Here is a 72,089-nt window from a genome sequence, read left to right on the forward strand (position 1 = left end):
GCTTCGCAAAACGCTTTATTACCCTTAACGAGCCAAGCTCAGCAGGCTGCTCAGCAGGGTGCTTTATTGCCCGCGTTGCCGCAGGCTACACAGAGCGCCTCTGCCTCTCCTGTGTCTGCTATATCACAGCAGCCGGGGCCACAAATGCATACTCCGTTCCCAAAAAGCAATCAGTCGGTCCCTGGGTCGGAAAACGACTTGGCGGTGACAATTGCTCGGGATAGAAGAGATGCATGGGCAGCCTTGGCCAAAGATGCCATGGACAAGGGAGACCGGGAGCTAATGAGCATGGCTAACGAGCTGGCTTGTCCAGTTGTCTTTACCCCCCAGGCGGGGGGGGGGCTTTCAGGCGACGATCAGTGTTCTGGACTGGAAAATGTTATCTCAGTTATGAGCGACTGTCAGCCAGTTTGGTTTTAAAAGCGAGCCAGCTAGGCAAATGCTAGACTATATTTTTGACACTAGCATTCTCCTTGTTAATGATTGCCGTGGTATAGTAAAATTAATTTTTACCCAACATCAACAATTTTTATTTAATGCCCACTGGCAAGGACTTGTAAATGAGTGCGTAGCTGTTCAAAGACAGCCAGGGGACCCTTTGCATGGTGTCACTGTAAATGAACTTATGGGTCTGGGACCTTTTCTTCGAACTGAGGCACAAGCTTTAATTGGCCAAGAGAAGTGCCGGGAAGCAATGAGGTTAGTCAGACTCGCAATAGATAGAGTAAAGGAACCAGGAGGCATACCTGTATATATGGGAATTAAGCAAGGTAGAGACGAATCATTTGGTGCTTTCATAGATAGAGTTGCTGCCGCGATTGAGAGAGCAGGTGTCGCAGAATTTATGCGCGGGGCTCTTCTCAAACAGTGTTCAATTCAAAATTGTAATTCGGCTACTAGAAATGTACTTAATACCTTAGGTGCAAATTGGACTATAGAGGAGGCATTAGAACGGATGGCCCTTATACCAACTGGACAACAGGCTCTTGTAGTAGATGCCATAAAACAGTTAGGAGTAGGTTTACAAGAACAGGCAAAATCCGCTCAGAATCAGGTGTTGGCCGCTCTTGCACCCCTTCAAACATCGGCTGCACTTACAGCATCAAATAAAGAGGACCACTTGCGCCGGGAATGCCAAGCACCTTCAGAAGCCATCGCTGCATCATCGGTGCTCTTTCCTGCCCCTAACCCGACACCACAGGGAGCCACCGCGGGCGAAGCTGAACGGCCGCGAAGGGAGTAACCCGCAGCGTAAAGCAGAGATGAATTAGCAGAAGGATTCAACAGGACTTTGGACTTATAGTTACGGTAAAGGGATTTTCCATATGGTTTAGGGATTAATGGAAATGTGTGAACTCGGTGATTTATGGTGGAATTTCAGTGCTGTGCTACCCCGAACCCGACACGGGCGCGCCTCTATGGCCAACGGGAGGCAGCGGCGGGGAGAGCGGAGCCACCGCGCGGAAGGAGCCGCGCCGACTCGGGATCAAAGCCGCCGCCGCGGGAGCCGCGCCGGGAGCGACCGAAGCGCACCGCGGGGGGAGCGACCGAAGAAGCCGGCGCCGCGGGAGCAGAGCGCCGCGGGGGGAGCGAAGGAGCCGCGCCACCGCGGGGGGAGCCACGCGTGCAGCGGTGCCTGCAGCAGTCAGCCGGCAAACAGTGAGTAAACAAAGAGCCCAGCGCGGGGGGGGAGTTTTCGCCCGCTCCGACACGAGCGCCGCAGGACCGGAGCACTTTTTCAAGCGGGAGCATTTCTCCCTCCGCCCTGCAGCCGACAAAAGCTACAGTTTAAGACTTAACAGTCGTAATAATTGTGAACTTTTGTCAGCAAAAGAAAAGATTCCTATTGCAATTGAAAGACCAGCGAAACTAAACAAACAACACCAAGGACTATTGCTGTCAGGATGTTCTTCACCTAAGTTGGGAAGATCTTTTGTTCTCCCTAGCACACGCTGTGAAACAAAAGCCCAGCACAGACTGTAAAACAGAAATCAGCGTAAATGGATGCAAGAGTCAGATTTCGGCTGGTTTGACTCGGCATTAGTTATGCTGTCTTGGAAACACCTGTATTACCAGAGACTTTGAACATCAGAAGTCTGGATGGCTGGGTTGATGAAACGTCAGACTCTGGGGCTGTGTTTTGAAAACGTTGAAGATGTTAAGATGTGTTAGAATGATTGTATGAGATGTAATGACTGTGTTTTTGTATTCTTTAAGCTTTGTTTAAATGTGATAGAGGTAAAAGCAAGCACTGAATTCAAAAGAATTTTTTCGCAGGTATACCTTGAATAAACTTCTGTTTAAGTGTATTTAAGTATAAAAATGCTATAGCAAATACGTGAAGAAAAGTTATTTTAGCTTAATATTTTAGAATCAGGCCTGTAAGTAAGTTATAGTAAATGCTATATATTATTTCTATAGTAAGTTTTATCTGTTATTAAGTAGTTTGAGTTAAGTTATCTATCAAGTGCCATTAAATGTTAATACTGTTAAGGTTTAGTTTTGTTAATTATCTCCTGTTAAGTAAGTGATAGATTCTGTTAAGTTTGAATTAAGTGCCGTTAAAAGTTAAATATTATTAAAGTTAAAATTGTTAAGTTTATTTTTGGTCAAGTTCGAGGTCTGCTAAAGCTTAAATTATATATAGATTTAAGTTGTGTGGGATTTGAAGCCAGTTAAGTTCTGTTGAAATTGGTTTCTGTTTAGTTTGAGTGTTATTAAGTCTGGGTAAAGCTAGATTCTGTTTGGATTATATTGGGTTGAGGTGTGTAGAATTTAAAGTCAGGTAAATTTTGTTATAGATAAATTTGAATTAGATTTAAGTGATTTTACATGTTTTGCAAATAAGTCTGCTATAATTAGTCTTGTTAGGCTTCACAGAGGATGAATGAGTAACTGAAATTAATTTTATTTTAATAATTCTGTTTAGTATATTTATTTTAGGCATAATTTCCTCAAAGCAGCTAATTCTGTAAATTACTTTCATATATTCTAAAGTTCTTAGAGCATTAATTTATTGCTGCTTTCTAAGTTTATATCTTCCAGAACACTTTTTTAAAAAAAAGGTTAGATCTTGTTATTTAGGCAAGTTATCATTATTCCACCCTAACATATCTGTGCTAATGCAGCTAAGTCATAAGACAAGCAGGGAAAGGCACAGCTTACATAACTTAGACTGTAGTCAAATAGGAGATCCGTTGTTCTGGAGTAAATGTAAACAAGTGATGGTTTCAGCTCTCCTACCATGGGGTGCTGCAAGCAAAGCAATGACTTTAGCAAAACAAATAGGGTGTTGGACTAAGGGTGAATTAAATAAGACATCACAGATATTAGATATGCTAACTGCAGATGTACAAAGTGTTAATCATGCTGTTTTACAAAATAGAGCTGCCATAGATTTTTTACTGCTAGCACAAGGCCATGGTTGTGAAGAGTTTGAAGGGATGTGTTGCATGAACTTATCTGATCATTCTGTATCTATTCATGCTAAGTTAAAAGAGCTACGACTAGGGCTTAACAGCCTTAAGGAAGAAGAAGGATTGGGAATTGATGAATGGCTTAAGAGTTTAGGATTGGGACCATGGTTAAGAAATCTTGTAATATATGCTATAGGGATATTAGGTGTACTTCTATTGCTTTTATTTATCTTGCCTTGCTTCTGCAGCTGTATCCAAAATATGATCAGTAGAACTATTGAGAAGACCTGGCAAACTAACCTCTTTTCTCTCGAAGAAAAAAACGGGGGAGATGTGGAGAGATTAGTTCAAGAATGGCTTAAAGAAAAAGGCCATGAAACATACAATTGAGAGAAAAGTAAGAGGTAAAAGTAAAAGCAGTTTCTAACAGCTCTCAGCCTTCTGATTTGTGTAAACAATTAGACTCTCTCAGGCATCATTCTATAAACAATGGAGTTCTCAGCTTGTCTTCCCATGGCAAGCAGAACACCGTCCTTGGGAAGGCCTGTTATCCTGAGAACAGATGTAGAGGTTTTGGGAACACTAGTTTCTGTTGTAGTTTCGGGTTTCTGTTTTGGTTTCTGCTTATGATAAACAATTGTAGGTATTCTAAAACAAAAGGTGTGGTTACAGTTTTCTCTGTTAGCCTATCATGGAGTTGGATTACAGAATATTCATGAAGTTCGTTAGTATTGTTATATAAGGTGATTGATTGATCAATAAAGTTGAGTTTCGATGCATAACTATGGTCGATTCTCCCTTCATCTCCAACAGGGTCACAAGGGTTTTTATAGCTTGGGCAGTCAGTGTCATTTCCTTCTGCTCATGTCCGGCTGGGTGCAGCCAGGTATGGAGCAAAGGTCGGACTGCAGGGGGAGGGATGTCCTGACCGTACAGTCCGATTTCTTCCGCACACAGACCCCTAACTCTCCACACACCTCTTTTTATGTCTGTGTCTAAAATCCTTCCTGTATGGCAATCTCTTGTAGATGGTGGACACGTCAGATGTTGCTGGGATGTCACAAGGAGCTCAGAGAAGTGTTTTGATTATTATTAAAATTTATCATGTTCACATTTTTTATGTGTGCCACAAAGAAAAATCATTCTGTGCCTCTGAGTCTCACCAGTTCCTGGTCCCTCAAATTACAGAAATCTGATGACATGTGATTCCCACTCCATTGGCTGGACTTGGAACTTCCTCCACAGCCAGAGCAGAGCTCCCTTGTCCCACAAAGTCCCTGGTAAAGGACGGATGAAAGAAACAGGACAGGTTTTGGGGATCAAGTGCAGGGCAGAGCCTGGGAGAAGAATGACTTTTGCATTTAATGAAGCTGTGCCTTGTTGGCTGACAATAAATGAACATCCCTCTGTGTCTTGGGCAGCTCCTTCTCTAAGGAAAGAAGGTGGGAGTTGGAGCCAAGGAGCGGAAAGTTGCAGGTGCAGCCTGGGCTGGAGGATGCTCAGATTTGCACAAGGCTGCTCTGAGTGCCAGGGCTTGGATGGGGGAAATGGTGGGGTTGGGGTAGGGACAGAGTCTGATTGATTGTCAGCCATGAAGGGTCTTGATTTTCATATCTATTCAAACTGCATGAGGAGGTACTTGGAAGCAGTGTCAATTGGAGACTGCATATATCCATGTATTAACAGGAAGAAAAATCTAAGCAGGACCTAAAAATGTTTTCTCACTGTCTTTTTAAATATGATCTATTCAGATTGAATACACTTCAAGCCTCTGGAGCAGGAAAATTCAGCAGCAGCCTCCAAGGTGCTGAGGATGTCAGCAGCCCCCACTGAGGCCATCCCTGCCCAGAGACCATGGGAGAATGGGCAGACAAGGAGAGTGTCCCTGGGGCTGGGGCAGCACAACTCAGAGGCACCAGGGGTTCCAGCTGGGAAATGGAGTGTGGAATGTGGCTGGGAAAGCCCTGCCTGGGCTGTGCCAAGCAGGACAGACAGGCCCTGACTCCCATCCCCCAAACAATTCTCTCAATGAGACATTTAAAAGGAATTACAATTATTTGTGTCTTCTGAGTTGGATGTACTGGGGAAATGCCTACAAGAGATTCCCAGGAGCTCAAAACAACCAAACAGCCTTTACTGAGAACTTTAGAAAATCAGAGAAACTTTGGCAAAAGGTTATATATGACAGTCAATCAAAAACAAACACTTCTCAAAGCATTAACTTGGGCCATTCAACTTCACTAACTGTAAGCCCATTCAATTTTAAGTTAATCAAAATTTACAAGGAGACAAAAATAGAAGAAGTAGATACACAAAGAGAGAATGACAAATAAGACACAGAGAAGCACCCACACCCGGATTCTAGTGTTGTTCAGATGGAAATTCCAAGAGGAGGTAGGGTCAAGATGTGTGCTTGCCTTGTGGTCAGCCTTCAATACCCCTTGGTTTTCCTGGGCCCTTCCCCCAGGTGGGACTTGGGCATTTGGTCCCTCAGGAGCTGGGCTGGGGGCTGCAGAGGTGGCTGTCGAGCATTTCCTGTGCTGTGCCAGGGACTGGCAGACCCTGCTGGGCTGGGATAGAGGCTCTGGGGGGATTGGGGTTCCAGGACAGGGCAGGGCTGGGGTTCCAGGGCAGGGCAAGGCTGGACCTGCAGCTTCTTCCCCCACAGAAAATATTTTGAGCCAACAATCTCCCCCAGTCTGTCACAGTAGGCAATGTTGGTGGAACCCAAATTTGGCCATGGGCACCTGGCCAAGAAGGACAGTTCCTATCCATAGGAATGAAAGCACAAAGCCTTCGCCAGGGTTTTGGGGCCAGATGAGAGGTGACCCTTGTGAAACCACTGCCAGACAGACTTGTCCTGGCAATATTGCTGTGGGAACAATGCCTGGATATAAGGAAATTTGGTGGTGAAATCCCAGTTCTGGTCATGGGTGCCCGCAGGAGAAGGACAGTTCTTTCTCATAGGGAAGGAAAGCACAGAGCCCCAGTGTTTCATCAGAAGATGAGAAGCGACCCTCAACATGCCAAGGTCAGTTGGACCACTCAGGCAGTTTATGGGAGGCCAAACCAGTCAGACATGCTCTGTGTCCCCTTGGTTATAAGAAGCCCCATAATGTCACAATGGTGCCTTGATTCCATGGGGTCCAGCAGTGTCATAATGGACCCTTGGTTCAGTGGAGTCACACAATATCAAAATGGCCCCAAGGTTCCAGAAGGCTCTGCAGTGTCACAATGGTCCCAATGATTCCATGAGCCCTTGCAGTGTCACAATGTCACGTGACTCTTCTGTTCCATGATCCTGCAATGTCACAATGGACCTTTAGACCTTGGGGGTTTGTGGTATCACAATGGTCTCCTTTGGCTCCACAGTGTCACAATGGACCATTGATGACAGGAGGGCCCTCTGTGTCACCCTGGAGCTTTGGTTCCATGCAGCCCTGCAGCGTCACAATGAACCCTTGGTTCAATGGGGTTCCACAGTCACCACGGCCCCTTGGTTCCATGCATCCCTGCAGTGTCACAATGGTCTCCTTTGGTTGCCCAGTGTCACAAAGGACCACTGATGACACGAGGCCCTGCAATGTCACAATGGACCTTGAGTTCCATGCAGCCCTGCAGTGTCACAAAGGCCTCCTGATTTCATGACACCCCACAGTATCACAATGGTCCTCTTGGTTCCATGGTGGCCCACAGTGTCACAATGCTTTGCTTATTCCATGAGGCCTCATAGTGTCACAATGCTTTTCTTATTCCATGAAGCATAATAGTGTCACAATGGTCTCCATGATTCCATGAGTACCCTCAGTGTCACAATGGCCCCTTGGTTCCTTGAGGCCATGAAGTCTCTTAATGGTGTCTCCATGGTTCCATGAGGCCTTGCAACATCACAGTGGACTTTTGGATGCATGGGGTCTCACAGTGTCACAATGGCCCCTTGGTTCCATGACACCCCAAAGTGTCACAATGGTCTCCACAGTTCCATGAGGCCCCATGGTGGCACAATGAACATTTGGTTTGATGGGGCCTCTCAGTGTCACAATGATCCCTACATTCCATGGAGCCACACAGCGTCAGCACAGTCCCCTTGGTTCCATTAGGCCCAGCAATGTCACAGTGCTCTCCATGATTCCATGAGGCCCCACAGTGTCACAGTGGTCCCTTGGTGTCACAGGGCTCCACAGTTTCACAATGGTCCCTTGGTCTCACAGGGCCCCACAGCGTCATACTGGTCCCCTGGTGTCACAGGGCCCCACAGTGTCACAATGGTCCCTTGGTGTCACAGGGTCCCACAGTGTCACAATGGTCCCTTTGGTTCCATGGTCCTGTTCTGCTGCATTCCCCCCTCCCCTTCTCAGGCCACACTGGCAGCTGAGAAATGCTCCTTGGGCCTGGGCCTTGGCCAACAGCCCCTGGGCTCAGCTCCTCTGCAGCTCATCACAAACACTGTCTGCTCCAGGCACTGCTGCTGCCCAACCAGCTCCTGCTTTCTGTAGAAGCAGCTCTGGGAACTGTTTTTGTTCCCTCAGTGGCACAACATACCTGTTCTCACACTGCCAAAGAAAGCTGTTGATGCCAAGTGCAGCCAGGATGAACCATTGCTGGGACTGAAGCCCCTCTCTTGGGGCCCTGAAAACAGCACTCCAAAAGGATCCCTTGGAGCTCTCCTGGGCCATGACTTCCTCTGAGTGGGGCCTCTCCCAGCCGGGAACTCTCCCGTTTGCTGCACTTGGGGATCCTGAACAACCACAGAGCCTGGGCCGATCCCCCCACTCCTCCAGGCTCAACCCTTAACTCGCTGGGGAGATGCCAAAGGATCCACAGTGAGCATTTCCTGCCCTCAGGGGAATTGCTCACAGGTGCCTTGCACTGACTCTTTGTATCTGTGTGCACACAGGAGTGCCTGTGTGCTGGGGAAATGTGGCAGAAATGCTGCTCTCTGAGGGGTTGAAGTGCCTTGGATAGCTGAGTCAGTCAGGCCTGTAAGTGAAGTTTAAGTCACGACGGTCGAAGTGAAGTTAAATGCTGCTGAGAGCTGTTATTTTGCTAAATTGGTTTGTTTAATAGAAGCTATAAGCTAAGTTGAATATAATTAAATGTTATTCCTCTGTTAAATAGCAAAGTCATAGATTATAAGTAAAGTTAAATACTGTTAAGTGTTGTTCTTTTGGTAAATTGTGAGGTTTAAGGTATCAGTTAAGGTTAAGTTGTAAGTTCAGTCCTGTTAAATTTTAGCTCTGTTAAGCTTTTAGGCCATATTACTTTTATCCTTGCCCTCAGTGTTCTTGTGTCACACACACACAGAGGAACAGTTCTGGGTTAATTTCTGGTTTGATTGCCTGGGTTCTGTTTGGTTTTGTTGTTGCTTTGTTTCCTTGGTGTGCCTGAAGTGTCCAGTCAGGAGCAGAGTGACTCTTGCCAAGGAACTTTGTGCTGCTGTTGGTTAATATTAAATCTGGTTTTTGCTGCTCCCTTGCTGGTGATTTTTTCAGCGCTCTCAAGGCCTCGTTTGTAACATGGTGAAGGAGCCCTGGCCTAGGCTCTGGCCCTGAGGGATGCAGGGACGCTGCCGGGGGTTCCCTGTCCCCTTGTGCCACCCCCAGGGCCCCGGCCCCCAGTCCCCGTGTCAGGCTCTGGGGTCGATCTCGTGGAACATCCTCTGGGGGAGGCTGCAGGGCCAGGGACAGGTGGACCTGGGGGGACAGGGGACCCCGCTGTGCACAAGCAGGGTTGGACTGCTCTGGGGGGAACTGTGAGGGGGGCCGGGGCAGAGTGATCTCCCCAGTGATCTCACACAGCCCCTGTGATGTCACACAGCACCTGTGTTGCCACACTGCCCCTGTGATGTCACACTGCCACCTGTGATGTCACACAGCCATCTCTGTGATGTGAAAGCCCCCCCATGATGTCACAGTGTCCCTGTTATGCCACACAGCCCCCCTATGATGTCACACAACCCCCTATGTTGTCACACAGCCACCTGTGATATCACAGCCCACTCTGGGATGTCACACAGCACCCTTGAGATGCAACAGAACCAAATGTGGGATGTCACCCTGGAATGTCATGCAGCTGCACTGTGATGTCACAGAAAATGCTCTGATGTCAAAAAGTCACCATGTGATGTCACAGTCTTTTCTGTGACGTCACAGCCTGCTCTGTGTTATTACACAGCCACCCAGTGATGTCAAAACCCACTCTCTGTTGTCACACAGCCACCCTATATGATGGCAGAGTCAACTGTGTGATGTCACAACCCCCTCAGTGATGTCACAAAACCCTCTCTGTGATGTCATACTGACACTCTGCAATGTCACAGCACACACTTTCACCTCACAGGCTGGTCTATGTTGTAATACAGCCATGTCATGATGTCACAGTCTGCTCTGTGATGTCACAGAATCCCCTCTATGATGCGGTAGCTGCTCAATGACCTCACACAACAAACTCTCTGCTGTCACACAGCCCCTTGCTGACATCACAGCTGCTCTGTGCCTCTATGACACAGCCACAGAGGTGCTGCTTTGACTCAGCCCCTCTGGGACATGCCACAGCCCCTGCCAGTGCTGAGCCCCTGTGAGCTCTGTCTGCGCCCTGCTGGTGTCCCTGAGGGGCCCTGGCAGTGCCCCAGCCCTGCTGGGCTGTGCACAGGAGCTGCTCCTGGCCAGAGCTGTCTCTCTGCAGCACTGCCCTTGCCAGGAGCTGCCTCTGGGCCAGGAGCTCGGCCCAGCTCAGCAGCACAGACACAGCACAAGGACTTTAATGATCCTCTGGGTCTTTGGTGCTCTTTGCATCAGACTCAGTCTCTCAGAGTGTCCTCCAAAAATTTCTCAAGAACTCAAAAAGTGATTGAAACACTGAAGTTTTCTTGAAAGGGTAATGGGTCCCATTGAAGGACAGGACTGAGAAAGTGTCCCCAGGTTCCAGGTAGAGTAGAACACTGGTGACAGTGATGACAGGTGGGGACAAGCAAGAAAAAGATGTCTCCGGTGCTGAGAAAACCTGCGCCTCTGTCCCTGCAGGCTGTCGGCATCCCCCGGCTGCCCTACCTGGCTGGGCCCTTCCTTTGCTGACAGCTCTGCCTCCTGCCTGCCTCTCCCTGCCCACACAAAGCCTTGGGCTTGATACCAAAAGGGTTAATTCAATTTTTACTGTGCCTGTGAACTTTCAGCACAGGAACAAGTCATGCAGGAGCTGCTTACCTAGCAGGAATGGGTGGAAGAGAAGATGAAGACATCTGGCTCAAGAATGCAGTGATAGAAAAAGCAAGGACTGTATCTGGGAACTTAGAGTGGGTTTTATGGAAATGGGTAAATTTTAATATGCACATAGTGACTGTATATAAGTGATACACTCGCAGAATCACGTCTCCATGTAAGTAGTTATCACCCACTGCACCTCAGGCCTGAATAAATGATGCTCTCTGAAACACCAAATTAGTGTTAAGGAGACCTATTCTGATCTTTTGGCCATTTGGTGACAGCAGAGGCTCACAGAACCCAGGATCTAGCTGTGACACTTGGAACCCCATGGAACAAGGGGTCCATTGTGATGCAGTGGAACCCCATGGAAACAAAAGCTCATTGTTTTAGAGCAAGGCCTCATGAAACCCAGGAGACCATTGCTGACAGTATGGAAGCTCATGGAACCATGGGGTCATTGTGAGAGTTTGGGGCTGCATGGAACCAATGGTCCATTGTGACACTGCAGAACCTTCTGGAATCAAGGTGGTCATGTTATTCTATAGAACCTCATGGAACAAAGGATCCATGGTGATACTACAGGACTCAGACTTTGTTGACAGAGTAGAAACTTATGGAACCAAATTTTGATTGTGACACAGTAGGGCTTCATGGAACCAAGGGTCCATTGTGGCTCTGTAGGGTTACACAGAACCAAGGAGAGCATTTGGACATGTGGAGCCTCATGGAACCACCTGCCACTGTGAAACAGCAGGGCCAAGGGGCCATTGAGACACCAAGGAACCTCATGGAACCAAAGTCTATGGTGATGAAGTGGAACCTCATGGAACCAAAGGTCCATTGTTACACTGTGGAGCCCTGTGGAGCCAATGGGACCATGGTGACACTGTGGTGCTCCACGGAACCAAGGCGCCATTCCGATTCTGCTTTGCCTCATGGAACCAAGGGGCCACCACAGCACTGAAGGGCCTTGTCGAACTAAGGCAGCCTTGTGACACTGTGGACCACCTTGGAACCAAGGGTCCATTGGGATATTGCAGGGCTTCATGGAACCACAGAGACCATTATGACCCTTCAGAACCCATTGTAACCAAGGGAGCATTGTTGCACAGCAGAACCTCATGGAATCAAGGGGACCACAGTGACACTGTGGGGCTTCATGGAACAAAGGGGCCATTCTGACACCGTGGAACCAAGGAGGCCATCGCTGTGCTACAGGACATCATGGAACCAAGGAGATCATTGTGACACATGGGGCCATGTGGAACCAAAGGACCATTCTGGCATTGCAGGGCCTCATGGAACTAAGGGCACAATAGTGTCACTGTGGGGCTCCAAGGGACCAAGGGGGCATTCTTAAAGTGCAGAACCAAGGAGGCCATTGTGACATTCTGGGGCATCATAGAGTCATAGGTCCACTGTGAAACAGCACGGCCTTGGGAAACCATGGAGGCCATTTTTACACTTTGAGACCTTGTGAAGCCAAAGGGCCATTGTGGCATTTTGTATCTCCATGGAACCAAGGAGTCCACTGTGACACTAAAAGACCTCATGGAACCAAGGAGTCCATTGTGACACTATGTGACGCCAAAGTCACATAGTGACCTTGGGTCAAAGGGCAATTGTGGCACTTTGTAGCACCCTGAAACCAAGGAGAAAATTGTGACACTACATGCCTCCATGGAACTAAGGATTCTTAGAATAATGTAGGACTCATGGAACCAAAAGTTCATTGTGACATTGCAGGGCAGCCAGGAAGCCTTCTTTGGCCTTGGCTAAGCACCTTCCCCCATGGCTGGGGCTGAGTCCTGTAGCAGCTGCAGCTGCTGCTGTGCCCTTGACAGGGGCTGAGGCCTTGGGGCAGTTCCCAGAGCAGCCTGGCCTGAGCAGAGCTGTGGGGCCAGAGCTGGCTGGGCTGGGCTGGGGAGAGGCCCTTGGTGCTGCCCAGAGCTCAGGGCAGCTGGCAGAGCTTGCAGGGAGCTGGGCTGGGCTCCGAGAGCCTGACCCAGAAACCATCAGTGTCCATCTCAGCCTGGCTGAGCATGCAGGGGCCAAGGAAAGCACCTCTGGGTCTGCAAGTTCTCTGGGTGGGAGCTGAGCTTTTGACCTCCTGAGCCCTCCCAAGTGCTGGGGTTGCACCTCCAGCTCCAGAGGAGATGTGATAGATGGGAACAGGGACAAATAATTCCTGCTGGATTTTTTCTTGTGTTTGCTTATAAAGGCGACCAGGATCCATATGCAGAGGAGTTGTTTTGTGTCAGATAACTCTGGTAAAGTAGTAAGAATATTTTTTAGCTGAAAATAATATTTCTGGCGTAATACACAATGAGAAATAAAGACACATATGATCAAAAGAACCTCTAAGAGTGTGAAATTCATTGATGTCCCAGCAGTCAAGCCTGTTCAAATACTTTCCTCAGGGCATCCTTGAGATGAGAGGTGAGCACCAGAGGCTAAGGCCAGCCAGAGCTCTCTGTCCTGGCAGCTTTTGTCTGGGACAACCCTTGCATATAGGGAATTTTTCAGGGGGCGTATCAGTTTTGGCTGTGGGCACCTGGAAAGAGGGATGGTTCTTTTTCATAGGAAGGAAAATATGGAGCCTCAGTTCTCCAGGGGCTGATGAGAGGCAGCCCTCAACATTCCAAGATCAGCTGGACCTGTCAAGTGGCCCCTGGCAGGCCAAGCCAGCCAGGTCTGTTCCATGTTGTCTTGGTTACGTGGCACTCTGCAGTGTCACAATGCTCTCCTTGTTTGTGAAGTGTCACAATGTCCCTGTGCTTCCATGAGGCCCTGCAAGACCACAGGGGCCCTTTGGCTCCACAAGGCCCTGAAATGCAGCAATGGCCTCTTGGTTCCACAAAGCCCTGCTGCTTCACACTGGCCCCTAGGGACCATGCGGCCAAACAGAGCCACAATGGTGTCCTTGGTTCCATGAGGCCCCACAGTGTCACAATGGTCCCTTGGACCCATGAGGCCCTAAAGTGTCATCATAGTTCCACATGAAGGAAGGCAAGCATGGAGCCCCAGTCTTCCAGGAGCTGATAAGCAGCAGCCACTAGAGGCCAAGGCCAGACAGATCTGTCTGTCCTGGCAGCTTTCATCTGGGAGCAACAGAATAAATATCTTGTATCTCAGATATAAATATTCTGTATCTCAGGTATACGGGATTTTGGAGGAAGAATCCCAATTTCAGCCCATGAGCACCTGGATGAGAAGGCCAGTTCTTTCCCTCAGGAAGGAAAGGACAGAGCCCCAGTGTTTCCAGGGCAGATTGGAGGCAACCACCAGAGGCCAAATTAAGCCAGGCCTGTCTGTCCTGGCAGATTTTGTCTGGGAGAAACCCTTGCATGAAGGAAATTTTGGAGAAGTACCAATTTTGGCCATGGGTACCTGGGCAGGAGAGATGGTTGTTTTCAATACAAGGGAAAGCCCAGAGCCTCAGTGTTTCAGGGACACATGAGAACAGTGACCCAAGCATGCTGAGGTCAGCTGAGCCAGTCAGGCCAAGCCAAGCAGACCTGTTACTGTTTGTTGAATCCCTAAGGCCCCGCAGTCTCACAATGGCGGTGTCAAATTGGATCCAGCTCTGTCACACTGGCCCCTTGTTTCCATGGGGCCCCATAGTGTCACAATGGCCCTTTGCTTCCATAAGGCCTCACCGTGTCACAGGAGTCTCCTTGGTACAGCAGTGTCACAGTGGACCCTTGGTTCAGTGGGACCCTGCAGTGTCAGAAGGGTGTCCTTGGTTCCACAAGGTCCTGCAGAGCCCCTTGGTTCAATGAGACCTTGAGGTGTCATAATGGTCTCCTGTGGGATCTCAGCCTCTCAGGACTGGGGTGCAGGGTGACCAAGACCACCCCTGGGGGGCTCGGGAGTCCTGGAATGTTGCCAGAAATGTCTGGTGGTTAGACTTTGATCCCACACGGGAGACGACATCAGTATGACCGGGGTGAATGGTGAAGGGATGAGTTAATTGGAGTGTGAGATACAGGGTTTAAGATTTCTGTACAGGGGGGTCTAAGAAGTAAGATGGAGGAATTGGGGCGTGCCCTTCTCCTTCTTCTTCTTCTTCTTGGCCTCCATCTTCTGTGGTCATGTTGGCACTTTGGGATTGGTCCTTACCAAAAGTGCACTGATAAATAAGGGTAGAGGGTATTGGAGAAAAATGATAAATATTGTATACGTAACTCCGAGTATAAAGATAAGTGGCCGCCCCGGGGACTCAGTGAGTGTGCCCATGGCTGACTGCTGAGCAGAACTCTGTCAGGCCAAGAGAAAATCTTTTAGATAAGCAATTAATAAACACCGAGACCGAGAAAAGATCTGAAGTCCCTTCTCGTCCTTTGGAGCGCGGGCTGCCCAAGGCCATCCCGGGCCTTTCCAGACCATCTAAACAGCCAAAAATCTGACAGTCTCCAGTATTCAATGAGGCCCTGCAATGTCACAATGAACCTTTGGTTCAATGAGTCCCACATTGTTCCATGAATCCTTTGATCTATGGAGCCCTCTACTGTCACAATGGTTTCCTTGGTTCCATGAATCCTTGATTCCATGGAGCACCACAGTGTCAATATGGTCCCATTGGATCCACAGGGCTCCACAGTGTAACAATGGACCTTTGGTTCCATGAGGTTCCACTGCATCACAAGAGATTTTGGTTCCATGAGGTTCCTCAGTGTCTCAATGGCCTCTTGGCTCAATGTGGTCCCACTGTGTCACAGTGGCAGGTGGTTCCATGAGGCCCCACAGTGTCAAAATTGTCTCCTTGGTTTCATGAAGCCCTACAGAGCCACAATGGACCCTTGGTTCCATAAGCTTTCACACTCAACAATGGTCTGAGCTCCACAGTGTCACCATGGATCCTTTGTTCCATGAGGTTCTATAGCCTAACATGATCACCTCGATTCTAAAAGGTTCTGCAGTGTCACAATGGACCATTGGTTCCATGCAGCCCCAAACTCTCACAGTGACGCCATGGTTCCATGAGTTTCCATACTGTCAGCAATGGTCTCCTGGGTTTCATGAGGCCTTGCTCTAAAACAATGAGCTTTTGTTTCCATAGGGTTCCACTGCATCACAATGGACCCCTTGTTCCATGGGGTTCTAAGTGTCACAGCTAGATCCTGGGTTCTGTGAGCCTCTGCTGTCACCAAATGACCAAAATATCAGAATAGGACTCCTTAATATTAATTTGGTGTTTCAGAGAGCATCATTTATTCAGGCTTGAGGTCCAGCAGGGGATAACTCCTTATGTGGACACATGATTCTACTAGTGTATAGCTTACATACTATGGTATATATTAATATATACCATAGTATATAAGCTATAATATACATATTTATATTTAATATACATATAGGTCACCATATTATAATATACATATTTATATTTAATATACACATAGGTCACTATGTGTATATTAAAATTTACTCATTTCCATAAAACAAACCCCAAGTTCCCAGATTCAGTCCTTGCTTTTTCTATCACTTCAATCTTGAGCCAGATGTCTTCATCTTCTCTTCCAACCATTCCTGCTGGGAGAGCAGCCTCTGAATGCTTTGTTTCTCTGCTGAAAGTTCACAGGCACAGTAAAAAGTGAATTAACCCTTTTGGTATCAAGCTCAAGGCTTTGTGTGGGCAGGGAGAGGCAGGCAGGAGGCAGAGCTGTCAGCAAAGGAAGGGGCCAGCCAGGTGGGGCAGCCAGGGGATGCCAACAGCCTGCAGGGACAGAGGTGCAGGGCAGGGACACCGTAGGACAGCCTGCACTGCACATGGCACAGGGATGGGCAGCATCTGCAAGACAGCCCTGACAGAGCCAACTTGGGCAGCACTTTAGCCAGGGCAGACACAAAGAGCACCAAAATCCCAGAGGGTCATTAAAGTCCCCCTGCTGTATCTGTGCTGCTGAGCTGGGCGTCGGGCTCCTGGCCCAGAGGCAGGTCCAGGCAAGGGCAGCGCTGCAGAGAGACAGCTCTGGTCAGGAGCAGCTCCTGTGCACAGCCCAGCAAGGCTGGGGCAGTGCCAGGGCCCCTCAGGGACACCAGCAGGGCACAGACAGTGCTCACAGGGGCTCAGCACTGCCGGGGCTGTGGCATGTCCCAGAGGGGGCTGTGTCATAGAGGAATAGAGCAGCTGTGATGTCAGCAAGGGGCTGTGTGACAGCACAGAGTGGGCTGTGTGAGGTCATAGATTGGGCTGTGACATCACAGAGTTTGTTGTGTGAGGTCATTGAGCAGCTACCGCATCATAGAGGGGATTCTGTGACATCACAGAGCAGGCTGTGACATCATGGCATGGCTGTATTACAAGATAGAGTTGGTTGTGAGGTGAAAATGTGTGTGGTGACATTACAGAGTGTCAGTATGACATCACAGAGAGAGTTTTGTGACATCACTGAGGGGGTGGTGACATCATAGAGCATGGTGTGACATAACAGAACAGACTGTGACAGCACAGGATGACTTTGTGACATCACAGAGCAGATGTCTCACATCATAGGGTGACATCACAGAGATGGCTGTGTGACATCACAGATGGCTGTGTGACATCACAGAATGGGCTGTGACACCACAGGATGGTGTCCGACATCACAGGAACTCTGTGAGGTCACTCTGCCCCAGCCCCCCTTACAGCTCCCCCCAGAGCAGTCCAACCCTGCTCATGCACAGCGGGGTCCCCTGTCCCCTCAGGTCCCCCTGCCCCCGGCGCCGCAGCCTCCCACAGAGGATGTTCCACGAGATCAACCCCAGAGCCTGACACAGAAACAAAGCAACAACAAATCCAAACAAAATCTGGGCAATCAAACCAGAAAGGAACCAAGAACTGTCCCTATGGCAGGGGATAAATGGAGGGAGGGGGACAGACAAAAGGACACAAAGGGCAAGGATAAAAGGAATACAGCCCAAAATGTTAACAGTGCTCAAATTTAACAGGACTTAACTCATACCTTAAATTTAACTGATACCTTCAACTTCACAATTTAGCAAAAGAACAGCTTTTACAATACTTAAGCTAACCTAAAACCTATGACTTAGCAATTTAACAGACGAATAACACTTAACAATATGTAACTTATATAATAACTTACATCAAACTTAACAACTTAGCAAAAGAACAACTCTTAGCAGCATTTAACTTAGCTTAGACCTCGTGGCTTAACCTGTTGCCTTCTGATGGCAAGGCAAGGCGACCTGGTTCTGAGGAAACGGCACGGCGACCCAAACTCTCCAGGGTCGCTCGGGCCAAGAACACACGCTAACACCAACGTGGTGGACAGTTCAAAGACCTTTATTGTCCCGTCTTGTCGGGTTTTACACTCGGGAAGGTTTTTCTCTACGTCAGGGGGTCTTACCTTACTGTAATTGGTTAATAAGGAGTCGAAAGTTACTAGTGTTAGGGGGGACTACATTCTTGGGTGATCCCTTATCACTAGGCGTTAGGGGGAGAGGAATCCTGCTGCTTTCCGTGACATCGCGAGATTTTCTGAGCGCTTGTCCCTATATACTACATCTCCCCCCCCTTTTTCACAAATGAACGAAGTAGTCATATACATAGGTACTGAGATGAGGCATGAGGTTGTTGACAAAGAAAGGGGTTTGGTAAACTTGGGTAGAAAATCTTGTGACTGGCACTGTTCCCTGGTCGAATTCACAACAGTTGTTGCCGGCCTATGAACAGGATGTTGGCCCGTTCTAGGTGGGTCTGAACGAATGAGACTAGCTTGTTCAGCAGGCATGGTCCGAAGGTGATAGCTAAAAGTAGCATTGCCAATGGACCTATTAGGGTAGAAATTAGGGTGGTTAGCCATGGTGATCGACTGAACCAGGACTCGAACCAACCCTGTTGGGCTTCCCTGTCTTTCTGCCTCTGAGCCAGTCTGTTTCGGAGTTCTGCCATGGAGTCTCTCACGACTCCCATGTGGTCTGCGTAGAAGCAGCACTCCTCCTTCAAGGCAGCACACCGGCCCCCTTGCTGCATGAAAAGGAGGTCTAGACCTCGCCTGTTCTGCAAGACCACTTCTGAGAGTGAGGAGACTGACTTCTCTAGAAAGGAGATGGATTTCTCGATCCTCTGCAGGTCCTCGTCAATTGTTGCCTGCAGCTGGGACAGTCCTTGGTGCTGTGTCGCTAAGGCTGAGACTCCTGTGGCCGTTCCGGCTGCTCCTAGACCCAGCAGCATTGTGATAGTTATACCTGCTACTATTTCTCTTTTGTGGAGCCGGCTGGGTTCCTCAAAAAGGTGGTACACTTCTTTATCTGGGTGGTACAGGACCCTAGGAACAATCAGAACTTGGACACAAAAGTAGTTAGAGTCATCGAATTTGGCAAGGAACACACAGGGACTCACTCCAGATCGCTGGCAAATCCACATCCCAGATGCGGATGGGACTACCCACTTATTGTTTTTCCTGTTGGGTTTGACAACTTCGGTGTAGACATTGCCTTTCCGCCTAGCTAGGGTTGCATTGCCAAAGCATCTGCCCTGGCCTGTGACTTGACTCAGGGTGATTCCTTTGCGGGGGGTGTCCCATCTACATTGGTTGGGTGCATCTGCTGTGGAGTAACTGAAGGGAGTGTTTAAAGCGACTCCTTCGTAAAAGGGAGGTTCGACATCGTAACAAAGCCAGCAGGATTCGGTTAGGTTAGGGTTAGATTCGTTCAGGGATAGGAAGGTAGCTTCTAACATACGGAGGATTGGGTCTAAGTCTGACTCGGCTAAACGGTCTATCTGAAAGGCTTCCGCATGGCCGGTCGAGATATCAGCAACCCTTGTGGGCAAGGCTTTGGGGTGGGTCACATTTCTCCCTTTCGGCACGCTTTTAATCACTTTGTTGGGTCCGACCGCTTGGGGTGCCGACAGTTGGAGCCTGATAATTCGCACATTCACCTTTTCTTTTGACCCTTGAAGGACTACTGTCCACGTTCTGCCTGTTGCCCAGCTAGGGTGATGTGGCTGCAAAACTGTCATGTTGTAGTCTGTGCATTTCCGAAATTTGGGGATTTTATGGTGATATCAATGGAAGTTTCCAGGTATGAAGATGGGTGTTTTGCAGCCGATGGGTGCCCAGGTGAACTGTAAGAATTTGTCAGGCTCTTGTGGATCCCACCCAGGCCCCGACGGTCTGGCATCTGTGACAATGGTTTCACAGCCCCAGTGCCCACAATGTCCCCACCCTGGGTGGTTGCAGTAGCTTTTCCCAGGGTTTGAAGCTGGGCACCAGTAGGATAGGTACATGTGTGTGGCGTGTGGGGAATTGGGGTCTACCTTTGGTCGTCCTGGAAACAGGTCAGTGATGCGGAGCACGAAGGATGGGGTGTTCGGTGTGGTGATTTCTTTGAGCACTTTGTCACTACTAAGGTGTTGCATGACCCACCTGAATGGCCAATGGAGGTAGTGATCTGGGCTGGCTTGCCCTCTGGCAACAAGCCCCAACAGCAAAATCACACAGAAACACTGTTGATGCTTGGGCCTCACCCGTGCGGGTCTCTCGGGCACTGCCTGGGGGCTTGGCGGTCTGTCTCTTTCCTCTGGAATGGGGATGTACGCGTCATGAGGACATCCCACGAGCAGGTCCTGTAAACAGAAACATGCAACTCTCATCAGTCTCATTCTGCTCGTTACGGAGGTCCGGCTTAATTGACATAAGTGGACACCACCTAATTTTGCCGTCCTTTTTGACAGCTGCGTACCCTCGCCCCGTGAGCATCAACCTCCAGCCCCGTTCCCATTCGCCTAGCTCGTTTCTAATTACGACCTGCGGGCCCTCCTCTAGCGTTCGGGTGGCCCAGTGTTTTTGAACGAGACTGTTTGTTTCATCTCCCCTAGGGAATTGATTCAATGCCAGCAGAGCGGTTGCCAGTATACGTGCCTGATCTCCTGGGGGAATGGCATTGGCAAAGCCCTCTACTTTCACCAACACTTCTGTCTTGGTTTTCAGGGTCTGGTTTGCTCTCTCGACTATGGCCTGCCTAGTACTGTTATACGGGATACCTCGCACTAATGTGATGCCCCATTTTGAAGCGAACTCTTGCACTGGTTTAGAAGGGAAATTGGAACCGTTGTCAGTTTTGATCTGTTTGGGGATACCAAGCCAGGCCATGGCTGTCAGCCAGTGCTGAATTGTGGCCTTGGAGTTTGTTTTGAGGTGCTGTGTGGCTATGATCGTTCCGCTATAAGTGTCTACTGTTACTGCAAGCCACGCTCGGGGCTTCAGCAGTTCACACCAAGTGAAGTCCGACTGCCAGATTTCTGAGGGCTTGAGACCTCGTGGGTTGACCCCACAGGTCCATAGGGGTGACTTCTGGCAGTAAGGGCAAGTGGCTACCACATGTTTCGCGTCCGCTGTCGAGATGTCGCATCTCTTCGCCAGTGCTTTGGCTCCGATGTGGAGTGACTCATGTAGTTGACGGGCTTCCTGCAACATCCATACGCCTTTTGCTGTGGCGTCCGCTTTGTTGTTGCCGATCTGGAAGTAACCTTTGACTGGGTTGTGGCTGTTGATGTGAATGACTGACACGGTGCCTTGTCGCGAGGAGAGTGCTTCTTCTAGCATTAGGGCTGCTGCTGATGTCGACACTCCTGGTCCTGCCATGGCTAGGCAAAGCCTTGCCATGAATATAGAGTCCGTTACTATGTTGAGGTGTTCTTGGAAGAGTCTGCATGCCAATACCACTGCTGCTGCCTCCAGTTGTTGCACTGACAGTGTGGGGTCACACGCTTTGATGCAATGCCATTGTTCTCCTGCCTGCCACACTGCTGCTGCGGTTGAGGTCGTGGAGGAAGCGTCTGTGAAGACCGTTGGTCCTGGCTGCGGTTGACCCATGACCTTTGGCGGCATGTCCATGTCGACTACGGTCAGCAGCTGAGTCCAGGGTGGCTTGGAGGAGTAGGAGATTTCTCCTCCGAAGCCGGTGAGAGCAAGGCCCAGGTATTCCGATATTGTGGCTGACTCCGAGGTTGGTTGTTTGCGGAAAGGGAGGTGGATGCTTGTCGGCTCTGTTCCTAGGTGTCTCAAGGCGAGTCTCCTGCCTTTCATGATGAGGTTAGCGATGCATTCGATTTCCGGGGAAAACGCACGAGCAGGTCTTCCGAGCACCACCCATTGAATCGGTCGGGCCTTTCCAGAAGGTCCTTGAGCCAGTGCTCCCACTCCCCCCTTCGGTGTAAAGTGGACGTATAGGTCTAGGGGCACGGCTGGGTTCCACCTGGCAAGTATGCCCGTGGTCATCTGGCTTTCGATGAAGTCGAGGGAGCTCGTTGCCTGCGGTGTCAGCTCCTTGGGATCCCAGGGGTTCTTTCCTTTCAGGAGGTCATATAAAGGGTCCATGACCTCGGGAGGAACTAGGATGATGTTGCGAAGCCACTGCAGCGATCCCACCAGGCATTGCACGTCGTGGAGTGTTTTGATGTCTCGACAGACCTTCGTCTTGGGGGGTGTCACGTGGGAGTTTGTGATCCCCACTCCCAGGAATGTCACGCAGGGTCCTCTCTTGATCTTTGCGCTTGCGATCTCGAAGCCGTTGGCTTGAAGGGTTTCCGTGATTGTGGACACCAGGTGATCTACTTGGCTTGCCGATGGTGCAGCGACTAAGATGTCATCCATGTATTGAATGATGGTTGCGTCGGGATAGGAGTGTCGGACTGGCATCAGTGCTTTGTCCACGGTGATTTGGCATATGACAGGGCTGTCAACAAGACCTTGTGGAAGTACCCTCCATTGGAAGCGGAGGTTGGGCCGCTCGCCGTTTCGAAACGCCACGGAAAAGGCAAACCGTTCTCTGTCCTCAGGGTGCAGGGGTATCGAAAAGAAATAGTCCTTGATGTCCAGCACTGCGCATGGCTGCCCTTCGGGGATGGCTGAGTTCGCGGGTAGCAGTGTTTGGACTGGACCCATGGGTCTGATCGTCTTGTTCACTTCTCTCAGGTCGTGGATGAGGTGATAGCCTTCTCCAGACCTTTTGGGGATCACAAATACAGGGGTGTTCCACAGGCTGACAGAGGGTTATATGTGACCCTTTTGCAGTTCGCGGTCGACCAGTTCCAGCAAGGCTGCCATTCGAGGCTCTGTCAGGGGCCACTGCTCAACCCATATGAGGTCTGGTGATTTCCAAGTCAATTTGATTGGCAGCGGAGGGTGTAGGGCAGTGGCCCTCAGGATAAATTTGTGATCTGGAATCCTAGCAAGGAAAGAACATCCCTTCCCAACACGGGTGGAGAATTTTGCAAAATGTAGGGGTAGATTGCTACTGTCTGTTCTGGTCCCTTTTTTGTGTGATGTGTTAAAGCCACCAGCTGGGTGCTTTTCCACGCCCGGGACTGCCCTCCCACTCCGTTCACTGGAGGGACTTCTTTGAATTGCCAATGCCCGGGCCAATGTTCTTGGGGAATAATCGTGCAGTCTGATCCCGTGTCCGCCCAAAACTGAAGCCCTATGACATGGGGATCCTGACTGCCATAAAGGCGACATGTCCCCCACACCATCAGGGGCTCCTTCCCTATTCTCATGGCCAGGGCCACCCAGGGATCCCGCACTGGGGCGTCCCCTGCTGGTCCTGTGACACCGGCGCGGCTTGTGGCGGTGGGGGGTGCGAAGGCATTACTGGTGGTGTTGTGCAGTTCTGGCATTGCAATGTAGATGGGGATGTAAAATTGACTGCTCCCTGTGGGGGCATGGGGTATGAGGGTCCCCTGCCCCACTGGGGGTTGCTGAAGCTGGGCCGCTGAATATTCCAGGTGGGAGGGGGCTGAACACGGCCTGGCCACCCCCTCCCTCTCCCGTTTCCCCAAAGCCTGGATCTGCATTCCTTAGCTAAATGTCCCTTCTTCCCACATGCCCAGCACAGTCCCTTAAGTTCCCCTTTTCGTGGTGGAGCAGCTGCTGATAGGCGCCTTGGCTGGGGGCAGTTTACTGCCATGTGGCCTGCCTGGCCACACTTAAGGCATGCCGTCACACTGGTTATTGCAGTGTGGACTGCTGCTTGGATGGGAGCAAGGTGTTCCTCCTTTGCAATGTGTCTGATCATGTCGGCTATGTTAGCCCCAGGTGGCAGTGATCTTAGAATGTCCTTGGTGGCTGAGTTGCATTGCTGGTGTAGGCAGTCTGCCAGCATGGGACCCTTCGCCTCTGAGGGTAATGAGGAAGAATCTAATGCTGCCTGGAGCCTGTCCACAAACTGAGCGAAGCTCTCACTTTCACTCGTTCTTATGGTGGACCATGGGGCAGGGTTAGCCACTACTTTGGAAGCAGAACGAATGGCCTATCGGGCAGCCCGGGTGGTTGTCATAACTTCATGGGCCCTTAATCCCTCAGCCTGGGCCTGGGGGGTGATCATAGTGTGGTCTCCACCCATCAATCTCTGTATACTGGAGCCGTGCAGTGGATGGTCAGGTCCCATTATCTGGGCTAGCTCCTTTGTGCATTGATCCTCCCACTCTTGTTTAAAAACAATCATCCCCGCGCCATTGAAAATCATCCTACACATCTGTTTGATGTCAAAGGGAAGCATGTCATCCCCCCCAAAAACCCCGTCTATGAGTGTGTTAACCATGGCAGAATTAATTCCCTTGCCTGCAATCACTTTAATAATTGCCTGTACCTCTTTTGGATTCACTGGAGAATAGGTCCTTCTTTGGTTTTCGCCGGCCTCCCCCACACGGACTGGGAACACTAGCTTGGCTGAAGGGGTGTACTCAGCGCAGGCTATCTTTATTTTTCGCCAATCTGTAAGCGGGATCCGGTCTTTCTCTGATGACCCCTTCACCCATGCGGGAGCACTGCAACTAGAGATCTTGTATGCTGCTGCTCTCCCTCTGTTAAGGCTAGAATCTGAATTGGAACTCCCCGACTCCCTCTCGGACTCGTCCTGGCTCGAGTCTGAGTCGGAGTCAGAAGCCGAGTGACCGAGCACTTCCGGGCTGCTCTGCCTTTTTCTCGGGCTCCGACCCCACCCCCTCCTGTGGGGGGCGGACTGTTCCCTCCCCCTGGGGTCTCCCCGCCTCCTGCTGGGGGAGGACCTTGCCTTATACAGGCTTAATTTGAATAGAGCGCTCTGATTGGTCTTGACCTCCACCGCGAGGACCGCCCCCCCTCCCCGCTCGCCCGTGCATGCGATGTTAGGCAGGCTGACTCCATTTCCGCCCTTTTCCCCCTCTTCTCTTCCGCCCTGACCACGCGGCTGGTCACCATTTTCGAGCCCATACGGCGGCGGAGAGATTTTATCCATCCGGGCAGTTTCTGACCGTCCCGCAGCTTCCCGCGCCTCCTCTGCCAGCCCCCCCCAAAAACACTGCGCCCGCTGCTCTGCCTCCTGCGTCAGGTCGGCAATCGGCGGGGGGGGGGGATGGGTAGAGGAGCCGCGGTTTTGCCGAGAGGCTCCAAGGGGGGGCTGGGATCTGGCGGGTTCCACGGGGGGGTTGGGGGGTCTCCCCGGGGTTCCGGGGGTTTTGGGCTCGGGCTGGGGGGGGGGGTGGGACGCACCTAGCCCCCGCACATCCCCGTCTGTTATCTGATCACTTTCCAGGGTGGTCTGTGTCGTAGCTCCCACCCCCAACTGCGGAGTGGCTATTAAACAGCTTCTCGCAGCTTTCCAGGTTTCTTGCTCTTGTTGAGCTTTTTGCAGAGCCTGGATGACTCTGCCCCACGATTTTAGGGCTTTCCCCGAGCCTGAACACATGGTATCCTCGGCCAGGGTTTTCGTACAATTATCCCACACCTCCGGGTGTAAAATATCCACGAGGCTTTCTATAGCCCCCAGCTTAATCAATCTCGGCAATGCGAGAGTCATATCTTTAAGCTTACAATCAATTCCCCATTGTGTGTGCACTTCACTTACGACCTTTGCGATTGCTTCCATGATTTGAGGGCGTCCCCTCCGCTGCACAAGGCCAGCTGTGCAGCCGCCGTCCTCTGTCCAGACGAATCCCTATTCCCTGGGTGCTGGTTTGATCCCGAGTTTCCAGCACCAGTTGTTGCCTTCTGATGCAAGGCAAGGCAACCTGGTTCTGAGGAAACGGCACGGCGACCCGAACTCTCCAGGGTCACTCGGGCCAAGAACACATGCAGGCACCAACGTGGTGGACGGTTCAAAGGCCTTTATTGTCTCGTCTCGTCGGGTTTTATACTCGGGAAGGTTTTTCTCTACGTCAGGGGGTCTTACCTTACTGTAATTGGTTAATAAGGAGTCAAAAGTTACTAGTGTTAGGGGGGACTACATTCTTGGGTGATCCCTTATCACTAGGTGTTAGGGGGAGAGGAATTCTGCTGCTTTCTGTGACATTACGAGATTTTCCGAACGCCTGACCCTATCTACTACACTGGTGTCATTCAGCAGGGCTGTCAGAAAGTTCTTTGTTCTGGGTGGATGTTCCAGGCTGCAGCCACAAGCAAACAGGGAATGGGGATTTTCCTGCTCCTGGGGAGTTTGACATCCTCAGCTGAGGAGAGGAGGAGGCATCAGAAGAAATAGGGGCTTCACCCTTACACAGGAACTAGGGGGGGAGGAAATCTCTCATCCTCTCTGCAGCTTCTCCCACAGGGATGTGAGGGCTGATCCCAGAGCCCCAGGGGTCACAGTCAGGGCTGCCCTCAGGGAATGCACACCTGATATTGGGGGGCAGCATGGGAGCACCTGGATCTTGGAGCACCCAGCTGCCCCCCATGTTTGGAGGTGCCTGAGGAGGGCTGGGACGATGCCAGGGACATCCTGCAGTGACATCCCCCCTGTCCTTCTCTGGGTGAGCTAAGTCCCAAACCTGACCCTGATCCTGGTCTCAATCTCACTCCACATTTAGACACACTCACGGTTCTGTATTTCACCCCAGCCCAGTCTCTCTAGCCCCAGACCCAATCCCAACACCACCTCTAAAGCCAATCCCATGTCTACCCTTAACCCAAACCCAGCTCTAATCCAAACTTCTGTGAATGGACCATTGAGTGTCACTGCAGGACTGATAAAATACCATCATCCCATTGTGGGATGCTCCGCCCAGGAGGAGGAACCAAGCATTCCTACCTGGATATAAGCTGAGGCTTTCAACACCAGGAGCACCTTGCCTGCTGGATTCCTGGAGGACAAGAGCTCCATAACCACCACTGGACTTCCGGAGGAAGACCAGACCCTTCTACAGGATCACTGCTTTGATAGAATCACGTTCATCACTCCAACAAGACTGTAGCCACCATTTAATGGGACAGCTGCCACCACCCTGACCAACAGGGTGTCAGGTTATATCCTGACTCTGTCAGTTTAAGGCAGTGTTTCTGTATCATTGCCTTGATCTTCATTTTCTTATTAAATTGTAATTCTGACTTAGACTCTCCCCGGGTTTGCCTTCAAACCAGTACAAAAGAAAATTTCCTCAGCCCTTGTTTTCCTCCCAGAAAAAGATTCCCCATTCCCAAACCTTGATTGGATGGAGGAGGAAGCTGCGAGGAACAGGAAGATGCCCCGGGACACCCAGGTAGGTGAGGAGGAAGTCAGTGCCCCTCTCCCACTCTCTCCTGCTCCATCTCCCAGCCCAGAAAATCCCCTCGCTGCAGGACAGCCCTGCTGCCAACACCATGCTGCTAGGGATGCACTGGGGGGATCTCCTTCCCCCTCCCTGTGGCATGGAGGAAAATCCCATCTTTTCCTTGTCCTTCCTCCCCCAGAGAAGAAGCTGAGGATTGAGACCAGGGAGGAAAAACCTCCATGGCAGAACCTTGTGAAAGAGGCCGCTTTGAGCGACTCTGGTGCACAGGAATCCAACAGGGAAGAAAAACCTCAGACATCCCACATGAGGAGGGGCTGCAAACCCAGCCCAGGGTGCTCTGAGGAAGAAAGACCCACCCTGGTCCAGGAAGCTGGACTGAGCTTCTGCCAGAGCTCAAAGCTGGTGGCCCATGAGCAGCTTCATGATGGGGAGAAGCCCTACAAGTGCTTGGAGTGTGGGAAGAGCTTCAGGCAGAGCAGCACCCTGATAAGCCACCAGATGATCCACACCAGGGAATGGCCCTATGAGTGTGGGGAATGTAGGAAGGGCTTCAATGACAGCTCTGCCCTCATCAAGCACCAATGCATCCAAACTGGGGAGAGGCCCTATGAGTGTCCCCAGTGTCAGAAGAGGTTTCAGACCAGCTCCAATCTCCTCCAGCACCAGCGGATGCACACCAAGGAGAGGCCCTTTTGCTGCCCTGAGTGTGGGAAGGGCTTCAAGCACAACTCCAACCTCGTCATCCACCGGCGCATCCACACTGGGGAGAGGCCCTACGAGTGTCCTCAGTGTGGGAAGACCTTCTCAGACTGCCCATTCTTTACCCGACACCAACGGAGGCACCAGTAAGGGAAGGACTGCCAGTGCCCCAAGTGCAGGATTTTTGTTCACTCCCCAACTTCATCCATCATTGAAGGATCCACGTTGGGAAGAACCTTGGTGATCCTTGTTCCCTGTGATCCATGCTGGGAAGACACCAGTCCCTTGTCCTGCCCCTCCCAGGGACATAATATGGGATGGAAGAACATGAAGGTCTGGCCATGGTCCTCTCATTACATTCACTCCCACCTCAGGTCATTTCCAGGGGCAGGAAAGGAACCCTCACTCCCTAAGGAGAAGGGTGTCCTTTCCAGGAAGGGGAAATTGTGGCCAGGAAGACCCAGTGAGTTGTGTTTTAGTTTTTCCTGTAAACAGTTTTATTTATCCCTTCTGTTATCAATATTGTTTCTGTTCCTGTTTGTTCCTTATCTCATTGCTGTTCCCAAAAAATTGTTCTTATCCCAACCCGGGATCTTTGCATTTTGTGCTTTCCATGGGAGGCGGGAGGGCAGCGAGGGCAGCACGGTTTTAGCAGGAGCAGGATTTTGGGGAATCCCATTCCTGAACCCCAGCCCATGGAAACCGAGCATCCCAGCTGGTCCCAGCCCTGGTGGCCATGGCAACAGCCTTGGGAGCGGGTCCCTGGCTGGGGCTGTGGGAATCTCTTCCCTCTGGTGCCCAGGGACAGCAGTGGAGGGAATGGCTGCAGCTGAGTCGGGACAGGCTCAGGTTGGATGTCAGGAAAAGGTTTTTGCCCAGAGGCTGCTGGGGCCCTGCCCAGGCTCCCCAGGGAAGGGTCCCAGCTCCAGGGCTCTCTGAGCTCCAGCAGCGTTTGGACAGCGCTGCCAGGCCCAGGCTGGCATTGTTGGGGTGTCCTGTGCAGGGCCAGCAGTTGGACTGGAGGTCCCTCCATCTCAGCCAATTCTGTGGTTCTGGGATCCCACGACCCTGGGGATGGGGCTGCCAATGGTTGCCATGGCAAAGGGCTCTGGCTGCAGGCCTGAGCTGGTGTCCATGGCAACCACCCTGGCATGGGATCTCCATGGAGCTGCCACAGGACTGAGCATAGCAACAGGGGGCTGGTGATGGTTGCCATGGAAACTGACCACAGCAACAGGGATTCCGGTGATTGTTGCCATGGAAACGGACCATAGCAACAGGGAGTCTGGTGATGTTTGCCTACTAAGGATCAGATTTGTCACAGGCCTCCAGAGGGGTTCCGTGGGGACTTTCCAAGAGTCTCCAGGCTGTTCAGGAGATGAAATGTCACACACAGAGACAGGGGCTCCACAGAGACCTCCCAGGGGTTTCTGAGGATGGTAAAGAGCCTTGTGGTCAGAGGCATACACAGCCATTCCATGGTGCCCTCCCAGGGGACCTTGGGCTGCAAAGGCACCTATCTGTCACAGGCACTCACAGGGGCTCCACAGTGACATCCCAGCAGTCCCCAGGCTGCCAAAGAGCCAGGATGTCCCAGACACTCACAGGGTTCCTGTCATGGTGAAAGCTTCAGGCAACGTTTATGAGAGAAGCTCCTGTCTGTTTGGTCACGAGGTGCAAAAAGGATTTGCAATAGCCCCCATGGATCCCCAAATGTCACTGTTGAATCTGTGTTCTGTGCTTTCTTTTCTATGTAAAAGAACCATCCTTCTCCTCCAGGTGTCCATGTCTGAAATTGGGATTCCACCTCCAAAATTCTGTATATCCAAGGGTTGCTCCCAGGTAAATCTGTCAGTACGGTCAAGTCTGGCTGGCCTTGGCCTCTGGTGGATGCCCCTGCAACACTGGGGTTGGGTTCTTTCCTTCGCATGAAGATCCCTGGGACACTGTGGGGACCTCATGGAACCAAGGGGATCATTGTGGCACCACTGGAGCCCATGGAACCAAGGGGATCATTGGGGCCCCACTGGAGCCCATGGAACCAAGGGCATCATTGTTGCACCACTGGAGCACATGGAACCAAGGGGATCATTGTGGCACCACTGGAGCCCATGGAACCAACGGGATCATTGTGGCACCACTGGAGCCCATGGAACCAAGGGGATCATTGGGGCCCCACTGGAGCCCATGGAACCAAGGGCATCATTGTTGCACCACTGGAGCACATGGAACCAAGGGGATCATTGTGGCACCACTGGAGCCCATGGAACCAACGGGATCATTGTGGCACCACTGGAGCCCATGGAACCAAGGGGCCATGGTGACACAGCGGGGCTTCATGGAACCCAGAGACCATGATGACTCTGTGGGGCCTGATGGAACCATGGAGACCACTGTGACACTTCAGGGCCTCGTGTCACCAAGGAGGCATTATGGCACCTCAGGGCCTCCTGGAAGCAAGGGACCATTGGGATACTGTGGGGCCCCATGGAACCAAGGGAACATGGAACAGGTCTGGCTGCAAGTACTGAGCCCAGCTGGGGTCATGGAATCATCTGCAGGCCCCAGGTGAGATATGAACTCTTTCAGTGCTTCCATCCTCAGTGGGACCCATTAAAAGTCCAAGAAAGTTTAGAGTTGGATTCTGACTTGGAGTTCTGGAGAGCTTTCTTCAGCTCCCTCTCAGGGACTGATATTCAGGGCCTGAGCACAAAGCCCCAGAGGCTCATGCATGCCCTTGTGCTGTGCCTGTGCTGCTGAGCTGGGCTGGGCTCCTGGTACAGAGGCAGCTCCTGGTATCCAAGATGAGCTTCAAAAGCACATTTCTCTTGATGAGCAGCTCTTCTGCCAGCCCAGCAGGGCTGGGGCACTGCCTGCAGCCACCCCGGGCACAGCACAGAGAGCTTCAATCAGTCAGGGCTGGGAAGGTGCTGAGAAGTGCCTTGGGCACAATCACTGCCAGCCCTTGGCACAGGAACCTCTGGCTGCAGGACAATGCAGCTGCAGCTCCTGGAGCCATCTCCTGAAGCTGGAACATCCCAATGCCTACAGACCCTGTGAGTACATTCTCTGAGTGTCTCTTGTGCAGAGCAGCCAGGGGTGCCCAGGGCTGTCCTGCAGAGCAGGGTCCTGCAGCCCAGGGCGCTGTGCTGGGGCAGGGACTCTGCTGCCTGCCAGGGACAGCTCTCAGCCAGCCCTGGCGGACAAGATCTGGGTGGGAGGAGACAGCTGGTAAGGCTTGCATGTGTTCTCCTTGTGTGGGGATGATGCTGCACTGTTTAGGACTGCTCACAGCATGGCATTTAACTGCAGAACATTTCCAAGGAGATTAAACAGGGAGCACAACAGGGCAGGGGCTGCAGGAAAAGGGGAAGACCTGCTTTTTTAATCTATGGTTTTGGGTTACCTGAATGAGAAATTGACCATAGATATTCATTTCAGTTCATCTTGAGGTAAATAAAAAAAAAATAATTATCCCTGTTTTAAACAAATCAGGCAGTGATAGAAATCAAGAGAGGGCCCCTTAGAGGCAGCATCAGTGTCGCTTTTCCAGCCTCCTCAGGGTTGCTCTGACGTTGCCATCACAGCCTGCAGAGCCAGAGCCGCCCCTGGTCAGTGCCAGAGCTGGGAGAGCTCTGCAGGGCAGAGCTGAGCCCCCAGGGCTGGGCTGGGCTCTGGCAGCACTGGCAGGACCCAGCCCTGGGCACAGGGAAGCAGCTGCTGGCAGGGACAGCTCCAGGCAGCAGAGCCCTGGGCAGACAGTGAGGGGAAAGTGCCCCCCGGCTGTGCTGGGATATTTAAAGTCCTCTCCAAACTCAAGGATACAATAATCACTTTTTTTTACAGATGTCCGTGCCACTACATAGGAAATGTCCAACAGCAGCTCCATCAGGCACTTCATCCTGCTGGCATTGGCAGACACACGGCAGCTGCAGCTCCTGCATTTCTGCCTCTTGCTGGGCATCTCCCTGGCTGCCCTCCTGGGCAACGGCCTCATCATCAGCGCCGTAGCCTGCGGCCACCACCTGCACACACCCATGTTCTTCGTCCTGGCGCTCAGCGACCTGGGCTCCATCTGCACCACTGTCCCCAAAGCCATGCACAATTCCCTCTGGGACACCAGGAACATCTCCTACACAGGATGTGCAGCTCAGCTCTTTTTCTTTATTTTCTTCATCTCAGCAGAATTTTTCCTCCTGACCATCATGTGCTATGACCGCTACGTGTCCATCCGCAAACCCCTGCACTACAGGACCCTCCTGGGCAGCAGAGCTTGTGCCCACATGGCAGCAGCTGCCTGGGCCAGTGGCTTCCTCTATGCTCTGCTTCACACAGCCAATACATTTTCCCTGCCCTTGTGCCGAGGCAATGCCCTTTGACAGTTCTGTGAAATCCCACATATCCTCAAGCTATCCTGCTCCATATCCTATGTCAGGGAAGTTGGGCTCATTGCTGTTAGTGTGTGTTTAGCATTAGGCTGTTTTGTGTTCATTGTTTTCTCATATGTGCAGATCTTCAGGGTTGTGCTGAGGATCCCCTCTGAGCAGGGATGGCTCAAAGCCTTTCCCACCTGCCTCCCTCACCTGGCTGTGGTCTCTCTGTTCCTCAGCACTGGCACATTTTCTCACCTGAAGCCCTCTTCCATCTCCTCCCCAACCACTGATTTTTCAGTGTCAGTTCTTTACTCAGTAGTGACTCCAACCCTGAACCCCCTCATCTACAGCCTGAGGAACCAGGAGCTCAAAGCTGCAGTGTGGAGACTATTTGCGGGGTGCGGTGATTCAGGGACATCAAGACATAAGTAATATAATCCAGTGAAGCCAAATTTACTATCTCTAAAAGAGTTGTATTTATAATAAATCTCTACTGTCCACGCATCTCTAGCTAATACATGATTGCTTAATCCTAGCTGTTCACACGTCTAAAGTAGAATGTTCATTAGATCATCTAATTTTTCACGCGTCTTGCTGTGGTCATCTGGCTTACCCATTGCTTTTTCTTTTTTCTCACTTTCCCAAGCTTGCTGACAAACTTGCTGAGTCCTAATGACTCTTCTTCTTGTATCTTTTTCAAGGATATACCGACCATGTTTCTGAATACGTCCATTATCAATTATTTGTGAACACGTCTATTTTCGATTATTACAAGCAGGTTGGATTATTCATCAGCTGAATGTGGCCAGTCTTGCAAAAACTCAACCTGCAAAAAGTCTTCAACAACTGATGACTGGATGATTTCAGGAACATTAAACTGCTGCCAGTTTCTGCAAATCACTTGTAATTAAAGTCATCTACTTGTGGGTTTGATGGTGTTTGTTTTTTTCCTTTGTTTATTTTTTTTCATATTGCCCACAAATAAATGTCATTGCTTGTGCCATTACCCATTTTGTTTCTCTGCACCTTCCCTGTGGCACACAGCAGGTGGGAGCACCCCCATGCTGTTGGTGTGGGGACATGAACCTGAGGGACCACCAATGCCATCAGCCCCTGGGGCCAGCAAGGGCTGGGGGACACCAGGGAAACCACTCAGCTTTGTCCTGGCCTCTGCAGTCAGCCAGAAAGTTTGTTCCCATCAGATGGGAGCTTCCTGTCCCGCTGCAGACGCTGTTGCTCAGAGCCAGGGCTGCCTGGCAGCCACCCCAAAGGTTCCCGAATAATTTCCTTGGCTTCACCTTTGCTTTCTTTACTCTTCCCCGGCACAAATTTCTTCCTATTGCCAACCCCTGTTCCCTCCCCCACAAACAGCCCATCCCTGTTTGCCCTTTCCTCTCTGGACCCACTCCTCATTGCAGTTCCTGACTTGGCACCATCGAAACATCCCTTGGGCAGCAGGATCATCCTACAAGTGCTGCAGGAATTGTCTGCAGGCTCCTGCAGTGCCTGGAGCTGCTCCCTTGCCAGAGGCACCCCAGGTCAGGGGGGCACATCTGGGCTGCTGTGTCTGGCTCTGGGGCTCCCTGTTCTGGGCAATGAGGAGGAGCTGCAGAGGCTCTTCAGGACTGACAGGATGGGCTTTGGGGCTGGGAGGAGAAGCTGAGGGGCCTGGGCTGCTGGAGCTTCTGAAGAGGAGGCCCAGGGCTCATCCCGCAACTGCTCCAAGGGTGGTTTCAGAGAATCCCAGAATCAGCAAGGTTGGAAAAGACCTTGGAGATCATCAAGTCCAACCTGTGCCCTGGCACTGCCTTGTCTCCCCTCAGCCTCCTCTTCTGTATGATAGACAAATGAAGCTACCTCAGCCACTCCTCACAACACTTGTGTTTCAGACGCCTCCCCAGCCTTGTTGCCCTTCCCTGGACATGCTCCAGCCCCTCCATGTCCTTCCTAAATTGGGGGCTCAGAACTGGACACAGTACTCGAGGTGCTCACCAAGCAGTGCTGAGCACAGGGGAACAATCCCTTCCCTGCTCCTGCTGGCCACACCATTCCTGATCCAGGCCAGGAGCCATTGGCCTTCTTGGCCACCTGGGCACACTGCTGCCTCATGTCCAGCCTGCTGTCCATCAGTCCCTGCAGGTCCCTTTCATCCTGGCTGCTGTCCAGCCACTCTGTCCCCAGCCTGTAGTGCTGCAGGGGTTGTTGTGGCCAAAGTGCAGGACCTGGCACTTGGACTTATTAAACCTGGCCTTGTTGGATTTGGGCCCTGGATCCAGCCTGTCCAAGGCCCTCTGCAGAGCTCTCTTACCCTCTTACCCCAGTGTAACTGGGCTCTCTGTATTATTTTGTGTACCCAGGCTAGCACAGACCACTTCTGGAGTGTCCCTGTGTGGCCTTACAGGGACAGTGGTCTAGGGCACTGTGTAGATGCCTTGGAGCAGGGTACCTGGCCCCAGCAGCTGAGCACAGTGACACTCAGAAGGCTGCCCCTTACCTGTACGTGTGTGTGTGTGCACATGTGCACCCACACCTGCTGTATCAGCATGGGTGAAGGGCATGCTCTCTAGTCAAGCATGGTGTGACCTGCATTGCTCTTTCAAATTGTAGATCTGAGTCTCACAGACTGGAGCTCCCAGAACTTCCTGGCAGTGGCTCTGGATGACACTGTTTATCTGTGGAATTACGATACTAGGGAGATTATCCCCCTGCTGCAGACAGAGCATCCAGATATTTACATTTCCTCTGCGTCATGGATTAAAGAAGGAGACTACCTTGCTGTTGGCACAAGTAGTGCTGAGATTCAGGTGAATGCAGGACTAAAACTAGAGGTGTTTTCTAGGGATTGACAGAACTGTGGGACCTGGGGACAAAACCTTGGCTGGCAGAGGAAGGATGCCATGCACCTGACTTGTCTTCCCTGGTGTGGGGTGGAACTGCCCAGTGTGCAAGGCAGGGTTTGGTCTGGGGGTTTTCTGACAAGCAGCATTACCTTCTGTGCTATAGTCATGAGATACACATTTTCTCTGTTCCCTTACTGAGTATGCTGAGAGAGCCTGTGCAGTGAGGTTCCTACGGCATAGAAACAGGATTGGGTTTCTTCTGAAGGATTTTTGCTTTGCCTCTCCAGCTATTGTTGCATTTATATTGTTGTATATCATACTTCTAGGGTCTCATACCTTCTAGGTTGTTTTCTCACAGCAGCTCTTCACAGCAGTGTTGTTGTTGCTTCTCAGTCAGGGCTCCTCTCCAGCTCTCCCTGAATGCCTCACCCCCTTTTATCCCAGCTACCTCCACAGGCTACAGCTGCTGCCCAATCAAGGACATTGCAGCTGCAGCCCATTTACAATAACTAGAATCAGGGCAGGGTCACTTATACAATACAGAGATCTTTTACTGCAATACATATATTTACTCAGGCCCCTATAAGCTATGGGACATTGAGCAGCAGAAACGTCTCCGAACCATGACCAGCCATTGTGGCTGTGTGGGAACCCTCAGCTGGAACAGCTGCATCCTCTCCAGGTAAAGCAGCGGGTCTAGGGCAGTTTCCAGTTGTTGCAAACTCCTATCCCTCAATCTACGTGTGGCATGGGTTAGGGATGGCAGAGAGAAGTTTGTCCTGGCTTGGGATTCTTATTTAGCCTTATCTGTTGGGGCTGTGAGGAGAAGGCTCTTTCCTGTATTGCAATTTGTGCTGAAGTTGTAAAGAGCTTGTGTGGGTGTTTCACTCACACCAACAGACCTGTGTTGCTGGTAACACTGGTTGAAACCCAGTGGCAGGTATAGCAGTCTTGCAACAACAAAAATGGATTTGGGTGAAAATGTGCAGCCTGACTCTGTAAGCCTTCTCTTCTCTCTGCAGTGGTGCACGGACTGGGCAGATCCATCACCACGATGTCCGAGTGGCTGAGCATCACGTGGCCACCCTTGCTGGCCACACAGAGGAGGTGTGCGGACTCAAATGGTCTCTGGATGGCCGCTACCTGGCCAGTGGAGGCAATGACAGTCTTGTGAACATCTGGCCATGCACCCAATGTGGGGATGGAGACTTTGCTCCTGTGCAGACCTTCACTCAGCACCAGGGTGCTGTCAAGGTGAGTACAGAGCTGCCACGGGCGGATATGTGTGTGCAAGGCAGGTATGCAGCACTGGCTGGGTGCAGGTTGTCTCTTGTATGTTTTAAAATGAACTCTCCTCTCTCAGGCTGTGGCGTGGTGCCCATGGCAGATGAATGTTCTAGCCACTGGAGGAGGCACTAGAGACAGACATATCCGCATCTGGAATGTGTGTTCTGGCGCCTGCCTCAGTGCCGTTGATACCCGTTCCCAGGTGAGATATGAACATCAGCTTGGAGACAAACACCTTCTGGCAGCACACCTACACAGAGCTGCTGGCTCCTCAGGCCCAGAGGCATGGGGAAGGAGGGGGACCATGCTCTCCTCCGAGTGGTGAGCATCAGCACAAGGACCTCATCTCACCTGTGTTACTGCCTCTTTGCAGGTCTCTTCTATCCTATGGTCAACAAACTACAAGGAGCTCATTTCAGGCCATGGCTTTGCACAGAATCAGCTGGTTATATGGAAGTATCCAATAATGACCAAGGTTGCAGAGCTGCAAGGTAGGTGGATGTTGTTATCTTGTTGTTGCATTTCTAAAATCCCATACTGTTGCAATCATATTTCTAAAGTCTCATACCTTCTCAGTGATACTTCTTGGGGGCAGTTCTTTACGGCTCTGACTTCTTCTCCTGCTTGTTGCTTCTTCTTCGTCAGGGCTCCTTGTCAGCTCAGCTTGACTGGCCAAGCCCAGCCCCTTTTATCCCAGTTATCTTCACTAGCTACAGCTGCAGCCCAATTAAGGACATTGCAGCTGCAGCCCATCAAAAACAACCAGGGCTTATCAGGGCAAGGCCTATATACAGATATTCAATATACAATACAAATATTTTACTAAGACTCCTACTTTATTTCCCCCTTTTCATTTACTCACAGATACTAAGACTTCTACTATAGGTGGACAGGGCCTGGGTGGGGGGGTGTTAGAGGCTGAAGACAGCTGCACTCCTTGGTTTGAGCCTGCAGCATCACTGATACAGGACAGTATCCGGGGCCGTGCTGCTAGGAGTAAAGCATGCCCACGGGGCTGTGGAAGAGATACCACTGATCCAAGTGTGTGCTTGGGGTCTGAAATCACGCTGCCACAGCCACTGAGGGGACAGCTATGCAAGCTGGCAGGGCTCATGGGAGCATACAGGAGTAAATGTGCATGTGCTGATCAGCTCAGCCCGGATTGCACATTCCTTCTCCTCCTCAGGTCATACTGATAGAATCTTGAACCTGACCATGAGTCCTGATAGTACAACAGTGGTCTCAGCAGCCGCTGATGAAACACTGCGGATCTGGCGCTGTTTTGAGATGGACCTCTTAAAGAAGAAGAAGAAAGAGAAGGCAAACAGTGCCAAAAGCAGTATTCCTCACCAGAGCATCCACTGAGAGCACAGGATTGTTGTGGGAAGGGGGAGGGGGATATTTGGTTTACACACTGTACAGTATTTTAAATGTTAATGAACTGCTTAACTTGACTTTTTCTTAATGGAGTCTGATGGAAGAAAAAGCCATGGCTCCTAAACCCAAGTCCTTCTCCCTGAGGCTGGGGATCTGGGCAAGGAGTGGAGACCTAGGTCTTAAGGGCCAGTTTACAGGCCCCTGAGCTTAGCACAGCCTAGCAGAAGGATGCTGTGCAAGGGCTGTACTTCTGTTTCTGTGCCAGATAAGATAGATATGTCACCTGCCCCATCTAGATGCTGACTACAAGCACAGCAGCTCCACCACAGGCTCAACTGAAAGCACAGCATTGCTGTGGCCTCAGTTTGTGTTGTCCTGGCCTGCCTCACAAGCCCAGGGACACCTTACTATGGCTCTGCAGGCAGATCTCAGTTTGTCTTGTTAGCTACATGTTGGAGAGTTTTGTTCAGACATGGCTTATAGAAAAAGGCCATAATCATATACAGCTGGTTAAGAAGTAAAAGGCCGCTGTAAGCAGCAAGTTCCCAGACTTTTTCCTCAAAAACAATAAACACTGTGTCCTTGGCTAAGGGATGAGAAAACATGGAGTCCTTGAGAGTGTTCAATAACAAGTCAACAGCAGGATGAGGAAAACAAGTATTAGCCTCAACAAGAAACCACAGGTATTAACAACAAAGGAGGGGTTGGCATGTAATCTGTAACCAATGATGAGCTCGGGTTTTGCAATATGTATGAGCTTAATTAACACTACTATAAAAGTGTGTAAGCTGGATCAATAAATCTGAGATGGATGCTCATCAATCAGATGTGTGCTCCTTCTCCCTTCACTTTCCTCAGCTACAGGCAGCCATCACTGCCTGCCTATGGTGCTGGAGTAGAATGGCTATTGGAAAAAAAAGGAGGGAGGGAAATATAGAGCAACAGCTGTAATCACCCCAAAGGCTGGAAAGGGGCTGGCTCTGGCATAAAGCCTGATGCGAAACAAAAGGTTAGCTTACACTGCCACAGCCAGCCTGGATCTCTTGCAAGAGCCACGCAAAGCACCACACACCCTGTGCTCAGCCTTCAGTCACGTATTCTTCCAACAACTCTGATCTCCCTTCCCCTCCTGCTGACAGGAGGCCCTGGTGCCTCACTGAGGCTTCATGCAGGGGAGCAAGCACCAGGGCTCAGCTGACATTTATAGGAGCTTGACTCCCCTACACTTGGAAAAATGTCTTTTTTTCCAGGCTGAACTGTGCTGGAGCAAGTTGCAGGAAATATATTTGAGTCCTTACCTGACCAACAACCAGCTCAGCCATGCTGCTTTGCAAGGTGGAGCCGCAGTGTCTGAGGTTGTGGGACTGCACCAGACCCATCAAGCCTGTCCTTCAGCTGCACCAGCATTGCCAGGGGCTGCTGGGGACACTGCACAGCTGATAAGCACCTTGGCCTGTACAAAGCAGCTCCACCAAGCCTGTGCCTCCCATCAGCCCTCAGTGATTAGCTGAGGGTGGATTATTAACTGTTTTCACCTTTCCCTCAGCACAGTACCACACTGTGCCTAGCACCAGCTCTGCCTCCTGAGCCTTACAGCAGCTGGAACCTTCCAAGGTTCCGACTTGTGCTCTGCCAAGGCCAGTGAGTGTGTAACCACACCCACCAGAGCACCCTACACACACATAAAGCTGATATGGGGGGCAGAGTCTCAAAAAACAGCCACTGAGCCAGCACCTTCCCAGCAGTGCTGCTGGTGCATCCCCATTTGGCCACTTGGGAAAGATCAGGAGGTCCAAAGATGGAGCTCTCCCTCAGACACAAATCCTCGGGCCATAGCTGTCTCTAAAGGGGAAGCAGGCAGGAACCCAGATGCAAGGCTGGGCTCTTCCACAGAGCTGTGCTGTTGTTGTAGGAGCCCTGCCCCACAGCCCTGCACTTGGTGCTGGGAGTTAGCACAGACTTGCCCTGTAGGGCCACAGCTGATTAGGCCTTCCCTGGTCCCTGACCTGGAAGGAAAGCTTTATATGCCAAAAAGTTCCTGTCATTTTTCAGGCCCATGTAAGAGCAGCTCAGCTTTCTCACAGACTCTTTCTTTCTCCTTAGCACATGCCCCACACCCAGATGCTGTGCATTACCCAGCCCTTAGAGGACCTCTGAGCATTACTAGAGAATAATGATACTGACGGGTCTTTGACCCCATGCTGGTCTCTTACAGTCCTGGAGTGAGGAGGAGCAGAGGAAGGAAGTGGGCACTGATCCACCAGGCCCAGTAAACACAGCCCTATAAGGTGTGAATTCAGTTCACAGCATGACAGCATATTAATTACCAAGTGCCATGGCCAGCCCATAGAAGAGCACAGCTAAGAGTGTTATGAATAAGAAGCTTGACTAGTCCAATATTCAAGCAGCAATCAATTTATTATTTAATATGGTAAAGTATGAGCAATACAGCGCTGGGTACAGTGGGGGAAGTTTTCCCTCCAACTGCACACCAATAATTGATTGTTACAGGTATTTATAGGGGTACCCATCAGTTTTTTTCAACAGTTTCTATTTCCAATTTTTACTCATCAGCAATTTTTATTCCAAATTATTATATCACAAATCTATACACTCTTGTGATTTTAATTTCTCAGGATGTATCTCAAAGGAGAATTCCCAGATGGTGACGGTCCAGTTTCCAAAAGAAGAAAGACGAATCCCATCTGGTGGGGTCCACTCCCCAGATATGGGTCCACCTTTTAATTGCAGAGACTCTAAATCTCATAACAGTGATGTCCAGCTTCCCTTTGGTCGAAACCATAAACCCTTGAGGCGATGTTCATCTTCCTTTCTCAAGCTGTTTTTCTCTGCTTCAATAAGGTTTTAGAGAAGCATATTTCCTTTATATATATTCCAAAGCTACAGTTTCAAGGATACAAGTAATATTCTAAAATTATACTTCAAAAGGTTATTATTGCAGAACTCTATGGATTAAATGCAAGCAAAAAGCAACATCTTTAACACCTTAATTCCAATGCTCCTAAATCAACTAGGGTAATTGCAAATAAAAGATAGGTTCTAAGGCCTTTTTCCATGCTTTATTTTCCTCAGTTATTACTAGAATTCACAGCTCTCCCATTGTCGGGTTCCACACATTTTGCATTCACAACTACACATGCCACCTGTTTGTACCTGACACAAAACACAGCTTTGCATCTCACAGCCAAGAAAATGCGCTCTTTGCTCTTCTGACACAGCTCTCTCTGTTCATGATGTGGGACAGCGAGTGCTGATGATGTGCAGGAGCTGATGCAAGGGACAGGGATAAGGATGTAGCAGGCACACTGTCAGGCTGAAAGGGGGATGATCTCTGGCAGTGGCACTGAAGGAGAAGAGTTTGCAGGCAGGACAGAAAATGGCTCTTTCTTTCACCTCTTCTTTCAGTGCTGCTAAGAATGTAGCCTGGAGCAAGCTGGGAACACCAGAGCCTGGAGCCCTCTCCAGGCAGGGCTGCATCAGACACAAACCAGCAGGGGACTGAGGAGCCCCTGGGATGGCAGTGAGCAACCTCGGGCTCTGCTCACTGCTGCTGGCATTTTCTATTGAACCATCTCCAAGGACTTCTGTTGTGCTCTGTATTTCTTAGGGTTTTGCCCCCTGGGTTTTTTTGGTTGACTCCTGCACCTTTTTTTCTCTAAATTTTCCTACCCTGGCAGCAGCAGCCCCTGTCCAGAACTGGCTCTAAAATATCAGCAAAGCAGCTAGGAACAACAATGGGTGGAATCCTGCGGCTCAGGAATTCATATGCCAGAGCCCTGCCTGTGCCTCATGCTTTGTCAGGACCTCCTTCTCTGTGCAAAAACTAGGGATTAGTGGAGTTTTTTTGCCAAAGAGCTCCTGAGAAGCAAATGTTGTGCTAGGTTTCTCAGGAGTGCATCCGTTAAGTTCATTGCTGGCAAACAGAAAGTAAGGCCAGGGTAGCAGAGCAGCTGGGAGCTGGTCACTCCCTGCAAAGGGCTGGTGCAGGATGTGGGAACACCAGGTTCCAGGAGGGGTGAGCAGGATCAGTGTGCTCAAGGTGCTGCCAATGAGGTTTGGGTTCACTTAGAGAGTAGTCAGGAGCAGTGAGCACTGGAAGATCCAGCTGCAGTCTCCATCCATGTCCCTGTCAGTGCTGGCTTTAGGGTGTCTGCAGCCTGGATCCAGAGCACCCTGGGGTGCTCCTGAGGCTGCCTTTGCACTCAGGGTGAGGGTGCCCAGGAGCCCCTGAGGCCGGCAGTGGGGATCAGGGCTGGGGCTTGTGGCCTGGCAGGTGTGGCTCTGGGGGCTGTGACATGCCAGGCCATGGGTCACTGTCACTGCCCTCCGCAGCCCTGGCTAGCTCTGTGATGCTCCAGGAACAATGGCAGGAGTGGGGAACTGGCTAGGTTGGGGTTTTGCCTGAGCCAGAACCTCTAGGCCAAATGCCCAGCAGTAAAGACCCCTGGAGGACCGAGTGAAGGAAGCACAGGAGGGTCTTCTGTGGTGTAAAGTGCAGCAAATTCATCAGGAGAGGCGGGGGGAAGGTTTACAAGAGAGAATTCCTAAAAGGAACAAATGTTCAGAGAACCCCCTAGCCCCCCTGTGCACGGGTTTTTAAAATCTTTCAAATCAGGGGGTGGACACCATATAGTAACCAATAAGTGACTCTTGGGGTGTGGTTTTGAGGGCTACAACAAATCAGAACAAGGGGAGGAGAGAGTGTTGGCATAGGGATTGGATCTTAGGGTGAGGGACAGGGAACTTTCTGGAACAAAGGGTAGGGTTTGGGCTGATGGATGGGGCAAAGGGGCCGGGTTGTCTTGACAGACAGGGAAAAATCTGGTGAGGTGGGAGGGGATTCCTTGAGGGACACTCGGGTAGGAGGGCATAACATAGGGGAAAGACTAACTGTGATAACTCGGGGAACACTTGAACATACCACTATAAACAGAACATTTGACTCAATAAACTAATGCACTGCAACACAGAAATTCAGGCTTTCCACAGCTGAGAGGTGGCACTATTAGAACCCGCAGCAGCTGGTGAAAGCCATCTCTCCCCTTCAGGTTCTTGCTCTGTGGGAAGGTGCTGCGAGTTGGGGTGGCTGCACTCCCCCTTTGCTGGGAGGATGATCTGTACCAGGGGAGAGCAGAAAGCTGCCATGGTGAGCAGAACATGCTCAGAGCATTACAGTTCCGAAAATGGCGCTGCCCCTGAAGGGCAAACAGCTTGAAAGCATAGAATTCTGTGCAGAACTGTTGCACAGATTTTCTCTTCTAGAACATGCCCATTTTTGTATACTGTAGATGAATACTCTGGGTTTTATAGAATACATGGGGTTTTTTCTTAAGTTTTTTGGGAGAACTCTCAAGTTTATTTCTCTTTGTATTTTACATCCAGCATGCATACAGTTTTTTTATTATTATTATTATTTTTCTTCAGTAAATACTTAGGGAAAAATACCTAAGCATTTTTTAATCCTTTGGGATATTGTGATTAATATTCTTAGAAATAAAACCTTGTTGAACAGATGTGAAAACGCAGAGAGAGGGAAAACAGTATAAAAGTCTTTTAGAACAGGGCGTATAATAAGGACTGCAGACCTGAGTAATTCCTCCAAGTGCAGAATTAGCAAGATATATCACCAAGAGTAACTGCCAAGATACTTCCTTAAACCAAGGGAAATGTGACCTGCAGCCATATGAAGTACAGCCAAAGCAAATGAAAACCTTTGGAAAAGAGGGAATTTTGCCAGTGACATCAGTCTGTCTGGATAACTGAGGGATGCCCATCAATATTGCACTACATTCCTCAATATTTGCAATGTCTTTTCTCCCAATTTCTGTGAAATGAGTAAGCTGCAGTTGTTTACCATTAACTTAAGCTCTTAGGGGAATTACCAAGCACCATGTATGTTTTTCTGTAGCTGAGCAGGACTTGAGTTTCCCAAATCTTCTGCAAAGCAGAAGGGAATCACACAGTTACTTGTGCTAATGTTAATGAAGGGTTTCATGAAGGCAGGTGAATGAGAGCATTGCATTGTAAAACTTCCACGTGCAAGAAAACAGGAGTCCACTAAGAATAAAACATATAAGGCTAGCATGACATCAGAACAGGATAAAATGAAATTGCTAGACAGGAACTGATGCATCAGAAATTAGGTGTATCATTTCTGATACATCTGCATGCATTTGCAAGCTAAAACAGAAAAGGAAGGGCAAAGATAATAAGGAATCAATATTTTAAAATTCCACTGTGCAGAAGAGACACACAAACCACCAGTGTGAACACAGCTGGGAGATTCAGCTTGGAGATGGATTAGAGTGGAATCCATTCACTGAAGGTCTCTGGTGCACATGGGTGCAAAGACTCAGGAAACAAGGAAAAAAGTTTAATTTCTGAAAGCTATTTAGATTCCTGGAAGCATTGTCTAGAGATCTAAAAATCTAAAGCCTCAGAGAATCTGAACCTAAACCATCCCCAAATGGATTGATAAGGTATGATGTGCACATCTCTGCTGTTTTCAGCCTCAATGAAATTGACAATGAGTGGCTGGAAATTAGGAATGCCCACCCAGATTTTATCTCCCTTACTTTAAGAACACCTTAATAAGGCACTTCAGGAACTGAGCCCTGACATTCTCACCCTGCTCTATTTACTTTACATTTGAATACAGGCTGGTAGAAGGAGAAATAGGGCTTTAATTTCTCCCCAAATTACCTGTTGCACTTTCAGGTTAGGAGTAGATGTAAAATTCAGCTAATCACTCTCTCTATCCATGGATATTCCACTAGTGAACTGACCTACAGAACATCCTTTTTCTCTTTTGTACCTTCCTAAATGGTGCCCAATGAACAGAACACTCGCATAAATCTCACAGAAAATCACCAAAATTGCTGAAATTAACACTCAATTCCCTGATAAAAGTTTCTGAGAAAAGGCTTGAGAGAATCACTGAACAAACAGAAACTTGGAAGAGAAACATGCATTTCAGCACTGATCAAGGGGAAAGAAAAAGAAATGCTGTAAAAATTCCAAGTGGAAGGTAAGGAGAAACACAGGAAGCACAGAAAGAACAAGGCCCTGTCAGATGACCTGTGCAAGGTAACTTTGTGCCCCAGCACTGTTAGAGGACATTCCCTGTCATTGGTGCAAGCAGCTGGAGACATAAATGCTGATTGATTTGGGGGCCACAGTCTTGATAAGTGCAGAGGTGGTTCAATAACCTGACATGAGGGAGTTCCCTCAGAGCAACTGGGATGCCAGAAAGAAGTGAACAGCTCACCACAGCCTGGCCCGCTCGGCTGCTTTTCCTTCTGACCCTCCTGGGGCGGCTCTGATATTTCCTCTTCCCTGATGGAAGTGCAGCTGCTGCCAAGGGAAACGTCCTCACACTCACTCAGTGTTCCCTTTGCTTGCCAGATGTCCCATCTGCTGTCCCTGCCCAGGAGAGCTGCTCTGCTCGGGAGGAGGGGCCCGAGCGAGAGCCTGGGAACATCGGCGGCTGCAATCCCTCCTGATCTAGCGCTGTTTATGGATGTGTAGTTAGATTTGGATAGCTACAAGTATAGGGATATTTACATACACTGACAGATATTTGCATAGGGATAGTATGTGTGTATATTTTTATAATGATGTGTGTATATTCATCTGTTTACATACTTGTACAGCTCTGTAGCTGTGCATTTCTATTGCTGGGGTTGTATGGATTTTTTTATTGGTCCATTGACATTTGTGTATTTATAGACAGGTTTGTTATGTTTGTATTATATTGTCATATTGTATGTCATGAAATATGTAATGCATGTTTACATCTCTATATTGTTATGCCTATATATGTATTTACTTCTATTTATTATGTATGGAGTTGTATAGTTCTAAAATTCTATTTATTTAGTTCTGGATCTGAGATTCTTTAGAGAGGGATATTGATGTTTCTGTATTTGTATATGGGCTGTATGGTTGTAGTAATATGTAATAAATTTAATTGCTAAACTTCAACTCAGTAACTTCAATATTTGTGTACAGTGAGTTGTTGCAGAGGGTTGCAGTAATTTTTTTTTCACTGAAATTGATATTTGCATATATTTACATAGCACAGTTCTCAGAATAAATTAGATTTTAATCATAAATTGATATTTCTGTGTTTCTATATTGGTAACATAGGTGTTGTAATTTAAAATAAATTCCATTTTTAAACATAAGTTAATGTTTGTGTATTTGTACATTAGTAGTGCGGGTGTAACTATCTGCAATAAATGCAATGTTTCAATGAAAGTAAGTGTAGATTTGTGCTCCCCAAAGCCATGAGCAGGTGTAAATGCTGGAGGATTTTGGCCATGCCAATCTCCGGCCATGCCCAGCACATGCCCCACCTGCACTCAGGCTGGGCAGGGGAAGCGCAGATTTGGGCTGGCAGCAGAGCCCCCCGTTGGCTCAGAACTCGCTGCAGAGGCTGCTGAGAAAACTCCGGGGCTCCATGAGCACAGAATCCAAGCAGGAGCCACCCGGGGAGGACAAATCCCTCATCCCACGGGCAGCTCTTTAGGAAAGTGCTCCAAGTGTGCCCCTGAAGCTCATCCCGGAGAGCAGAAGCCAGCAGGGATCCTGAGCCAGCTCTGCTGCCTTTGGCAGCACTTTGGCAAATGAGCTGCAGCAAGGGGGAGGCAGCAGCGACTGTGACTGCTGCAGGCTGGGGATGAAGGAAGGGCCATGGACACAAGTGCTGAGATGCCCCAAAATCCAGAAGGAGGCTGGAGAGCTGGGAATCAACTTGGCATTTCAGTGCCAAGCTCTCACAGGCACTGAAATGATGGAATCCCTTTGTGTGAAGTTACCTGGAAGAACTGACAGGGAGTTGCTGGTAGGATCAGCAGTAGCAGAAAGCAAAAATGTACAAACACTAGGAGATAATCTAATATCCCCCACAAGCAATGGCTTCAAAAATGATCTCATACATTCATCATATTATATTACTATATTATATTATATTATATGATATTATATTATATTATATTACATTACATTATATTATATTAATAAAAATATATTATACATAATATACATAATATTCATGAAATTTAATGCACATGTATTTTTGGACAATTTTATTTTTTGATATATATTTTCATTTAAGATACATATTTGAAATAGCCTTTCAGCTTGGGAGAGTGAAGATTTACAACAGTGCAAAACCATCTGCACACACAGCAGTCAGCCCCCGGGTGCGTGCATGCACACCCACCCACTGTGCTTGCTCTTCTCAGCATCTCGGGGCTGCTGTTTGCAAAGCATTGGGATGAATTTCACTCGACAGAGACACGAGTGGGCTGTCCAGCTTGAACACTCATGTGGCAACGAACAACACAGAGCTCTCAAATCACATTATCACAGGTCATTTCATTCCTGCTGGGCAATGCAGAACTCTAAAAAAGACAGAGAAAAGGGGTGGAAAACATTGGCATCATGCTACTGCTGGTGTCCTCCTGGAGGAAAATCTGTTGGGTTTCTTAAGGTGGTAGCTTTCCAAAACCTAGGAAAACTGCTGAGCACTGGTAGCCCAATTGTGAATGGTTTTCTTGACTTGGCAAAGCTGTGGTGTTAACAATGGACTCTGTCCTTGGTTCAAATCACCTGCCCTCACCTGCAGACAAAAGTACCATCACCACCACCAGCAGCAGCTACATCAGTCAATTTTCTCAAAAAGCTGTGTTAAATTTGGGAGAGGAAAGGAAAACACATCAGACACTGTGGATTATTGACAAGACTCTGAGGAACAGTTCCAAAGCAAAGGGCAGCAGCTTCTCTCTGGGCCACTCCTTGTGCCCCAAGGCAGCCGGGCTGCCCTGGCTGCCCAGGACCCTGCGCCCCGCGAGCTCTGCAGAGCTGCACAGCGGAGAGGCAGCTTCGGGCACCTCAGCCCCTGGGCAGGAGGGGCTGCTTGCTCTGCAGGGCTGCCTGTGGGCAAAAGCAGGGTGCTGGCCTTCTGCTCTTGGCCCTAGCCTGGCCTTGCAGGGCTAATCCTGTATCCTGTCTCAAATGTGCTAAGGACAGACTTGTTTGCTTCCAGCTCTGCACAGGTGTGATTTGCACCACAAAATACTGAAGGACTAAGGCCTGAACAACAGACCCTGACTGAAGCCTCAACAACAGGACCTGAGCCAAAGCTGCCCTCTAGGTGACCTTCCCAACCCAATGTTCTATGTACCTGCTCCTTAACCATGTGTTATTATCAAAAGGATTGTTGCACCCATTCACTGGTGAAACACGTCTTCACCTTTCTGCATGAGGAAAATGGACAAGGCCATACCTGGCCTTGGTTCCTCCTTGAGCCCTGGCCAGGCCCAGGGAGAAAACCAAGAGGAGAATGACACCAGCTGTGCCCCCAGCAGAAGCTCTGGCACATGGCTCGTCCAGCATGATCAGAGCCGGGCTACTCTCACAGCGCTCTCGGGAGCCTCGTGGCCGCCAAAGGTGGAGGCACCGCAGGATTTCCCGGTTCCCGGCTGTGGCTCTGCAGGGCTGGGCTGGGACAGCTTCCCCCAGCTGATGTGCAGCTCTGGATGAAGGGGAAACCATTGGGCTACCTGGTGATGGATCTTCCTTAATCACCAGAGGCACCCTTTTGTAATAATGCTGAGGTGCATTGCTTAGATTATCATTTCCTGACTCTTTTTTGCACATCTGCATTACAGTAAATTACACTGTTCCTTCAGCTGGTGTCTGTGTCTGCATCTCTGACCTTCCCCACCATCAAAACAAACACACAGCCAGTTTAGCATGAGACTTGCCTCTCTGCCAGCCCATCTCTTGGCAAACACCCCTGGTGGCCATCTCCAAAAATGAAATTCCTACTTTGCAACTTCCTTTTCTGCAGGCAGGTGAGAAAAGGAGCCACTCCCAGTTCTGGACACCTCCAGAAATCAGCTGCTTTCAGCAGTCACAACCCTGAAGTATCAACCTCCTTCTTTAACCTGCCACAGAGAGCTCCCACCAAGAGGCCTTTTGTCCAAGGATACCCACAGAAGAGCTGGAGAAGGGAGCAGTTTGAAACACAACTGCTTCAGAGTTTAAACCTGCCTTTATCAAATGAGCACACACCAACCTGTCCCAAAGGGAAAGCAGGCAGGAGAGAGAAGCTCCTCTCCCACAACCGCAAACTCTGTGCTTCCTTCTGTTCCAGCTGGAGAGTGGAGGCCATGGGCTGCACCTCACTTTGGGAAGGAGCCCTGGGAATTGGCCTGATCTGGGAGGGCAGCAAAAGGAATTCCACAAAAAGTAGGAAAAGATTCTCTTGAAGGAATAGATGATGACAACATTTCTGCAGAAAAGCAAAAAAAGAACAATTGAAGCATTTCATGAAGTGCCCAGACTGAAATTTGTTTGCCAATACGACAACCCCAAAGTCTCTGTGGTGTGTCAGCAAGCTCAGGAATGAACCTGCAAGGCTTGGATAAACATCATTGGTGTCCATCCCCCAGAGCATCAGCAGCTTCCCAACAAGACTTCAAGACTAAGGGACAAAGCTTCCCCCCTTCAGCTCTCCACAGCAGCTCTAGGGAGTCTCTCCCCACTGCAAGATCTCCTTTGTCAGTCTACAGTGACAAGAGTTGGCTGCAGGAGACATTTGCATGGGAACTCTCCCCAGATTGGGGGGAAGAAAAAGAAGAGGTGATTCCTGAGGAAAGAAAAAGGCAACGCCCTTTGGGAAGACACCAATGTGAGTTTGCTACAACTCTAGGCCCAAAATCCCCTGAAGAAAGCACCATCCATCCATGGGGCAGGACTTTGGCTTTGATATCAATGCTGACAAAATTGCTGCCCATTTCTGCTGCCGTAGCTGACTCCAATTCATGAGCAATGTGCCAACTCTGCCAAAGACAGGCAGACACGGTGAGATAAAACCAGCTAGTCTGCTGAAAAGGAGTCCAAAGGAATGCTTTCTAACTCCCCCTTTTCATCCTTTCCGCAGCCAAGACAGAGCAATGTCCTTCCTCTCTGTCCCCGATGGTTACCCAGGCACGGGATGCAGCATGGGGACAGAGCCTGTCACTGCTCCCAGTGCCCTGCCCTGCCCTTCCCTGCCTGCCTTGCCCTTCCCTGTCTCGCTGGATCCTGCTGCTCTGTGCCGAGCCGAGCCCAGCCCAGCCAGCAGTCACGCATTTTGGGAATGACCCTCCCCTGTGCCGCCCACCGGCGTAATGAACACACCACTTTCTGACTTTGACTAGTTAGAGAGGCTTTGTCCCTGATTTTCAGTTTTAACAATTCAGGGAGCTTTTGTTTTCCCTGACAGTACAGTTGCTGCCAAGGGAAACACACCCAAAGACCAATAGTGACCCAGCCTTCCCTTTGCTCCCTTTTCCTTCCCTCACTGCTACACAGCGCTCTCATACCAGGACCTCAGTGCTGCCTCACCTGAGGATTCAGAGCTGCCTCCATGCCCTTCCAGGCTAAGTGCAGGTGCTCAGGACTCTGAGGTTTCCTAGCTTCTTGGGAGAAGGTGTTTGCTTCATCTGGACTTCTTGGGGTTTCATCGGAGGAGCCAGGCACAGGCAAATTTCATCTCCACTGTGAGCTCTTCATTCTGCTTGTTCCCATGAATCTTAAATGCCAACCTGAGCTCATCATTCCTCTGGTTCCTGTAGACCATCAAAGCCCTTCCATGGCCTCTCCAGAGAGGAGCAGCTGCACATCTTCAGAGCAGCAGTTGCCAGCCCGCATCCCATCAGGGAGGGAAAGAGCTTCCACCCTTGCTTTCCAAGCAGGTCCTGATTAATGACCCTTTAAAATGTTTTCCTGCCATGCTCTATCATGGGTAGATCTCAAGTGAGAATCAGGTAGAAAGGGTCAAGTCGCCTAGGAAGGGGGACCTTGAAAACAGAAAGATTCTCTGCCTGCTTTTCCTGTCCTTGCTGCAGATTTGGATGGTGTTCTGGGCATTTTGCAGACAGCCTCTCTGTAGGGGTACAAGGGCAAGGTGGAAGATATTGCCTAACAAGTGGTCAGTGTTAGGTGCACTCTCCTCTTTCTTTGAATGAAGCCATTCTAGGACTCTGATAAGATATTGCAGATGTTTAAGACTGCCTGCCCTGCAAATCAAGCTGTGCCATTTGACGCTGGCAGGGGCTATGTAGAAAACACGAACGGGCCGGGGCTGCTGAGGAATGCGCCTTGAGCAGTTTTATTTTCCAGCATCAGTCTCATTGCATGGGTATGACAATGGGAAGATGCCACCAGCTCACATCCCAGGCAGCAGACAAAGAACTTAATGTTACAACTTACTTTATAAATTTTTTGACCAATCACACAAAGCAAAAGCACATTGACAGTAGTTCTATCCAATCACTATAAGCACATGTTCCTTTGGTTAAAACAATGCTTGCTTATTTTGAATACAATACCTACGTGTAAGCCTTAAAACACAACACACTGAGCTCCATTATTAAGTTTAAACCTTCCTAATATCTTGCTAGATAAACTTTTCTGTAGCTTAGAGAGTTATTCTAGACCAGCGTTAATACACAGACCATTGTTCTATTTGTCCTTGCTTTTCTGCAGTGAAATTAATTTTTCTGCTGACCTATCTCATGGCTGCTGCTTGGCTCTAATCACAGTTCTACTGTATCTGAGACCTGCCTATTTCAGCTTTCCCAAAACCCTCTAATTTTGTGGATTCCCACAGAGGACTCAGTGCCAGAGCCTCTGGAGAAGCGTGGAGGGCAGGGCTGAGGCAGGTTGTGGTTGCGCAGGATTTGAACTCAAGGCACCAGGAAGCACCAAGCCTGCAGAGAGGAACTCAACCGTTCTCATCTCCCTCACTGCCAGAGGCAGGCTCAGAGCAGCCATCCCACCCCTCTCTAAACCAGTGGGGGCTCTGTCCTTACCAGGCTCCTCGGGCTCCTGGGAATTGTTCCCACAGCTCTCGGTGCCAGGCAAAGCTCCCTCTGCTGCAGCTCTGTCCACAGGCTCCCCTCCTGAGGACTCAGGGGCAACATTAATATTCCCCTTGAAAGAGAAACAGAAAGGAAGAAACCCTTCTCACCACTTACACAAAACACCTGGTCCAACAACTCCATGGCTCACACACTTAATCCCTTGTTCCTAACAAGAACTCTGGGCCCCAAAGCCCTTCAACAGTCAGAAAAATTTGACTTCTCAAACACAGTCCAAAAGCTGTCAAAGCTGACAGTGACAGTGTGGAACATGGGGGTGACACTGAACACATGGAATGGCTGCTAAGGAAATCAATTGCTGCTCTGTTCTGTAAGGCTGCATGTCTGACAGCACTAACATCAGTCATCATGTCACTAATTGCAATGGAAGTAGCACTGTCTTCTTTCTTCAGCCAACACCCCAATCGGTGTAATGGTTTCAATGCCTTGCCCGAGGCAAGTTGATGTAGAAATAAATTTGATGTACCTCATTTTGCAGGGCCCTAGGGTCTGAAATTGCTATTACAGTTTTCTTTATAATGATGGGCACATCTTTTTTCTCTGTGTTTTCTCTTGATGGCTTTTTTAACGATAGGTGCTATCACAGTGAGTTGTCTGATGCTATATGGGCCACCTTTAATTTTTGAGGGAATGTCCTGCCAGGCTCTATCTCCACAAATGAGCCAATATTCTGTTGCTCATTGTCGTGGGGACTCATCTAGGTCATCTACTCGTCAGCAGTTTCACCCTTAGGGGGCACTGGTGTAGTACAATTGCATGACAAACTTGAGTATCTGTCCTCAGGATGATGGGGAGTAACATTTAACTGTGGATCTCCCTGGTACTGAAACTCAGCACAAAATTCCATCACCAATGAACCAGGAATTTGAATTCTTGAAGTTCAGAAGGTGCTTTAAGAAGATCAGGGGCCCAATGATGCCAGCTGGTTATGGGATTTGTTAGTTGGCAGCCTCACACCAATATTTGTCACCATTGGGTATTGGCTACTCCTTGGCTGGCACAGGCACACCGACCAAACAGGTTGCAAAGGGCTTGTCTGGGCTCAAATTGGTCAAACACATGGTGCCTGAGCCTGCTGACTTGGCTGAAGCAAGGCAAACATTTATTTTTGGTTCATCTACAGGCATGTATGCACAGCAAAAGCGAGCAAGAAAAACCAACAAGTGCCAGTGTATCATTTGATCAAGCTCCATGTTCCTGTTCAGCTGTTTTTTGGCAGAAGCTTCCCCATCTATTTCAGTTCTCAAGCAAATCTTTTAGCACTTGGTCAGGGACTGGCCAACTATAGGGCACTAAACTGTCCCTCTAACCTTCAATTTTTACAAATTTGGCTATCTTAGAATTCTTTTGAACACAATGGACACCACGCTTTTGATGAAGGAGATCTATGATACAAACCATTTTCACAGTCCAAAAATGAACCTCAAACTCAAGATTTGTAGCTTTCACAGGCTGAACAGGGAACGTCTGGCATGAACCGTCGCTTCTCCGTGCGGCTCACGTCTGCGTGCTCATTTCCCTGCTGGTGGAATTGTCGGTGTGCTCCTGTGTATGAGACGGTTTCACGTCCTTCACGGGGACCCAGTTAAGTCTGGCACCTGTGCAAATACAAGCCTACCCTTTGCCCCAAGTGATTAGTGAAAATGGTCCTTCAATTTGTCCTAACTCAAGGTTTCTGATCAAAACTGAAGGATTTTCTTTCAATTTTTCCTGTGTGCTGTTTGAAAAGTGCCTCAAAATTAGAGGATTAGGTCCTGCAAATGAGCTATTCAAAACATAAAGACATATAAAGCTTTGCTCAACCTTATCAGAGGTGTTGCTTGGGCCACTTCCCCTTTTGTTGACCTAGAATGGGTTTTCGAGTGTGGTGCATCCTTTCAACAATTGCCTGACCTGTATGGGAATAGGGAATTCCAAAAGTGTGGCAAACGCTACAGTCCATCAAAAATGTGGCCAGTTTCTGAGCTATGTATATGGGACCATTTGTTGTTTTTCATCTCGTGGGGGATCAGTTTGGCGAGCTCTGGGCCCAGTGACACTGACAAGGACAAAAGCAAAAGACGAGAGGCGCTCTCTCTTCCCAGGACCAAAGTCCCACAGCTTTAATGGAGAACAGCTCCAGGAGAGAAAGGGAGTGTCCAGGAGAGGAAAGAGGATGTCCAGTGGAGGAAAGAGAACGTCCACCTAATGGCAGGAGACTTTAAACCCTCGGGGAAGGGGGTGGTAGAAAGGAACTACCATAGTTCAACATAATAAATCACCCCACTGTAGTTTTCTGCATAAATTGCTGCACTTGTTGAAAACAAAATCCTAAAATCTCCCCAAACACAACCGTGCAGTCCCAAATGACCACAGTGTGGGAGAAAAACCACTCAACCCCCTTGTATACCCAAGCACCAGGTGTCACAGGGAGTAGCAAGCCCTGCAATTAGAAAGTCCACACACACAGGCTCACCGTGAAAGGAGTATCTCTTTATGTGGGGACAGAGTGCTCACTTTTCTCAACACAACACACACCATAAATCACAACAGATCCATCCACATCATCTTCCTCAAACATTCACACACTGAAAACACAACCACAATTACAACACACAGGAAAGAATGCAGCAATAAAATAGGATTTGCTCCATTCACCCCCAGAATTGCTAGCAGGTCCTTATTGACACAGCAAATCCTTTCTGCCAGCAGCCAGACCCAAACCCAGACTGTACAGGCATGCGTTGTGCACAGGACATCTCTGTGTGACTTGTGAACAGCCCTTCCCCTGTGTACGCCTTACGGGTTATTTTATACAGAGTTAAACGTTCCCTTTCTCCACAGTCCCAGCAGTCTTGTCTGTCCCCCATGAGGAACAGCTGAAAGCGGAGGTGCCTCCAGGAAAGGAATGTCCTGGCAGTGCCCAGAGACGTCCAGAGCCTGGTTGTTCTCGCTGGAGCAGAGAAGCGTTCCTGCTGCGGTCACCAAATGAGGTGTGGAATAGAACTCGCCACAGTTAAAGGTAGAAGGTGGTATGTTTATTACAGCCAGGCACAGGAGGAGTTGTCTCCTAAAGACATGCGTGAAGAATCACTGGCTCTCTCTCTCATCTCTACTCATCTAAAATATCTTACACATTCATATAATTCCCAAAAAACCTAACACATATTCATTAGATAACACTGCCTACCCTCCTTTGAATTAAAATGTATTATAGTTGAGTCCAAAGTTCCTTCACATTTCTGCAGTCTTTCACTTCAAATGGGTTGGTGGGTTTCAAAGTGGGGAATGGTCTTCTTCTGATGAAGGCCAAGATGTCTTCCTCAATTTGACCTCTTTCCTTATGACCTGTTGGCAGGCTTTCGCACCCCTTGGCTATAGCTGAAGTTTCAGAGCCCAGATGCAGGCTATGGTCCTCTTCTTTGTCACAAAGAAATCCGCATCCCATCCTGCTTCTTTAAACAGAGTAAAGACAGACAAGTGATATATTACCCTAGCCTTAACTACCTTACCTGCAAAAAATTAACTATCCCTTATTATTTCAACTCTTCTTGCTATACTCTTTCCCCATAACTAAATCTTGCTAAAATTTTAACTCTTCCAGTTCTTTTAAATCCTGGATTCATTGGCCTCATCTCACATGCCAGCCATGTGTGAGCCGATGCTATAACTGGGAAATTCCACTCCTGAGCAGGAGATACAAGGCCTGGTTCTGAGCTGGAAGGGTGAGAAGGATGAGATGCACAGCATTTTGATCCAGGGGATGTCCTGAAAGTGCACTGCCTACCTGCCCCTGCTGCCGAGCATCACGCTCCACCTCCTTCTCCTGCTCAGCAGATTTTTAGGGATCCAGTGGTTGCTGTGTATTATTTGCTATTGCAACTAATAGAATGAATTTTCTTTTCAAGTCCCGTTTTGTCCTGGGTTATTTTGTGCATGGGTCTCCTCCTGAACCTGTGACAAAGGCCAGCAGGGACCTACAGGACACTCCTATACTCATGTCAGTAAATATGTCAGATACTTAAAGCACTGAGAAGTGCTTTAAGTATCAATAAGGCAAAAGGTATCAATGAGTTAATCAAAAAATTTGGGGGAATATTTAGCCTGTGAGTTTCAGCAAAGTATTGAATATGTCTTAGATCCATGGATACAAAGTAGTAAGTGAGATTGCCGGGTGTGCACGTGTTAGGGATGTGATTCCCCACACACCCAGTGCTGGGATCAAGGATTGCCTCTCTTCTAACCCTGAGCTGACAGCAGGGATCAGGCTCTGCTTGGTAACATTCATTTTGAAGACTTCTGTTGAGCAAGTAAGAATGGTCAAAATGAAATCTTGTCCAGCTGTTTCCCTTTGGTTTACCTGTTTGAGGGTTAAAATTCTGTGCTGCAGGTGTCCTGGGTGTGTGCAGAGCAGTGCAGCCCCAGAAACCCCTTGGCTTGCCCACAAGTTGTCATGCCTTGTTGCCAGGTGTGCCCAGCTGTGGCAGGAGAAGGAGCCCACAGCACAGTGGGCACCATGCCCTGCCCAGCTCCCCGCTCCTGCCTTGGCTTCCCCTGGAACACAGAAGCCTCTGGAAATCAGCACCGCCAGTGGCGTTCCCAGCTTGGAGCAGCTGCTGCTGGCGGGCAGATGCTGCCAGTTCGACTGCTGCCAAAGGGGAAGAAAGGCAGAGATGTACCCGCACCGGAGCCCTGGGCATGTCCAACTAAGGTGCAAATATGTGGGGAGATTTGTTAGGAAGCATTTCAGCTGTGATGCCAACAGTGGCTTCTCTCCTGGTTCTGTGTGTTCTAGACAAGTAATGCAATGGTTGGCTCTGACAATTAAGAAGTAGATGTTATGTGAATGTTCAAACGTGCAGTGATGGTATTGTAATATATCCTTCCATAGTCCTCTTTCCCGTCCCCCTTGTAATAGCCTTGGTAGTCAGGGCATTTTGGGAGGGCTGGCTTGTGACCAGCAGGCAGGGTGTAACAACACCTGACCTCCAGTTAGGACGCAAGAAAGTAATCTCCACCAATGGACAGCAGAGAAAGAGTTGACTGACAAAACTTTTGGAGGGGCTATGGGTATAAAAGGCAGAGCATCCTTTTTGTAGATAAGCATATGGCTGCTAGTCACAGAGACTCCCAATGCTGCAATTTTTCCTTATTCAGTCCTTTGTTAAGGTTTAGTAAACCATTAAAATTTTGAAAGTGAGAGTCATTTCTCACATGTGCAATGCTGTGGGCCATTTTCTTGGTCTGGTTTCCTTTGCTTGTGTTCCATCTGAGTGCTCAGCTGGGGTACAGGCATTAGGTGCTTGGGACACCCTTGGTATTCCTCTTGGATCCCTGAACAACAGGGTTTGGCCCATGAGGGGAGTTTGTGCTGCTTTGTGACAGAGAAGAACTTCCCAGGCTCATTTGTGTTTGCTGTAGGGAAGGTTGATGATTGCTTTGCATAAATTCACAGACTAACATGCTTTGTGATGCTTTCCTTTGTCATACTTTACTTTGTGATATCAGGGCATGGTTGCCGCATTTTCATGGTGACATCAGAAGGTTGCCTTGGTGCACGGAAGGTCTCAGTGCCAGAGCAGCCCTAGGGCTTGCTGAGATCAGGCGCATCTTCCTGATTGTGGCCTTTGTCAGCGTGTAGCTGCACTCTGACAGGAGTCTTGGTTTTTGTAGTGTTGGAGTAGACTTGAACAACAGTACTACAATGATTGAGCAACTCGCTGCTGCAGTTTGCACTGTGTATGGCACTTTTTATTCTGCCTATTTCATTACCAGCCTGGCAAGTAAGTAGAGGTTTCAACTCTGTTTAGATTAGGGTGTAACCTAACCTGGCTTATGTATGTCTTCCTGTTCTTTCTTGGTGGCCGAGTTTCTGATTTTGAAACAGAAACAGCATTAGGATGCCACCGGTTTGGTAAAGCTCCTGTCAAGGCATTCACCTAAAAAGGGGGTGTCTGTAGCCACAGGGGCAGCATTTGCAGGGGAACCTGCAGGGCTTCCGTTCCCTCCATGGGAGAGTCTGTGGCAGCAGAGTCTGTCATTTCCTCAGTTTTCTGCGACAAGCAGGACAACTTACAAAATGCAGACTGGGAGGCCTTCTCAGAAGGCCTTCTAAAGACTTTGTAGTACTCTCCAGAACTCAGGGAAAGCTTCTTTTATTCCAAATTTTGTAATGAAAGGATTTGACTGTCCGTTTTGACCCTTGGCTGAATGCTAAAAGAGTGATTCCCTTTGCAGTGAAGTGCAAACACCAAAGCAGTGAATGTCTGCTCCTGAGGCTGGAGCTGCTGCTGTGCTGTTTCACAATAGAACTGCCACAGCTCAGGGGGGTTTGGGGCAAGCTTTTCTGGGTGACTGTTTTCAGCAACTTAATGGGAATTAGTGCATGCAACTTCTTTTTTTTTTTTTTTTTTAAATCTACCTGAAAGACAAGAGAACAAAAGCTGCTTTATCTGTTGGACAGAACAGAATAGAAGCATTGAGTGTTAAAGAACAATTTGCATTTTCTTGATCATATTTGTATTCATTTACTGGCTAAACAGGCTGAAGTGTAGGCACAACCAAGATTATTGTCCTGATCTCTTGCTGGCTGTGTGAAAGAACTATGTCACGTGGAGGGATGTTGATCAAGAAAAATACTCTCTGTTTGGGTTGACTTCTTCTCTTCTGTGAGATTCAGCAGCCCAGGCAGTTTTCTCACAGCACTTGTTCATCTTCCGTTGCCCACTACAAGTCACCTGAAGCGTGTATTCAAAGGTGCTGATCCTGAGGTGAGTGAGAAAGGAACATTTCATGTTCCTGGTGCTTAAGAATTGTAGAGCAAGCTGTGAGCTTGGCCTGTGGCAGTAGAGTGTAGAGGGCCAGCTAGGAAGGCTGAAAGAAAATCCATTTCCATGTCTGCAGCAGCAATAGCAAAGGCATCTCTGGCTAGTTCCTAATTTTCCATTTCAGAACTGTCAAGGAATGAAAAGCTCATGTTGCAGAGAGAATGTTGCTTCTCGATAGTAGCCAGGGCGTAATGTCTAATTCAGAACTATTAGCAATTCTGTTGAATTAGCCCATTTAAATTTAGCCACAGTGACTTAGAATCCCATTGTTATCAAAGTTTCTGATTTGTCTTTAGTAGAGCTGGTTGTAGAAATAGAACTGAATAGAATAAAGTGCTGAATAGAAATAAGGTTATAAATTATAGGTAACTTTCTGTCCCCCACACTGCTGTCTGTCCAGAGATCACAGAACCAACAGCAGTCTCTCCTCTGGCCCCCTCTGCTCATGGAGAGGAGGCCGAAGAGGAGGGAAATGAGGTGGATGAGCACCAGCCTCCATCAGTGCTCACACCACAGCCTGAACATTCTGAGCCAGTAAGTGCCAGCTGTGTGTGCTGCTGTCTTTAGTGCAGGGCAGAGCTGCAAGTTTCTGACCAGCCAGCACTTTACTGTTGCTAGCAGGGCTGAGGATGCTGAGTGCTGGAGTACTGCCAGGACCCAGTGATTGCCCCCAGCCTGTGACAGCTGGACAATGGGCTTTGGTCTGTCATGTTTAGGCACCAGCTTCCTGGCATTTTGATAGGGGCCAGCCTGAAGCACGAAGGCTCCCTGTTCCCAGAGCAGGGAGCATGTCAAAGACACTGTGCTCAGCCTTGTTGGATACACAGGGGACACTGTGGCTTGGAGAGACCTGTCCCCCTGCACAAACTGGCCAAGTAGCTGCAGGCACAAAAAAATGTTGATCTGACCACACAAGTTCTTTGCAGTACTTTGTCCCCACAAACTTCTTGGGTGTGCTTACTTGGGAGTATTTCAGAGACACACTGGGGATGTAGAGTTGCTGCTTGAAGTCAGGGATTTTGGTGCCTTTGTTTCCAGGTTCCTCTTTTGCCTCTTCAGGCAGAGCAGCCAGTAGCAGAGCAGATAGGTGCTCTGAGTCTGCCTGTTTCTTGGTCGTTGATAAGCTGCAAGGAGATGACTGTGTTGTCCATGAAGCTGTGGGGGGCCATTCTTGTCTAGTGTGGCAAAAGAAACAAAGTGAGTAGTTCTGAATACTTCTTCTGAGGCAAAAACCAGACGCTGACTTTGTCTGTTGATACTTTCTATTGTGTAGTCTGCTTTGAAAACTGTATTGGAGCCCAGAATGGGAGCAAAGCTGCAAGTCCTTGACTGCTTTCTTGTAATGCTAAACCCAGGATGTACACCTTGCAATGGTGCTTGCTGGATCTGAAGTGAAATGGGCACCTTTGTGGCTGGGGAGCTGCGTGGGCCAAAAGGACGCAGGGCCGGCGGCCTTGAGCAGCTGAAGATGAGGCAGCGTGGGGCCAGGGGGCCAAGAAGGCCAAGGGCACGGTGGCTGTGCCAGCAGCAGTGGGGCAGCAGGAGCAGGGCTCTGAGCATGGCCCTGTGCTGGGCAGCGCTGTGGCCACAGCTGGAGTGCTGTGTGCAGCTGTGGGCCCTGGGAAGCAGAAAGTCATGGAGGGGCTGCAGCGAGTGCACAGAAGGACAGGGGAGCTGGGCAAGGGGGGGCAGCACAAGGCCAGGGAGGAGGTGCTGAAGGAGCTTTAGCCTGGACAATGGAGGCTCCTGAGGGACCTTCAGGCAGACTTCCATAGATCCCTGCCTTAGATCCATAGATCCAATGCTCAGCACAAGGGGTGTTTCAGTGCCAAACATTCCTTCACTGCATCCAAGTGCTTTAGACACTGGAGTAGGTAACACTTTCATATTTTGCTTGTTTGTTTGCTAGAAGGGGAAGCCTTGTGTAATTTCTCCTTCTGCAGGGAGCAAGGGAGCTTTTTCTCAATTTTCCTGCCCTTTTCCAGCACTGGCAGAAACACATCACTTTCAGGGTAACGGCTCCCATGTCTTTTGGCAGCCCAGGGAATCAGTGTGTATTGTGTTTGGGAATTGAGCAGGAAATCAATGCCCTTGCATTCCAGCTGATGCTCAGAGATTAGAGGAGCTGGAGGGGCTGGGCTGCATTTCTGATTCCAGCCACTTCAGCACCACCAGTGTGATCGAGTCCAAGAGAGGAACTTGCCCGAGCACAGATGCACAAAGAGTGCAGTTCCCAGTGCAATGCTCTGGGTCTGGTTGCATTCCATAAGGACCCACATGCTCCAGATTCCCCAAGAGTGTGCTTTTTTGAAGCAACAGGAGAGCAATCTCAGGATTGTAGTTGAGCGGGGCACTGGCTACCAAGTTCTGATGTGTGTAGCAACAGAGAAGACAGTAAAGAGAGATTTCAGTCATGAGATCTGTCTGTCTATCTATCTATCTATCTATCTATCTAGCTAGCTAGCTAGCTATGTAACATTTACATAATTGAACCTTCCTGGCTCGGGTCCAAGGCAGCTGGAGGTGCAAAGGTCACCTAAAGCATCCCTTTCAGGAGAGGATTAGAGACATGCTCCCTCGACCAATTCTGAGCAGGTGGAGATGTTTTCCCCTCCAGATATGGTGGTTTTTTTCCCCTCAGAGTTGTTTTCCTCCTCCGGCCTCTTCTGCCCTCAAGTCCCCAGTTAATTCTTTAAATTTCTGCCTGTCCTAGAGAGGTGCAACAATTCCATGTTTAGGTGGTGTTTGGAGACTCTGGTCACACATGCATTATGTGAAACATGATTTCCTTCACTGGCATCCCCAGGGCTGTGTAAGTGCATTTGTTCACGGGGCCTTAGGAGAGTCTTCTCTTTCCCTCAGCAGCAGCAGCAGCAGCAGCAGCAGCAGCAGCAGTAGGGAGCGGTGGCAGGGTCAGGACGAGGAGGAGGTGGCTGCCCTGGCCCTTTGCTCCCGGGCCCCAGGCCAGGAGGGCTCTGGCTGCAGCAGGGCGCTCTTCGGGCAGCCCCTGGCAGCCTCTGCACGGAGCACGGCACGGAGCTGCCCCGTCCTGCTGGTGCCACTTTTCTTCAGCAATACCCTAGCTCCTCCTCACAAGGAAAAACTCCAGCAATCTAAAAAGAGATCATTCAAGTACAGTTCTACCTGCCTTTGTATTGTAGTTCAGGGCATGTATTTTTTTGTCTCTAATTTCATTATTTTTATGAAAACATGCATTCACATCTTCACATTTTTGTGGTTTTAATTATTCATATACCTAAACATACAGTTTTAAACTCTTGATTTATTGCAGTTGGTAATTTTCAGGTAGTATATTCTAAAATGTCACAAAACAACACCTTTTGGGTAGTTTTTCTCACTCTTAAAAAAAACCCCATAAGCCATTTTAGTTTCTGTCTCTCCAAGTTGGTTCATATCAGCCTATTTTAAATCAGGGCTACAATACTTTTATAGGATTTAGAGAGGTCCAATGAAATGCACACCAGTGATTCCTCTTGTGGAATATAATGGCCCCACCATAAAGCCTCTATTTACTTTTTTTTTTTCCTCTCATTAGCTCAACTGCAAACACATGTTTAGTTGCAAACTTACACAAGATGAGCAAAATCAAAATGATGTGATGGGCCTTTGGGAGCTCCTTGCTGATCCTTCTGCTTCTTCAGCTGAGCAAGGCTCTGATCCAGGCAAAGAGATTGCACTTAGTGCTACACAACCATTTGGCTGGAACTCTGCTGATTTCTAGGAACAGCTGGAGGCCTCTCTCTCCCCAGGATGTTTTGGCTGAGCCAAGCTTTGCTGGGTTTTGGCTGCAAATACCATTGCCCTTGCTTTCTTATATCCACAAGTACCATGGCTGGGCAAAAACTGCCACGTGGGCCATCTTCCAAAGGCACTTTGGTCTGGAGTTTGTGAATGAACGAGAGCCTCATCCACTTCCAAACCACATGAAAAAAATTATGAAAGAGAACTTCCCATCCTTAACAAACAACTGACAATTCACAAGTGGATCTAGAGCTTCTTTATGGAATGAAAAGGAAGGCAATCTTCCAATGGAGTTGTGCTTTTGGGAGTTTTTCTTCTGACTCCCACTCCCAGCTGGCACTGGAAAAAGTCACGTCTCTGCAAGGTTCAGTGTGTTCTGTCTGCCATCAGTTGTTTTGCTGCAACAATCAGAACAGGCATCAGGCTGCAGAGAGGCTCAGCTGATGCTAGCAACAGGAGCTGCCCCAAGGAGAAAAAAGACATGAACTTTTACCTCCCAAACCCGTCTCCCCAGAGACTCAAGCAGGATTCCTCTGGTTCCCAGAAAGACAAAGAAATAGGGCTGAGAAGACCCTTTGCAGCTATGTGCTCATGCCCAAGACTTTGCTGATGCCATTTTGGTTTTGCCTTTTTTACTTTTCTATCTTTTCTGTATTCATTGCATATCAATTTAGAGCTCTACAGGTGACTCGATTTGTGATTACTTTCTCAAGTCCTTTTCCATGGCCTTTGCCTAAGCAGAAAGACAAACTTCCAGAGCTCCAAGCGCCAGGGGGTAGAAGGCTCCAGTGTTATCTTGATTCTTCCTGGGACAGACCCCTCCAGGGAGCTGGTGGACTCACCATCCCTGCAAGCCTTTGAAAGAAGACTGGAGTGGCACTCGGTGCTGTGCTTTAGTTGAGGTATTAGGCCATAGGTTGGACTCGATCATCTTGAAAGTGTCTTCCAAGCCAGGGATTCTGTGATTCTGCGACTGAGGCAGCTTTTCCTGCAGCCCTGCAAAGGGCTGCTGGGGCCCTTGGCCAAGGATGGGGATCAGGGCTCATGGAAAAGAAGCAAAGGGCTCAAGGCGAAGGCTGACAGGGCAGAGCTGCCCCAGCACGGCGCAGAGCGAGCCTCATGTCCTCCTCCTCACCCTGTGAAATAAACAAAGGGCCAGGAGACTTCTTCTCCTTTTTTAATGCCTTTATTAAAAGTGATCAGCTCAGGATTGGGTGGCTCGACGGGTCTGCAGTCTCCGTCGTCTTCCCGGGCGACTCAGAGGAGGAGGATATGCGCAGCTCTGTCCACAAGGGGCAGAGCTGGGGGGAATCCAGTCCTCGTGGGAGCCTTTAGGGCGTGATTCCCCGTCAGATGTTGCCCCACCCACTCAGTCGGCCTGGTCTCACCGCCGGGGTCGTCTCTCTTGGTCAGGGCGAGAGGGTCCGAAGGCGTTCCGCATCTCTGCAGGCTCAGCACTCGGCTCCTCACGTCCAGACATCACTTCAGTCTCTCAACTCTTAGGTGGCTCGTCGTTTTGGGGTCTTCTCTGTACACCGGGGGACCCATGCTGCATTGTGGTCTTGGAGTCACTTTGCATAGCCCCCCTCACCTTCTCAGGTCTCTTCTACTGTTCGGGAAGGTTCCCACCCTTCTGGGAAAGGTACAACTTAGCCTCGGGCGAGGCTCTGCTGATACAAAAGGAGCGATTAGCCACAACGACTCGTGATTACAATAACAAAACACGAAGAACTTCAGCAGCTACCCGTGGTCTGGCTGCCTTTTTGTAACTTTTTCTCACAAAAAAAATATTACCCGAATTTTGTTCATAACAGTCCCCCCTCTTTTTCTTTGATCGAGCTTAAATTCTAAGCTCGCATCAACTCACAATTTTTTGTTTTGAATCTACTATAAATCTCTTGTGCACTTTGGTAATCCTGGTTACTTAACCTTGTTACTTTCCTTGGTTTCTTCAGGTTGGTCTGCACGGCAAGTACTATTCTACTAAGACAGATAAATAAGCATAGTAAAAAAACCAATCCTCCAAGTACACACACAGTGAGAAAAACTACCTTTTCCCACACATCCTTTTTGAAAATCTCCAGGTTCTTCCACCCACTGGGATCAAGTGTAGGAGTTTGTTCTTCATTATTTACACATGCTAATCTTTTTATTTCGTTTGAAATGTTCCTAATAATTGAATTCTTTCTTTTTAATACTGCCTGGAGCCGGATTAATTTGTTTAACATAGATATTGGGATCCCAATTTGGCTTTTACAATTTTGGATTTTCTCAATTTCTATTTCACTTTCCCGGTCCTGTTTATTTTCTCCCAAATCATTATATATAGGAACTCCCAAACTTGATCCAGTTTCATTGGGTAATAAGAAAATTGGTTTTATCACTCTAGCAATGCAGCTGCCAGGCGAGATTAAACCTAGGGGTTTTGGGCTCCCCTGAAATGTGTTCCAAAAGGGGTTGATCTCCTTTCCAGTACACTTATATAAATACTTGTAACAAACAATTTTTCTTACCATTTTCACCCTTTCTTTGCTTTTTACTAGATCTGCTGAGCTTGTTTCAGCAGCATCACATTCAAAGCACAACCAGGCTTCCCCTATAGTACACTCTCCTGGGAGTGGCTGCCTAAAAGTGGCAGTATTGTATGCTCTCCAATACACTCTCTTATTTTTCTGATAAAGGACCAATTGGGAGGGGTTAACACAATCAGGGTTAGAACTGATGTGGACTCTCGACAAGGAGCTCATTTCCTCCTCATAGAGGGGTCGGTAGCACTCACTGCAGGGCTCTCCTGGGCTCCCCAGAGCACCACCAGCAATCAGAGCCATCAGTACTACCCTTCCAAGAGTCCGGTATGGGTCATCTTGCACCGTCTGCCCACCCGGCCTTGCCTCTTGGGGAATTTTTCTGAGGAAAAGCTTCCAAGCTCTTTAGAGTCCCTTCTACCCGCTTCTCTGGTTAAACCTCTCTTGGTCTGTTCCCTTCCAATTTTGGTTTCCCCTCCCAGGGGAGTGCTCTGTAGAGGATTAACCTGGAGTCTTTAGAAATAAATTGGGGAACTTAACCAGAATTACTTATTTACAGTCTTAAACTTTTTACCGACATAGTTTACACAGAACAGTTTTGAAACATTTTAAGCAATATTAGAACTCTTGATACCAATTTTTTCCCACACAGTTCAGTCTATTTGACTCTTCCTCCTGAGAGTCAACTTTAAATCCTTTGGTCCTTTTACCACAGTATACTCAGGTGATTTAGCTTGTGAAGCAGATGAATCCTTATCCAGTGCCCGGAGGTGAGAGTGGTGTGGACTCTGGCCCAATGCCAGAGGGAAAAACTGGGAGTCTGGCCCAATGCCAGAAGGAGAAAGGGGGTGCAGTCCGGTCCAATGCCAGAGGGAGAATGGGGTGCAGTCCGGTCCAATGCCAGAATGCCAGAGGGAAAAAAACCTGATGTTGAATCCTGGTCCAATGCCAGGGGGTGAGAGCGATGTGAGTCCAACCTTTTTCTTTTGGTCTGCACAGTCGAATTAGTAATGAAGAGTACCTGAAACGGGCTTTCAAACACAGGCATTAATGGTCTACTATTTCATGATTTTATCAAAACTCAGTTTCTCTGTTTAATGTTATTGGTTAATTTCTTTTTCTATAGTTTGAATGTTTCTCTCATCAACTTCTACATACTCTGTATTTTGCAAGGAGTTGTATTTCTGTAATCTAACTTAACTCCCAAAGTGCTTTTATTCTCTTATATCTCTGTGTATTTAATTCACTGGTTTTCTGTTGTATTTTTCAAGATCTTATTTATCTCTTGCTTCTGTTTCTTACTTTCACTTAGAGCTTAAATATTTCTTTCAACCCCTTACACTTAAATTTTTTGGGTTTTTTTCTTACACCATTCTTCTACACAATACACTTCTCTCTAAGGAAATGTGGTAAAACTTATAATGCACAATCTACATTACCTCTATTCTAACTTGTCTATATTCACTCTCACACATTCCTTCACACTCAAGACACAAACTGGATCCTTATTGCTAGAAAATCACGGGTCCCTGTAGCCCCCCCTCACCCTGGGGTTGGCCCACAGGTCTCAGTATCCCTGGGCCTCTTGGAAGGGCCCTGACTCTGGTTGCCTCTGGTGCACATTCACCTGTGAGGCTGTCTGTGTGTCACTCACGCTCTTACAGCTACGGCTCTCTCACGCACCTGGGGAGCACTAGTCTGGTTTGCAGGTCACACACGCTCTTTGGCCACAGCCCCCACCCGCCCGGGGGACACAAGTCTGGTTTGCAGGTCACACATACACACACTTGCACTGCCCCCTTCCCACCTGCCCGGGAAGTTGAGGCTGACTTCGTGACTCACTCTCACACACACAAAACAACAATAAGGTACCTTTTACTTTCACATAATTTATTACACGTTAAGTATTACTGGCCAGTTTTGGTGCTATTGGATATCCTTTCTACCTAGCTGGTTTTTTGTCTAACTTCAGATGTTTTTCACTATTCTATACTATACTTCTTAGTACTTTGTTGAGACAGGACTTATCTGCTCCTGTATCTACTCAAAAATTCAAATTCTTCATTTAGGGGTCCCACTTCAAAGTTTACCAAGGGGCTCTTCTAGATGTTGCATCGGGTCCCCTAAAGTGTAAAGCCCCTGACCCTCTAATCGTCACCTCTAAGGATCTTCCCTAAATTATCTTGTTCCCTGGCTATTGCAGCATCGAGACTGAGCTTTCTACAAAACCTCCTGACATGTCCTGGCTCTCCACAGTAATAGCAATGTCGCTCTCTCAAAGGGCCTTGAGGTGTCTCCATCCCTCTTGCACCTGACAGTACTGACCTATCCTTGCCTCCTCCTGGTGGTGGACCCGCCCACCCTGCACTTTCTCTAGCTACAGCAACCATGACCTTACCCTTGGCCTTTGCTTTTTCTTCCTCCCTCCTTAAATACACCTTCAATGCCTCTCTTAATAACTCATTAATGTCCTTCTCTTGCCAATCTTCCATCTTTTCCAGTTTTCTCCTTATATCAGGCCAAGATTTGGTAACAAATTGGACTTTTAGTAGCATTTGACCTTCTGGGGTGTCTGTGTCTATTCCAGAGTACAACTGGAAGTTCCGCCTTAGGCGATTAAGCCAGGCAGCAGGAGCTTCATCCTTCTCTTGTGCACCCTCAAATGCCAATTGGGTATTAGTTCCTTTGGGAACTGACTCTTTGATCCCCCGTATCATCAAAGACCTATATTCCCTCATGGCCTTCCTCCCCTCCTCCTGGTTAGGGTTCCAGCTGGGCTCCGTTAGTGGCAATTTCTGTTCACCTGTTGGCACCTGGGGTCCTGGACTGTTATCTTTCTCCCATATTCTTATGCCAGCTGCCCTTATCATCTGGACCTCTTCTGGGGAAAATAATATACTCAGGATGGAATTCATCTCCCCCCAAGTGTATATATTTGGACCTAGAAATTGATCCACTTGGTTGGCTATGCCCACTGGGTCCTCAACTAAATGCCCCAACTCTTTCTTGAATCCTCTCACCTCAGAAGCAGTTAGGGGAGCATTCACAAAGCCAACACCTCCCGCTACTCCTCCCATAGGAACCTCTCTGAGGGGAAAGAGTCTCTCTGCCTTGGAGGTCTTGGATCTGGTGCTACAGTACGGCCCATCTTCAAGTGCCAAACTAGTTTGAGGAATATCTGGGTTACCCTGAACTTTCTGCCCATCAGCAAGTGTATTTGCTGATAGCTGTTTACTGGATGAGGAGACATTTGTGCCCCAACTAGGGGGAGGTAAAGGGGCAGCAATAGGAGGGGGAGAAGAGCCTGAGTGAATATTAAGCGGAGCTGGAGAAGGGGTGGAGAATGCAGCAGGTGGAGTAGGCGCTTGTGGTGATGCAGAAGGATCTGGAGGAGCTGAAGGGGGTGGTGAGGGGGTGGTTGGAGGAGATACTGGGTTTATCATAGCGGAAGCTGAAGAGGTAGAAGGAGGAATTTGAGCAGGTGGTAGTGGGATGGCAGCCGGGGGAGGAACCGGACCTGCCATTGGAGGTGCTTGAAGAAGAGGATTATAAAGTGGAGGGGCAGAAGGAGGCAAATAATCCAGGGGGTCCCATCTTTTACTAGTTCTATCATCCCCTCCTTCATTCCCTTCTTTCTTCCTCTGTACCTTACAAATTCGCACCCCTTCATCCCCAATAGCGCTCTTTACCCAGCAAGATATATACAGTAATTGCTCAGGATCAGTATCTCCTCGAGCTGTCAGATAATTATTTAATTGTTGGCACATCCACTTATCCTTTGTCCCGCACCAAGGCCATCCTCCTTGCACCTCTAATTCTGGCCAGACTTCCATACAATAATGGATCATTTTCACTTTATCTAATCCCTCCGTGGCCTCTATAGAATCCCATTTCACTAACAGTTCTCCTAAGGGACTACCGGGAGGTATGTCTCTCAGTCTCTTGCCGGTCTTTTTACTACTACAACATCCCATTTTTCAGATCTCAATAAAAAAGTCTCAAAGGTGCCTCAACTGACCGGTAGTTTCAAAAAACCTTGTTTGAGGAGCTTCAGCCTCCTCCACTGAACTTCAAATTTCTGCCTGATGCTCAGGACTTTATACTGAAACAACTGCCCAATCTCTTGATTGCCCAACTTTCGTGAGGTCTTATATCTATCGGGACTTGAACACACGAAGCCTCGGCCAAGAATCCGGGTTGTGCCTGACTCCCTCAGTCAGGAAAAACAACTGCCTGATTTTTAGTTTGCCTAACTCGCCAATTTTTAGGCTTCACCGTATCAGGACTTAAAAGCAAACCACAGCCTCCTTCGCTGGGGTTTGTGCCTGACTCCCTTTGTCAGGACTTACTTTGCCTGCAGGGCTTGTGAAAACTCCCGAATCCTTCTCGGGACTGACAAAAGTGCCTGACCTCCCATTGTCAGGACTTTGGGGTGCGTGCCACTCATACACAGTGATTCACTCCGCACGCCCGGAGTGGGGGGGCCCTTTATTCCCCCTTGGGAGACGACTTCACTCACACTAAGTCCACTCGCTTTCCCCTGTTTCCGGCCTGCCCCTTCGCAGGAGTCAGGAAACGCGGTACTGAGGGGTCCCACTCGCTTCGAAGGTCCGGCTGCCGGCCCTCGTCTCACTCACACACACATGCGCACGTCTCCCACTCCCGCCACAGAGTTTCTCACCAGTCCGGTGCTCCGGTGCTCCTCTGCGTCGCTGTCCTGAGCCGATCTCTCTGGTCCTGGTAGCCAGCTGTCCCCTGAAGATCCAAGATGGCCAGTCCTGAGTCTTCTTGCGGCGTGGCTATTCCAGACGAGCGCCCCCAGCTGAAATAAACAAAGGGCCAGGAGACTTCTTCTCCTTTTTTAATGCCTTTATTAAAAGTGATCAGCTCAGGATTGGGTGGCTCGATGGGTCTGCAGTCTCCGTCGTCTTCCCGGGCGACTCAGAGGAGGAGGATATGCGCAGCTCTGTCCACAAGGGGCAGAGCTGGGGGGAATCCAGTCCTCGTGGGAGCCTTTAGGGTGTGATTCCCCGTCAGATGTTGCCCCACCCACTCAGTCGGCCTGGTCTCACCGCCGGGGTCGTCTCTCTTGGTCAGGGCGAGAGGGTCCGAAGGCGTTCCGCATCTCTGCAGGCTCAGCACTCGGCTCCTCACGTCCAGACATCACTTCAGTCTCTCAACTCTTAGGTGGCTCGTTGTTTTGGGGTCTTCTCTGTACACCGGGGGACCCATGCTGCATTGTGGTCTTGGAGTCACTTTGCATAGCCCCCCTCACCTTCTCAGGTCTCTTCTACTGTTCGGGAAGGTTCCCACCCTTCTGGGAAAGGTACAACTTAGCCTCGGGCGAGGCTCTGCTGATACAAAAGGAGCGATTAGCCACAACGACTCGTGATTACAATAACAAAACACGAAGAACTTCAGCAGCTACCCGTGGTCTGGCTGCCTTTTTGTAACTTTTTCTCACAAAAAAAATATTACCCGAATTTTGTTCATAACACCCTGTGCCCTCTGCGCTGCCCTTTGCGGCGCTGGTGACTCCTCTCGCTGTGGGGCTCCAGGGCATGCTGGGGGCCGGGCCCCTCCTCTTCGGGAAGCGCCGGAGCCTCGGAGGAGAGCGGCTGCTTCTGTGGCCGGCAGGGGAGAGCTGCGGCTGCGGCCCCGGGCACGGCGAGCTGCCGCTATGGCCGGCTCCTGCTGCGGCTCCTGCCTCTGCTCCGGCCTCTGCTCCTGCCCTGTGCGCACAGACACGGCCGAGGTCTGCCCGGCAGCTCCATCCTGCTCCGCAGCGGGCCCGGCCGGGCTGCTGCTCTCTGCGGCCTCTGCCCGCCGCTGCCGGCCCCGCCGCGCTCCCGCCTGCCTCTGCCGCAGCCGGGCCCACACGGGAGGCAGCACATTGCAGCCGGCTTGGATAAGCCCTGCCCGCAAACCGCCCGCCACAGCCTCGGCCTCAGGGCACAGGCTGCCGGCGTCCTCGCAGCTGCAAGCCGGCCCGGGCCGCCTGCCAGCCTCGGCCACAGCTCCCGCCTGTGTCTCCATGGCCGTGGCTGCTCGGCACAGCGGGCGGAGCACAGCCAGCGCCAGCAGCAGCTCCTCACGGGCCACGGCCCTGGGTGCTCCGAGCCCACCCAACCCCGAATTCCAGCCCTGAGGGGCTTTGCGTCCCAATGCATCCCCTGGGGACAGCAGAGTCGGCCGCTGAGCTCAGCCCATGGTGACACCACCAAGTGACCAATGGAAAATTCACCAAATCCTCATCAGAGACAAGAGAAAACTCCCATGGTGCCTGACAGCCTGAAGCAACTGCCAATTCCAGATCATTCCATCCATGTATGAAAAGAGGCTTTTGCATTAAAGCAGAAAAGACTTATCGAAAAGGAGGGCAGGAACAAACAACAAAGTTATTTGGACTCATGCTTCTTGTGTCTGTTAGAAAGGCCAAGAAAATGCATTCCTTGCTCTTCTGACACAGCTCTCTCTGTTCATGATGTGGGACAGCGAGTGCTGATGATGTGCAGGAGCTGATGCGAGGGACAGGGACGAGGATGCAGCAGGCACAGTGCCAAGCTGACAGAGGGATGATCTCTGGCAGTGGAACTGAAGGAGAAGAGTTTGCAGGCAGGACAGAAAATGGCTCTTTCTTTCACCTCTTCTTTCAGTGCTGCTAAGAATGTAGCCTGGAGCAAGCTGGGAACACCAGAGCCTGGAGCCCTCTCCAGGCAGGGCTGCATCAGACACAAACCAGCAGGGGACTGAGGAGCCCCTCGGGTGGCAGTGAGCAACCTGGGGCTCTGCTCACTGCTGCTGGCATTTTCTATTGAACCATCTCCAAGGACTTCTGTTGTGCTCTGTATTTCTAAGGGTTTTCCCCCTTGGTTTTTTTTTTTTTTTTGTCTCCTGCACCTTTTTTCCCCACGTTTTCCTATCCTGTCAGCAGCAGCCCCTGTCCAGAACTGGCTCTAAAATATCAGCAAAGTAGCTAGGAACAACAATGGGTGGAATCCTGCGGCTCAGGAATTCATATGCCAGAGCCCTGCCTGTGCCTCATGCTTTGTCAGGACCTCCTTCCCTGTGCAAAAACTAGGGATTAGTGGAGTCTTTTTGCCAAAGAGCTCCTGAGAAGCAAATGTTGTGCTAGGTTTCTCAGGAGTGTATCTGTTAAGTTCATTGCTGGCAAACAGAAAGTAAGGCCAGGGTAGCAGAGCAGCTGGGAGCTGGTCACTCCCTGCAAAGGGCTGGTGCAGGATGTGGGAACACCAGGTTCCAGGATGGGCAAGCAGGGTCAATGTGCTCAAGGTGCTGCCAATGAGTTTTGCGTTCACTTAGAGAGTAGTCAGGAGCAGTGAGCACTGGAAGATCCAGCTGCAGTCCCCATC

The sequence above is a fragment of the Melozone crissalis genome, unplaced genomic scaffold (assembly GCF_028551555.1).
Source record: "Melozone crissalis strain CALT ecotype California unplaced genomic scaffold, PUWL_Pcris_2 ptg000014l_1, whole genome shotgun sequence".
In the NCBI taxonomy this organism is placed as follows: Eukaryota; Metazoa; Chordata; class Aves; order Passeriformes; family Passerellidae; genus Melozone; species Melozone crissalis.